This window comes from Rhinolophus ferrumequinum, chromosome 14, assembly GCF_004115265.2.
Source record: "Rhinolophus ferrumequinum isolate MPI-CBG mRhiFer1 chromosome 14, mRhiFer1_v1.p, whole genome shotgun sequence".
In the NCBI taxonomy this organism is placed as follows: Eukaryota; Metazoa; Chordata; class Mammalia; order Chiroptera; family Rhinolophidae; genus Rhinolophus; species Rhinolophus ferrumequinum.
In genome coordinates, this window is record NC_046297.1 from 66,034,992 (window position 1) to 66,107,080 (window position 72,089).

Here is a 72,089-nt window from a genome sequence, read left to right on the forward strand (position 1 = left end):
GTTGGAGCCAGGAGTGGTCTAAGAAAGTAGAATCTAAAATAGGGTTTGGGATCTGGGCCTTTATCAGCTGGCTGGCAATAAGGACCCAATCAGTGGTGGCAGATGGAGTATGGATAACCCCTAGCATGCTGTAGCAGTGCAAATTCAAAAACCTTTACAAATGTTGTCCTGGGATAGCATAGCAATTGGTAGGGATACATTGGCAAGTGCAGTATCTCAGGGATTTGAAAAGTTCTGTGACAGTAATACAACTTGAGTGGAAAGAGAAGTAGTCTAAAGTACATGTACACACACACACGTGGGCAGTGGTGAATTCCTTGGCTGGTCCGTCGAGTTTCTGCATGGAGAAACATCAAATGACCAGGGGTAGGGAGGCCTCAGGAAGTGCCATGTGGATGGATCTATGACAGTTGACACAAATTATAAAAAAGCTTTGTCTCACATGTTGAAGCACAGCGGAGAACATTCATCATGCAAGAAGCACTAAACAATCCAGTAGAGAGATAACTTAGCTGGTTGACATCAGTCGGCAGAATGGACACAGGGATGGAGGAAACATGGTAGCAGCAATGGAGGCCATGCCTCGACCCAACAGCATAGCTGCCCTTTATACGGCTCATTTAGCTACTACTCCTGTCTGATATGCAACCTGCCAGTATCAGATACCAATGCTGAGACACCATACAGCACCAACTCTCAAAGTGACCAATCCGCTACTTGGAGACAAGTTTATTACATTGGACCCCCTTTTCCATGGAAAGGGAAGTGAGTGATTCTGTAAATATTTCCATTGCTTTTCAAGTCTTTTGAATGCCTAACTTGTGTTTCTTCTTAATGAAAGCGGAAAGACCACATTCAGAAGCGTAAAGACCACAAAGTACCTCAGTTTTACTGGGGTCCTATTTTCATCAGATTCAGTTCAGATCAAGAAATACCATCAAGTGTCTTCCATGAGCAGGTCATAGTGCTAGGGGTTGTGTATATAGAGGTAAAGAATCTTGTCAGTTAGCTTGAGTCCTTTGAGGAAAATCAACAATAAACTGACAGTCTGGAGTACTACGTAATCCATGTAACAACAGAGGAAAACATGGGAGGGTGTGGGAGCAGAGCGGACATACAACTGAGACTGTGTGGAAGGGACGAGTGCAGCTATTGCTAGAGAAATGCCTACTATAGTGCATATTCAAAACATTCAACACATTTAAATTGCATTTAGGATATGGGAAGGGAGACATAATCAGAGAGGCGCTGGGGACGTTGGAGGGAGAGTTTGGGAGTTCACTTGCTATCAGACTGTATCCTCGGCACGAGGGAAGGTTTAGTTCGATATCTGCTTATTCCAGCTGAGGTGATTAGGGCGAGTCTCTCATCCAAAGTGGTTCCATAATCCAGCAACAGAGAGGAACCAGCTGGGCAAATTCATGAAGTTCTATGTCACGGCACATATTGAGAAGCCAGATTCTGTATCTTCCAAACTACTGTTTGATCTTAGGCCTGTTCCCTCGTCCCTTCTTCATGGTAAAATGGTGTGCATTGGGGAACAGACTGAATGATCTCCATGGTGCATTTCAGAGACGATATTATATTCTAAGTTTAGCTAGAGTTTGCTGAGAAAGAATCACGCTCTACAGCTTTGGATGGGAAAGAGCTTTATGACAGGAGATTTGAGGAAATTAAGAAATCAGCTGAGCATCACTGAGCGGGCCATGAATGGAAGAATACTGCAGATCCTCAGGGACACAGCAATTAAACCAGAAGCAGATGAAATTTCCTCTAAAAGAGATGTCAGCAAAAAGCAGTGGACACGCCTGCAGCCTCTAAGAGACCTGCTCAAAGGTTTATAGGTAAGGGAAACAGAGCCAGAGCTTTGGAAATTGAGAGCTGCTATCGGGCAATTGGAGTGAAAGAAAACCAGTGGATCAGAGCCAGCTCAATGCAATGAACCAATGATTAATTTATAGAAACTAGAAAAGGCAGAAAAACAAATCAAAATATTTAATGACATCAGGAGGAAATAATTAGATATATACAGATGTGGAATATTCTAAATTACCACTTACCTAGAGTCTTCCAGAAATCAATGTTAGTTGGGAAAAAAAGTTAAGTTTGGTAGGTTTCTTTTATTATTTATTTATTTATTTTAAGTGTGTTTTTCCAGGACCCATCAGCTCCAAGTCAAGTGGTTGTTTCAATCTAGTTGTGGAGGGAGCAGCCCACAGTGGCCCATGGGGGGATCGAACCAGCAACCCTGGTGTTACAAGCATCGCACTCTAACCAACTGTCCTGTTAGGTTTCTTTTAAATAAAAGAGATTAAAGAAACATAATTACCAAAGACAATGCATAAAATTTTGATAGGATATTGATTAAACTATATTTAAAAATCTATAGAAGGACAATTGAGGAACTATGAGTGGGGGCTGTCGACTAGATGAAATTATACAATAATACTTTATGTGCGTGGTAAAGGCATTGTGGCTTTCTACCGTGTTTCCCGAAAATAAGACCTAGCCAGACCATCAGCTCTAATGCATCTTGTGGAGCAAAAATTAATATAAGATTTGGTCTTATATAAAACCTGGTATTATATCATATTATATCAGAAACACAGCAGACTTACCCAGGTCTGCCTTTATTGATTTCCCAGTTAGTTACTACGTAAAACAGAAGGAAAGGCTTTGACTATATTAACCGACTGCAAGAGTTTATTTCCTTCCTAAAGCTCTTACCTCAATGTGCCCTCCTTTATCAAGACTTATCTACTCTGACAGGTGGGGACCCTGGGACTTCCTCCTGCCTGATAGGAGCCCCAGACAGATGTGCAGCTGTTAGGGAGTTCATTGGTTAAGTGCTCTGAAAGGTCTCAGGTAAATGGACAGGAAGTGCTAAAATGCCATCCCTTCAGGATTAATCAGTTCTCAGCCAGCATTTTACCCAAGTCAGCCTGCTAGAGAGAGCTTGGGGCTCTTTGTTCAGTCAAGCTGCTGTTTCCAAAGCTCTCCGTGCACCTCTGCTGCACAATGCCTGCATCTGTGCTTTCTCTGGAGCAGGGACAGTCTTCTCAGACAAATAGCCTGCTGGAGAGTCAGGTGGCCTCATCTGGCCATCAGGCTAAAGACAACCCATTCGTCTCTTTGGCTTTGCAGATAAAGTCATGCTTCTTTTCAAAGGGTTCAATCTTGGGATAGATGGCACTTCTGACAAAATGACTGATTGATGTTATTGGCACTAGGCGGGGAACAGAGAGACCAGCGTTCTCTTATGGCTGACTATCTTACCATTCATTGACGTTGGTAAGTCATTCCCCTTCCTGAGCTGAGAACAGTTTAACAAGGTCAGGCGGGTGATGAATTTCAGTTCACACCATCTATCAAATATAAGTCTATTGACATGTTTCTTTTGTTCGTTTGGGTGCTTTTGTTTTCTAGTCATGATGCCAATTTTGTGCATCTCAAATAAGAATCAAGTCCAGAGGAAGAATCTGTTAATTCAATTGTGTCGTTTAACACATGAGGAAAATGGTGACCAAAGTAAATACACACAGGGGGCGCGGCCAGATGGCTCAGCTGGTTAGAGCGCGAGACCTTAACAACAAGGTTGCCGGTTTAATTCCCACATGGGGTGGTGGGCTGCGCCCCCTGCAACTAAAGATTGAAAACGGCGACTGGACTTGGAGCTGAGCTGCGCCCTCCACAACTAGATTGAAGGACAACAGCTTGAAGCTGATGGGTCCTGGAAAAACACACTGTTCCCCAATATTCCCCAATAAAAAAAAAAAAAAAAAGTAAACACACACACACACACACACACACACACACACACCAGAAAACTTTGGTAATAATGCCTTCTGAGAATAAATATGTCGGAACTTGAGGATGAATTTTATTAAATTGCTACACCATTGCCATGGTCAAGAGAAAAAAGAAAGAAGGAAAAAGCAATGTGCTTTCTTATTTAATCTGTGGCCCATCTATTAAAATTCTTACCTTGCTGTATAATGCATGCATTTTACTGTGATTGATCCTTGTCTGATGCTTTTCTTACGCTTTTGTTTGCCTCTCCTGCTGAACTTTAAGCTGAACAAAGGTAGGGACTCTCTCAAACACCACTGCGTCTCTAGTGCCCTGCCAGTTTGCTGTGTATGTGCTACATAAACATCTGCTTAATCAAATGAAATTGAATTAAGTCACCTTCTTCAATGATTCTTGGAGTTTGCTATTTGCAAGCAAAGACAGTGAGAGTCAATGGAACCAGGTGTCTCACCTACAGCACAAACAAATGCAGTTAGGATTTGAAGCTAAAAGTGCCTGATTCTAGTCTACTTTCATTTCACTAAACCATTCTCTCTCGTAAGATTATTATTTAGCACAGCCAAGTTAGTGGACTTGGGGGGCTTTAGACTGCATACAGAAAACCCATGATTTACACCCCCCACAATCCCCGCCAAGTAGTCCATCCCAAATGCTGCTACGAACAATTCTATCACGGTGTCATAATTTCATTCTGTGAGTTTAAGGCTTTGATCACCTTCATGCTAAGAACCTTGGGGGAATCTCAACAGGAAATTATCGGACATTTATCCTTTTATTTAAATGAAACATCTTTTTCCCAGCAGCACACGTTTCTTTTCTTTTAAGAGTTTAAATACCAATCATTATGAAGAACCAGGTGGGGGAATGAAAATCAGGAACAAAGAGAACTTAAGAAATGCAAAACAATCTGACACAGTTCTCACAGTGACAGCACTTTCCTGTCCCCTCTCAGCACCCTCCTCCTGGAGTCGCTGGATTCCAAGGCCTTGGCTGGTAACACTTAGCACCTCACTGAGGGTGTGCATTATTTCACTCTTCAAGACAGAAAAGTTGTCAAGACCCAAAAGAAATAAACCTCTAATGGGAACAAGAATTGCTATTTTGGGATCTGGGGTTCTGCCAAGAAACGCCCAAGTCACCTTGTTTTTTTGTTTGCTTGTTTTGTTTGTTTGTTTGACCATGGATATGAGATCATTGGAAATACATACACAAATGCTTATGTGAAATTAAATTGTTTACAACAAAAGAAAATGTGTTTTTCAAAAGAAAACATTTACGTGAAGATAGGTGTCTCATTAGGCTCATGTGATTCCTTAAAATTGTTCCTTTTAAGTGAAGTAGAATGAAAAATCCCCTATAATTCTATAACCATAAAATCACCATGTGGGGTAGAGAGTTCAGCATCCCTAGAAGTGCTCAATCATAAACTAGATCATTATATGGCAAATCTACTATAGAGGTTAACCTTGCAAAACATGCAGTGGTTCTCAAAGCATGGTTCATGGTTCATGTATTTGAAAATCCCCTGAGGTGTTTGTTAAAAAAGAATCATTATAACCTGGTGGGAAAAAAACACAAAAAACAAAAACCTGGTGATTAAGTTTAGGACTGTATACTTTAAATAATTTAACAGAGAAATTCAGGTAGAATATAAAATCTGCCAACTCTTAGTGAGAAGAAATAGATAAGGTGATAATCAGGTCGCATTTTAGGCCACATTTTCCCTCTTGCTTTATGTTTTTCTTTAATAGAATTCTGTTTGTTTGAAAGAAGTAAGGATGGGGTATTACTTTCAACTAGGGTTTCTGAGTCATAAGCAATAAAAGCAAATTCTGTGAAAAATTATCACAGATTCAGAGAGAAAACAGAAAAAAACACAGCCTTTGAAAGCACGTGACCTGTTGTTCTCTTGTAAACCTGAGCAGCAGTACGAGCTGTCTCCTCAGAGCATTGCTTCTGGGATAACTCAGTTTTAGTTAATTTTAGATTCCCAGCTTAAGATTTAGAATTTTAAGAGAAAGTACTCCAAATTGTAGAGGGAAAGGTAAAACTATCTCTATTTACAGATGATGTGATGTGACAACATAAGTGTCCTTCAACTGATGATTGGATAAAGATGTGGTACATGTATACACGGGGACACTAGTCAGCCATAAAGGAGATGAAATACTGCCATTTGCAACAACAGGGATAGACCTTGAGAGTATCACACTAAGTAAAATAAGTCAGATGGAAAAGGACAAGAACCATATGGTTTCACTCATATGTGGGACACAAAACAAAACAGCAAACGAACAAATAATCACACTCATCAGCACAGAACAATACGGTGATTACCAGAGGGGCAGGGGAGTGAGGGGAGGATGAAGAGGGTAAAGGGGTCAAATAGATGGTGATTAGGGAGACTGGATTTTGGGTGATGAGCACACAGTGGAATATGCAGATGATGTATTATAGAATCGTACACCTGAAACTTATATAATGTTATTAATCAATGTTACCCCAATAAATTTAATTTTAAAGAAAAGAAAATCCCAAAGAATCCATAAGAAAGTTATTACAACTAACAAATAAATTTGGCAAAGTTGCAGGATACAAGATCAACACATAAAAATCAGCTGTTTCTACACACCACCAATGAACAACCCAAAAAGGAAATTAAGAAAGCAATTCTATGTACAACAGTATTTAAAAAAATTAAACATAAGGAATAAATACAACCAAAGAGATTAAACACTTATAAATGGAAAACTATAAGACATTGTTGAAAGAAATTAAAGAAGATAGGAAGATCTAAATAAATAGGAAAACACATTGTGTTCATAGAAAGGAAGACTTAACATGCAAACCATAGATTCAACATAATTCCTATCAAAATTTCAGCAGCACTTTTTTTTTTTTTTGCACATATGGACAAATTCATGTGGAATTGCAATGGGTTCTGGCTAGCCAAAACAATCTTGAAAAAGAAGAATAAAATTGGAGGACTCACACTTTCCATCTTTGAAACTTACTACAAAGCTACAGAAATTAAAATAGTATGGTACTGGCATAAAGACAGATCAATGGAATGGAAAAAAGAGCCCAGAAATAAACTTTCTCACATCTATGATCAAACGATTTTCAACAAGGGGGTCAAGACCACAATGTTGTTTGACCAACTGCATATCCACATGCAAAAGAATGAAGCTGGACCCTTACCTAACACCATATATAAAAATTAACTCCAAATGGATCAAAAACCTAAACCTGAGTTAAAACTATGAAACTCTTAGAAGAAAACACTGGAGAAAATCTTTATGACATTGGATTTGGAAATGATTTCATAGATATCATACCAAAAGCACAGGCAACAAAAGAAAAAAAAATAGACAAATTGAATGTCATCAAAGTTAAGAAACTTTATTCATCAAAGAACACTATCAAGATAGTAAAAAAACAATCTACAGAATGGGAGAAAATACGTGTGAATCATATACCTGATAAGAAATCAATATCTATTAGGTTGGTGCAAAAGCAATTTTGGTTTTTGCAATTATTTTTAACCTTTTAGACCGCAATTATTTTTGCACCAACCAAATAGGCTATTTAAAGAACTCCTACAACTCAACAACAAAACCCACAAACAATCTAATTCAAAAATGGGCAAAGGACTTAAGTAGCTATTGTTCCAGGGAAGATATATAAATGGCCGGTATGAGCATGAAAAGATACTTAATATCATTAGTCATTAGGGAACTAAAAATCAAAGAGAAGAGATATCACTTCATTGCATACTCATTAGGATGTCTAATATAAAAAACAAAAACAAAAACTAAACCAAACAAAAGCCCAGAAAGTAAGTGCTGGCAAGGATGTGAGAAATTAGACTCCTGGTGTGTTGCTGGCAGGAATGTAAAATGGTGCAGTCACTATGAAAAAGAGTTTGGTGGTCCCTTAAAAAGTTAAACAAAGGTCGATTAAATTTTCCTCTCTCACAACAGGATGCTGCGATATATACACACATATCCGAGAATAAAGAGCAGGGACTCAAATAGTTATCTGTACACCAATGTTCATAGCACCATTATCCACAGAAGCCAAAAAAGTGGAAAAGCCCAAGTGACCAGCAACGCATGCGTAGATAAACAAATTGTGGTATACACATACCACGGAACAGTATTCATCCAGAAAAAGGAATGAAATTTCGATATAGGCTACAACATGGATGAACCTTGAAAACATTACACTAAATGAAATAAGCGAGACACAAAAGGCCAGACACTATATGACTCCACTTGTATGAGGCCCCTAGAATGGGCAAATTCATAGAGACACAAAATAGAACAGAGGTTCCCAGGGGCTGGGAGAGAGAGGAACGGGGAGTTATTGTGTAAGGAGTACAGAGTTTCAGTGGGAGATGAGGAAAATTTGGGGCATAGGTAGTGATGGTTCCACAATATTGCGAATGTGCTTAACACCACTTACTTGTACATCCACAAATGGTTACAATGATACTATGTGACACATATTTTATCCACAATAAAATGGGGGAAACATGCCTTAGGAGAAAGAATGCTATTATTAGCCTAGTCTTGGATCCTATGCCCACTCCTTGGCTGGGGGCAGAGGTCACTGGGTGGCGGCGGTGAAGGTTAGTGGAGCAAAGCCCACGTTAATTGTGGCCTCCACCCAGACTGCCACAAGGAGGAAGGATTGGTTTCAGAAGAACACTCAGGTCAGAGTGGAAGAAGAGGAAGCAAATGATGCTCCCTGCAGAGGTATGTGATGGGAGATTAATCCTCTATAGTCACAAACTATTAATCTCTCAGATTCTCATCTGCATAACAAAAGAAAGATCGAGTTGGCTCTGGCAAATATAATTTGTATCTGCTGCTCTAAAGATTTCATTCATTCTTGGCAATTTAATGCACACCTCAGTTAAGTCAGTAGAGCCAAAAACTTCTTACGGAAGGGATCAAAAACTGCTGCTCCAAAAAGGAGTGATTTATGAATAATTATACTTTAGTTTATTTGAAACAGTTTATATCTGGTACACTTCAGGCCCCACAACACCCCTAATGTTTTATACTTCACCCAACTCACTCATCTGTGTTACCCACCTGGTCCATGCTGATATTTAAATGGAAACCCTGGGCTTATAGGGAGTTGGCAAGTGTGTGTGTTTCGAAAGACTGTGTTGGCTTAATCAACGTTGACTCCCAGAGAAGAGTGACATGACCACACTAGCTCCAGATACGTGATGAGGTTGAAGATTCCTGGAGGAAAACCTGCATCTCCAAAGCGTCAGAGGAAGGAGGGAGGCACAGGAAGGATGAGCCAGGGCCATGCAATGCAGTGCGGACAGGACCACCCTTTTCCAAATCTTCTCTTAGCTCTTTCCCTCACTCACTGTGCTTCAGAGCTCTTATTACTACTACCTGATGCACTGTCTATTCACTCGTTTGCTGTCTGTCTCCTCACCTAGGACGTGCCTCGAAGAAGGGAACGAGCTTGGTTTTGTTCACTGCTCTATTCAAAGCACCCAGTCCAGCATGGGCACGCTTTATTAGCACACAGTAGGCAGACTTTAATATTTAGTGAAAGAAGAAATGCAAATTCATATTCTTAAAGGTCTTAAACTTCCTCCAGCACTTCCCTCTCCCACAACGTCAAGACATCAAAAATATATCTGAGTCAGAGGGTTTCCCATAGCACTGTCTACTGGCTTCTACCACCGGAAATAAGCAGATACTGCAATAAACATATGTGTGTTCATTTGCTTGTCATCCCACTGGATTCTCAACTCATTCCAAAACAGGGACTGTGCAAACCATGCAGTGAACTGTTATGGAATGAATGCTTTTCATTTATGGAAAGCATGATTTGGGAAGTAAGCTTTTAACCAACAGTGAACACTAACAAGTATGTAGAATGGAATGCTTCTCTTCTCTTACTATCAGTCAAATTCAAGAAAGGACATTGGTTCTGATTTGTTGGCCTAGTTATTTAAGCTTCTTGCTCCTAGCAGAGAATATCTAGATTAAAAGATCAAGGTTGAGATAAAGATGGATTGTAGAATGCTAAAAATATCTGTTATTATATTTTGAGCAGTGCCAGTATAGTAGGATCTAAATTAATCCTGGATTATTAATATTTTATGATCATCGTATGAGAGATAAAACAAAGGCCATATTACAATTTTTGATCTTTATAAACTACCTCCCAAAGTTCAAGTAAGTTCAAGAATATATAGGAATTAAAAAAAATCCAAGCACATTTTAAAAAAATATAATTTGAGAAACTTAATTTTTCCTAATTGTCACAGGAATATGTGAATTAAGAATTTAGAAAATATGAATTTAGAAAATATAGAGAATAAATATATGTATTCACATATATACATATCACTATATACTTATGTGTGTATATATATCAATATCTTATATATTATTAATTTTATGTTATTTCCTTCCATTTCATTAACTATTTTTAAAAATTGCAATAGCTATTTATTATTTCAACATTTGATCAGTCATTTATTCAATCTCTTATTATGGGAGGGGGTTACATACTGACAGATTGCAAAACATGACCACAGATGTTCACCCTTCTCTGTATTCCTGCAATGCAGGTTTGAAACTCCTGTCAAAAGATGAAGTCTGTTTCATCATTGGTCTCTATGACTTGCTTTGACCAACAGAATGTGACAGTGTTGGCTCTGAGTCTACACACCCAGAGAACTTGCTAATTTCCATTTCCTTCCTTGAAACCTACACAGGTCTGGGCTAACCTTCTGGTGATGGCTACCCAGGAGTACATGAGAAACATGGGGACCTGGTTGCCCCAACTGAGAGCCTACTAACATCCAGAAGCTACTGCTGGTGAACCACAGATGAATGAGCAAGACCACCCGAGTGGAGAAGAAACAACAGCTGAACCGTGAAGAATGTTTCGTAGTCATTTTTTTATGACTTTCATTTCATTCTAATTTTTCTAATGGGTGTAGGACTATTTTTTCTTATTGTGAAAAATACATGTAATGTAAAACATTACCATTTTAATTGTAAAATTCAGTGGCATTAAGCATATTCACAATGGCATGCAGCACTCACAATTATCTCCAGATATTTTCATCATTTCAAACAGAAACTCTATACCCATTAAGCAGTGAGTCCCAATTCTCTCCAGCCCCAGCCATGGTAATCACTTTTCTATTTTCTGTTTCTATAAATTTGTCTATTCTGGTTATCGCATATCAGTGTAACCATACAATAATTCAACCTTTTGTGTCTGTCTTATTTCACTTAGCATAATGTTTTCAAAATTCATCCATGTATTGGAACTTCATAATTTTTTTTGGCTGAATGATACTTCATGGTATATATATATATATATATATATATACACACACACACACACACACACACACACACATTTTGTTTGTCCATTCATTTGTTGATGGACACACATGGGTTGTTTACACCTTTTGGCTATTGTGAATAATGCTGCTATGAACACTGGTATACAAATATCTGGTTGAGTGCTGGTGTTGAATTATTGGGGTATATACCAAAGTGGAATTTCTGAGTGAAATGGTAATTCTGTATTTAACATTTTGAAGAACTACCAAAATGTTTTCCACAGTGGCTATACCATTTGACATTCTCACCAGCTAATTCACAAAAATTTAAATTTCTCTCCACCCTTGCCAACATATATTTTCCTTCTTTCTTTATTGGTAATAGCCATCCTGTGACCGTGACATGGTATCTCATTGCAGTTTGATTTGCATTTTCCTGATGACTAATAATGTTGAACATCTTTTCATGTACTTATTAGTCATTTGTATATTTTCTTTGGAAAAATTTCAAGTCCTTTGCCCGGTTTTTAATTTGGTTGTTTATTGTTTTGCTATTGAGTTACACAAGTTCTTTATATATTCTGGATATTAATCTCATTAGATGTAAGGTTTATAAATATTTTCTCCCATTCTGTAGATTGTCTTTTCGCTAGCATGGTAGTGTCTCTTAATGCTCAAAAGTGTTTTTTGTTTTTCTTTTAATTTAATTTTGATGAAATTGTATTTATTTATTGCCTGTAGTTTTGGGTGTCATATTTAAGAAATCATTTGCTAAATCTAAGATCATGATGATCTATTTTTTTTCTGAGAGTATTACAGTTTTAGCTTTAAATTTAGATATATGACTTTTACAAACTACTTTGGTGAATTGTGTATTCCTCGTTGTGTGTGGTCACTGACATTTCTGTTCCATTATCTCTGTAATCAGCCAGTGGCCTGAAAAATATTTCCTTAAATGTCTGGTTCTAAAAAAGGAAATGAAATAAGAAGGTGTCCAGTCTCTTCAAACCTTCTGATAAGCAGCACCACTGGGAGGTACGGCTTCTGCTGCGAGAGCCAGAACCGAGGCTAGCCTCTGCGCAGGTCCCTTAGGGCGCTGCCAGACCAACCTAAACACACAACCTCAAGTTTTTAGAGGACAAGTTCCCACTGCCTGCCAATCCAAACTATGAGATGCTATCCCTGTAGCTGAGGAATGAGAGATGGCAATTGGTTCTAGCTTGCCATTCATTCAGAGAAGATCTGCAGCCTCTCCCTTCATTGAGCACTGTCCTGGTTGTGATAAGTGTCGAGTCAGGTTCCAGAGTTCCAACAGAGTTGATTCTAATCCCTCTTTTCAGCTCAAAGAGTTGATTTGGCGGGAGGACCAACTCCTCCATTATTTGGTAGACATTATTACTTTGCTATTATGTGATTCCCCTCTCATTTTTTAAATTAAACATTTATTTTGAGAAAATTGTTGATTCACAGTCAGTTGAAATAAATAGAGAAATCTCAGGCATCCTTAACCTCCTTTTCCTTTTTGAAAACCTTCCCTTTATGCCTACTTGTCATGCTAAGATTTTTTTTTTTCCATCAAGCTCATCTATTTCTGGGATGTTCACAAACTCATATCTACCTGTTGAAGTTCTGCCCTTGCATCAAATCCTAGCTCAAGATACAACTGTATTAAGATACTTTTCACCTTCGGTATCCATGGTTTTTTAAAACCTATCTACTGTCTGTCAGCTTTGCAAAAATAATCACAGTTATATGTAAACCTCTCCCACTAAGCCATGGACCCAGAGAGAGCCACCATTTACTACTAGTTCCAATGGAGAATTCTTCACAAAGCAGGACCTCAACATATATTGGTAATAGATTTAATTTATTAAATCATGATCACTGCACCTGAATACCAGATATGTTGACATCTCCTTTTAAACTGGAGTGCATTCATCTCCATGAAAGAGACAATGTGCTTCTAACATTTGTAAACACTGTGCATAGCACTGTGCCATGCAATAAACAATTATTAATCAACGTGGGTGTCTTAGAATATTCCATAATATAAATTAGTATTCTGCTCAAAAGAAAACAACTCAAAGATTGAGGGAAAAGAAGGAGAAGAAAGCAAGCCACAAAAAATGACACTCCTGCCTGTATCTAGCAAGCAAATATCTAGAATTTGCAGATATTTTTTGCAGCAAAGAAAGAGAATGCGATGGCATAGTTTTGAGAAAAGGCTAACAGCAACCACAAAAAGAAACGTAGGTATGCTGGGATTGCACATGAACAGAAAAATAATGGAGAGAAATCACTGAAGTAACCCACTGGTCCTCTTGTACTGCTCCTTATCTGATTAGCTGAGGTCAAGGGAACAAAGAGCAACAAAGGAAATTAGGTCTTCCAGAGTTCTCATTAAATGCTCCAGGAGTCTGACTACTGCTGAGCTGAGCACTTCAAGGGCTCTGGAAAAGGGAAGTGTGGTTACTTATTTCACCACCTCCATTGTGCTGGAGGAAATAAGAAATAGCTATGAGGCTAATAATAGAAGTGGCATCCAAAGCACTAGAGCCCAGTGGCACTTCCTAAAGGTGGTACTATAAATAATTAAGCATCTCTGCAAGCAAGCCAGTAGGGCTAAAGGAAAAAGAGCTGCCAAGGGCTGATGCCATTCCAACTCAGTTCTGCCCATATGGGAAAGGGAGCAGGGGTGCCAATTATAAAATTTTGGAGCTGGAAAGAACATGTGCTTGTTCATTGATTTATGCATTTATTCAAATGTTATTTGAGCACATGTCATCATAGACCAGTCCTTCTGCTCCTGGCGAGGAGCTTTAATATCATCTACTCCAACTTCTGCATTCTTTGGATGAAGACCCATCCACATTGTGAATCTAGAAATGCAGTGATTTGCACAAGATGATATGTGGCTTGTCCAAACCGATGCCACAACCTAGTTTCCTGACTCCCTAGTGAATATGCCTTTTAATTACACGTCACTTTAACTTTTAAAAAGTGTGGCTTGTAGATGACCTGATGAGTGATTTTATACGACTGACCTTATTAAACACTAAATAAATAGATAATTAAATATAGGAAAGGAACACATTTCAATATTAAAATTGTTAAAGAGGACTCTCCAAGATGCTCCTTCTGAGAAACCGTCCATAGCTCCACTGTCATCTGGAAACATTTACTTTCTTTGGCCCCTAAGTCCCACTGTCTTTGGACTCACCTCTTAAGCTGATGACTGGTCCTTCTTTGTTACCTTTGCTTTATCTTCTCCATCTCCTGACCTCTACACTTTGGATGCTGCAGGACTCAGCACTTTGACCTCTCTGCCCTTTTTCTACACACCTTAAATTAACCCATCCAATGCCACAGCTTTAAATCACATCAATATTTTCATGATTCCCAAATGTATATGCTAGATTAGTCTCCTTTATATATATAATATAAATTTGATTATTTTAATAGATGCTGAAAAAGCATTTGGGAAAATTAAACCGCAACTCCTAGTGAAACAAATAAGTATATAATTGTTTAAGAATAAAATAATATTTTCATACTTCGATTAAAAAAATCTTATTTTAATATTCTTATCAAAAATAAGAAAAAAAGCAAGGATAACTGACTTACCATTTTTGGTAAATATTTCCCTGGGAATTTTTGCCAAACACATGAAGTAGAGAACATGATATAAACTTATTATTTATAGGCAATGAGATGAGAAAACTCAAACGTCATCTGGAAATTATTAGAACCAAATTATTAGAACTATTAGAACCCAAAGTATTCTATGAAGTAGCTTTATAAAGAATAAATACCCAGTTTTCCTACACTACAGCTGTAACCAGATGGAAAATTTTATGAATAAAACCCCATTCTCTTAATATGAACATTGATTTAAGGAAATGCATAGTAATATAGTTAACAAAAATGTTCAGGACTTATGTGTAGAAATTTAAAAAAAAGAAATATAGCTTGAGTAAATGCGATAAAAAAACTATATTGTTGAAAAAAAAAGACAGAATATTGGTATAATATCTGCTTTTTCTAAGTTAATATATCCATTGATGCATTTTCCGTAATGAGTCTGTAATTTCTGTATAATAAACTTGTAAAGTTTTATAAACAGTAAAACATATTGAAATATTAGAATTTTTAAAGATACCTGAAAGGTTAGTCAATACTTAATCATATGTCCCATGACTTGATGGAATGGACAGCTGACAGCAATATGATACAGGAAAAAATTATGTTATAGAATTATCAGGGGTAAATAAGAGCTGAATTTTAATACCTGTACTTCAAATAACGAATCTTCCCTACATAACACATTTTGTTTTGGAAACAGATCATTTGTGACCACTGATGAATGAAAAGCTTTAAATTTCCTATGTGTATTAGTCATCTTTGCTACAGTAACAAACAGTCCATAACCTCAGTGGCTCATAACAAGGAGCCTCCATTTCTCACTCAGATTATACATCAGCAGCTACAGAGGGGCTGCTAATGTTCTCTTCTATTACCTTCTCATTTGGGAGCTAAGGCTGAACAAACAGTCCCTCTTTGGAGAATACCATTATCCCGGAGGAGGGAAACAGCAAGAGTCTAACGGGAAACTACACTACCTCTGATTGGACTGAACAAGGTTCCCTCCACTCATATTCATTGTTCAAAGCAGGTCACAACGTCAAGTCCAACATGAGGGGATCAGGGATAAATTCTACTTCCATGGTGAGGGCAGACACTGCAAGTCACAGAGCAATAAGAGCAGATGTGTAATCCTTCTCCAAGGGAATGGGGTGAGGTAGGATAATTGAGGCAATAATGGAACCTCAGTAAATACTTACTGTCTGGTGATAGAATTCCAAAGAGGTCAACTGCCAGACTGGTAAACAAGCTTCTCCCTTGCTTACTCCTCCTCCCTAACCCTGACACTCATATTTTGGGTCAAAGAATAATTCAAAGAAAATAGATCCTGAAAAGAGTCTATTTATTAAGCTATGTTTTTTTTTTTCTTTTTTAACAAACTGAATCCTACAGACATTTATTTATAAATCAATGACTTGTTAACTGAAAAATAGAACTACCATATAGCTCAGCAATTCTACTTCTAGGTATCTATCTGAAGAAAACAAAAACACTAATTCTAAAAGATATCTGCACCCTTATGTTCATTGCAGCATTATTTACAATAGCTAATATATGGAAACAACCTAAGTGTCCATTGGTAGATGACTGGATATATATATATATATATATATATATATATATATTCAAAATGGAATACTGTTCAGCCATAAAAAAGAATGAAATCTTGCTTTTTGCAACATGGATGGAACTAAAGGGTATTATGCTAAGTGAAATAAGTCAGACAGAGAAAGACAAATATTGTATGATTTTACTTATATGTGGAATCTACAGAAACAGAACAAATGAACAAACAATACAAAACAGAAACAGACTCATAGACATAGAGAACAAACTGATGATTGACAGAGGGGAAGGGGGTCAGGGGAAGAGTGAAAAAGGTATAGGGAAATACAAGGTCCAAATTTCCAGGTATAAAATAAGTAAGTCACGGGGATGTAATGTACTGCATAGATAATATAGTTGATAATATTGTAATAACTTTGTATGGCGTCAGATGGTTACTAGACTTGTGGTGATCACTTAGTTATATAAATGTTGAATAACTATTGTACACCTGAGACTAATATATCATATGTTAATTATATTTTAATTAAAAAAATTCAACATCTACGTATCAAGGGCAAAATATATCTTGTGCTTACATCAAATAATTTTTTTTCATCTTCTTATTTAAAGCCATTTAAAACTTGACTAGAATATAAAATCAGTCACACATACATATATCATTTCCTAAGTAATCATAGTAGATTCATTAGCGCCAGAGTAATGAATTTTTCTCCTGAAAACTAACTAACTAGAGGAAAAGCAGTGTAGACTAGAGAAAAGGAAAGGATGCAGCAATATTAAAAAAGAGGAACTTCCTAAGGTATTTTCCATGTAAACATACATCACTGGCCCTGATTTATTTTAAGTACCTGCAGTTAAAGGAAATTGAGATAAACATGGATGAAATGGTGAGCTATCCATCGAATCTTTAAGAAAATGGAATTGGCAAAGGTATGCAATACATCTTTAAAAGATGAATCTTGGATGACTTCAAGGTTCATGGCTTGGGTAACTGCCCAAGTAATTCTTCTAGAAACTGGTTATATGACCTTGGGTATATCTCTTTCCTTCTTTGAGTCTCAGTTTTTACATTTGTAAGATCAGAAAGCTGAATGATCAGTAAGGTCTCTTTCAACTCCCTTTTTCTTTACTTCTAAATCTGTTCCTTATATATTTTAAAAATTTCTTTCAGCCTCCAGTGGCTTCTGCCATTCAGCCTGGCTGTCTCGCTGGCACTGAGTCCAGACACCTACAGCACTGTGGTCAATGTGACATTGGTGTCGGCTGAGCGCTGACCCCTTCCAGCCTTGTTGGTGGCACTGTGACACATCATTCATCTTGGCCATGGGAAATAATCAGGCCCATTCGAAAGCAATTAAATCCAAGTGAAATGATAAGGCTTTGTATTACTTTTGTCAGGGTTGGGGGCAGTGGGTGGACAGATCATGTTCAGTTGCCACAAAGAATGAATAATTGGAAAGGAGATGTAACTGGTAATATGATATTGAGTCTACCACAGTTGAATAAAAGCGGCAGTGAATAAACATAATCACACTGGAGTGCAGCTGTCACAGGGGTCACTCAGTTACACCTTTGGGGGAAATCTCAGGCTGCAGGCAATGAAGGGACATCATAGCACCTGCTTTGAATCGCCTGGACGTGTGACTATCCATCATAGTAGGTGCCCAGCTCCCTGCTGGACAAGTGGCGGCCTTCTTTGCCTGCGTGATATGCCTCTTAATCCACAAAAGCAGACCCTGAAGATTTCCAGGTGGAGGTAAGTATGTCTTCAAGCTTCCCCCATGGCCTGCATCCCAGGCCTTTTCCTAATGTTCACGTAGCCCAAGGATTACCTGGAACATGGTGACTAAGACTAGAGCTGTGAGGTCAGACTGCCTGGCCTCCCAGTCTTCCCAACGACCTAACAGGTGTGTGAGTGTGACTGGACAGGTGACTTCACCACTCCCTGTCTCAGGTTCCTGAATCATAAAATGGGGACAATGATATAAGTTACTTATCTCTTATCTAATCATCATCAGGTCAGAAATGTTTCAGATTTCAAAACTTTTTTGGAAGTTTGAAAGCTAACATGATACATATGCAATAATTTGTGTAACGTAACAAGAAGGGAGACACAGCTGTAATAAAACACGCTGTAATCAAAAGCATTAATATTTCCACAGTAAAAACATATGACTATTCACAATAGGCAAGATAAGGCAAGATAAATGATAAATGGCTTCACATCACTTCAGGCCAAGTCTTTATGCCAAAAGGATTAGCAGCAGACTTATCCTTAAAAAAAGGAATTCTTTTTCTGAGCTTGTACAATGCTGGCATTTCAGAGAAAGCATCACAGACCTGCAATTTCTACTTCACAAAGGGATATAAAGTTTAAATGAGGTTAAATGTAAAGCTCTTAACACAAACTGGGTCTCACATTAGTGCTTTATTGAAATAGCTCTTATTACTGTTGCTGTTTTATTATTATTACAGCAGTGGAGCTTAGAGAACTTGATTAACCTGTTCCAGGTCGCAGAGCTGGTAGCTGGCCCACTAGAATTCACACCCTTTATCTCCTGGCCTCTACAGCTGAGCCCCTTCTCACTCTCCCTTTCCCTGAACCAATTGCCCACAAGTGTATGAAATTCAAATTAAAACCCATGTGGAGAGGATTTAGGTTTGCCTGTTTTGGAAAAGGGCAGAAGTCTGGGATCTGTGGCTTGAGAGAATACTTTTAAACCAGATATTTTTACTGAATAATTTCATTAAAAGCACTGACATGCACAAAATTCAATCACATTTCTAGGCACTAACACGAACATGTAGAAACTAAAATTACAAACACAATACCACATTTATGAGCACTCCAAAGAAAATAAAATACTTAGTATAAACATAACAAAACACGTACCGGGTCTACATGCTGAAAATTACAAAATGCCGATGAAAGAGATCAAAGAAGATTTAAATAAAGACATATTGTGTTCATGGATTGGGAAACTATACATAGTAAAGCTGTCAAGTCTCCCCAAATTTATCTGTAGCTTGAATGCAATTGTAGACAAAGACAGATACACTCTAAAAATTATGTGGAAAAGCACAGGACTTAGAACAGCTTAAAAATCTTGACAAAGAAGAACCAAGTGGGAAGAATCACTCTACCCAATATCAAGTCCTACTATACAGCGACAATAATGAAGACTGTAGTTTTGGCAGAGGGCTAGACACACAGTTCAATGAAGGAAACATAGACTTTTCAACAAAGAATACTAGAGCAACTGGGCACCCATAGACAAAAACAGAAAAAAAAAAATTAACCTAGACTTAAATCTCCCACCTTATATGAAAATGAACTCAAAATGTACCACAAAATTAAATGTAAAAAACGAAATTACAAAACTTTTAGAAAAAAGAAACATAAAAAGAAACTGGTATCCATGCCTAAGCAAAGAGCTTTCAGACTTGACATCAAAAGCATGACCCACAAAAATAAAGATGGACAAAATATTCTTCATCAAAATTAAAAAGTTTTGCTCAGCAAAAGCCCATATGATGATTAAGGACGCATAAGGTACAATCTGGGGAAAAAAATATTTGCAAATCACATAAACAACAAAGACTGGGGACTAGAGTATATAAAAAATTCTCACTCAATAATAAAGGAAAACATTCCAGTTAAAAAACAGGCAAATGATATTTAAGTGAAGAGGATGTGTAGATAGCAAATAAGCACATGAAAAGATATTCAACATCATTAGCCATTAAAAATGCAAATTAAAACATGAGATGTCATTACACACCTATTAGAATGCAAAAAATAAAAAATAGTGACAACAGCAAATGATGCTGAGGATATGGAGAAACTGGATCACTCCCACGTTGCTGGCGGGAATGTCCAAAGGCACACACAGTCACTCTGGAAAACATTTTTTCAGATTTTTTATAAAACTAAACATACAACTACCACATAACCCAACAGTTGAACTTATAGGCATTTATTCCAGAGAAACACAAACTTATGATCACATAAGAACTTGTACATAGATATTTGCAGAAGTTTTATTCTTAATAGCCCCAAATTGGAAACAACCCAGAGGTCCTTCGGTGGGTGAATGGTTACACGGAGGGCGGTACATCTGTATCATGGACCACTACTCAGCAATAAAAAAGAGTAGATGATGAATTTGACAACTTGGGAGAATTCCAGGGGATTGTATTGCATGAAAAAAAAAATCCCCAAAGGTCACAAACTATATGGTTCCATTTATAACACTTCAATGAAAAAAAAAAAAGAAAGAAAAAGAAATGGAGAGCAAATTGGTGTGTACCAGAGGTGAGGGGGAGGACGAGGCAGAGAGGGAGGTGACAGTGGCCATAAAAAGGCAGCACAAAGATCCCAGTGGTGATGGAGCTGTTCTCAATACTGACTGCCAAATAACAATACTCTGGTAGTGATGTTGTACTACAGTTTTGCAAGATATATTACTTCTTACAATTGCATGTAAATCTATACTAAGAATCTCAAAATGAAAAGTTTAATTTAAAAATACTGGCTACTGCATATGATATCTTCTCTTACATACTTGGCTTTAAAATCATACACTCTTTAAATGTTTTATCAATTTATCTTTCTTTTTTAATTGAACTTCTGTTATAGTTATAAATGCGAACAAGAAAATAGAGCAGAAGGTTTAAAACAAAGACTTTCAGCCTCATATTTCAGCAGTCGCCCCATTCACTTCTGTGTATTGTTCCGTAATAATACACGTTTATGTATGTCATATATATACACATAGAACCCTGTACAATAGTTCCCCCATTATCCATGGGGATAAATTCCAAGACCCTCAGTGTGCCTGAAACCACAGATAATACACCTTATATATATATTTTCCCCCATACATACCTATGATAAAGTTTAATTTATAAATTAAGCACAGTAAGAGATGAACAACAATAACATAATAAAATAGAACAATTATAACAATATACATTATATATCTAAAACTGTATGTACTCACCCTTCTTCTTCTTGTGATGTATTGGTGGCTGTCACCCACGCTTTCTGATTATGTTGCCAGAACATGGGCAGGTAATTTTTGAGAGCACGTGACTTCTTCGCTCTGCCCTCTAGTGCTGGCTTTATCATATGTCCTTCCGCATGGTCCCAGAGTACGAGAGTCCATCTGTCCTGCCATGTTTTATGCAAAAGTGCTTCCTTTGCATTTTTATGAATGTAGGTTGTATTGGGCCTCCTCTTCCAGAAGAGCCTGGTTTCACTGCAATTGAAGGCTTGCTTTGGATGGTATCCTTTCTCTTCAATCAACTTCTTGAACTCTGCCGGGAAAAACGTCCGCAGCTTCTTCATTGGCAGATGCAGACTCTCCAGGAAGTTTTATATCTTTCAGTCCAAACCTATGCCCGAGTCTGTAACCAGCCCTTACTTGCAGTCAATGGCCTGGCGTCACTCGTTTCCAGGGCTCCGTTGCTGACCTCTGTACAGGCTCACGCTTTCCGGCACAACACGTTGCCGCCAATGGAAACACATTTTCTGTTCCTGCCTTCCATTCAGGCCGTTCCCTCCTAACTAAGCACTTATCACAGCCTGTGGCTGTAACTTTTGCAGTTTGGGGTGTAACAGCAAAACGAGCACACATGCATTTTGCTTCGAGTTTCACACTAGAAGATTCGATCTTACCACAGATGTTAGCCACCTCATATGATTTTTCCTTTCCTAAGTCGAGAACTTTCACCTTTTCACTTACAAGAAGCACTTGACGACTTCTCTGTGGCACATCTGAATTGCCACCACCACTATCTTGTATTTTGGGGCCATTATTAAGTACAATAAGGGTAACTTAAACACCAGCACTGTGATACCAAGAAAGCCTATCAACCTGCGAGCCAAGATGGCTGACAGCGTCTACAGCATTTGGATACGTCAATCAAAGGGGTGATCACGTCTGAGCCTCGCGAGATTTCACCACGAGACTCCGAACTGTGTGACATTTAAAACTGATAAATTGTTTGTTTCTGGGATTTTCCACTTAATATTTTCAGACGGAGGTGGGCCCTCCGGTAACTGAAACCGCAGAAAGTGAAACCTCGGCTGGGAGGAGACCACTGTATATGTGCATCTCATGTTTTCATAGCTGCCTGGTCTTAAGGGCCACGTGTATATATGTCACAAAATCAGAGACTGCAAAGCTGAGGTTGGAACTTCTGTTGTTAAAAGTGGGGTTCGTGAACCAGCGATGTCAGCATCACCTGGGAGCTTCTTAGAAACACAAACTCTCAAGCCCCATCCCAGACCTATTACCCAGGAGCCTTCGTTTTAACGAGGGCACATTACTTTTTGGGAAACACTTCTACAAATCATGATCCCTGTTGTATCTTTGTTTCTTACCGCGTAAAGGAAAGGGCACTTGGCTTTCTCTACAGTCATTGTCTACTTAAAAAAACCATGATTCTATGATGGGGCCCAGCTGTGTCCAGTGTCCACCGCCTTCCTCCATTCGTGCTCCTGGACAGGCCTTTCCATTGTGCACCCCCCACGACACCCCCAGTTTCTGGGTGAAAATAAAACATGATATCTAAGAGGCATCTTTATGTACATTGGAGTGACAGGCATTTTTGATAACATATGCAATCACTGTACCTCATTTCCACTTAAGTGACTTCCTATAAAGTCACCGATTGACTCTTGAGACACTGATAAAAGAAAACACAAATGTCTAAAACATGTACTGTTCTCTATGGGAGCTTAATCCATGGGACAGGAAGGACTTTACTAATGTATACATTGAGGTCTCCTGTAGCATGAATTGTCTCCCTGCAACCTTCCAACAATTGCCCAAGGAGGCTTTGTTTGACAGGATCAGAGAAGTTAAGGAACTTACAGTCACACAGGAAGTATTGAAAATGGAATTCGAGCCCAAAGACTTTAATCGCTGAGGATTTTACCCCTGCCCTGCCTCTTACTAATTGTGGAAAGTCAGTAGTTACACCTCTGTTTTATTATCCATGGGATGGAAATAAAAATCCCTATCTCTTAAGGCCTTTGTGAGTTTTCAATGAGACAATGTAGCTAAAGGGACTGCATTTTAATATCATCTGTAAATGTTAAGAAGTGAGCCTATTTCATCTAGAACCAAAAGAATGAGAGCAGTGTCTAATCAGATCTTCAATAGACTGAAACCAAGCTAACCAATTTCCTTAATTAGCAGGATAGTGTGCTTCTAATTTGCAGAGAATGAGGAAAATCACAAGAAAATGAGCTGACATCTAGCACTTAAAAAAAAAAAAGCTAAGAAAAATACCCTGGGGCAATATTAATTCAATTGCATCCAACACATCTTTTTTTTTCTTCCTGACTTCGATAATGAGAATTATCATTCAAAATCCACACATCAAAATGGTAATAAAATAATGAGTGTGTTGGTATGGGGGGTTCCAGGGCTAGGACTTGAACTGAGGCAGCCTGGCTCCAAGGGCCATGATCCACCTATTTTGCATTCATCACAGTTTTATTGAATATAGACTTTGGCCTGGTGATAAACTTTGGGTGAGAACAAACATTGACCTGTCATCTACTCTTCCAGGCACTTTCCCTACTTCGTAATATTCCCATATTTCCTAATCTTTCTCCCAATTGACTGTTAATTTAGAACCATAGACAAAGATAAGTGTTTTACTCCCATCCCCATTTGGGGAATTATTTTGATGTTCAGAGAGTTGTTATGTTTTCCAAGCTCACACAACTTATAAGGGACAAAGACAGAATTTGACCTCAGGTCTTTATGACTTTAATCCATTCCCTTAGAACATGAAACCAAATATTCCAGTTGCATAAGAAACAGAAAGAACATATTTACCCCAACTCTAATGTACTAATTGTGACTTTTGAATGATACACTTTGTACCAGTTTCAGGTCTCTGAGAAATACACACCAAAATGGAATTAAGATATACAAGAGATGTATTAAGGGAAACGGCTGTGAAAGAAACAGGGGGAAGGGAACAGGAATAGGCAGGGGTACCCTTCAGAATACGATGTAGGTGTGACACCGATGAAAGGAGAGGGGGAAGTCAAAATGACTGGGTGCAAGCAGCCTCACACTGCAGGGCAGTTCTGAGCGTCTGGGACAAACCAATGGAAAGATCTCTAGTAAAGACTGACCATTAGTGGAGTCCTGTGGTGAATAGAAATAGCACAGCTCTAGTGACCCCATCATGCTGTCATCGCCTAGGAACAACCCACACACCTCATGGCCTTGGTGTGCTGACTACAGCAAGTTCAAAAGTGCCACATCAGAAGGCTGTCCACCAATTACGTTTGTCACCATAGGTTCTCTTGAAGGGAGATCTGAGTGGCCGTATAGACATGTTTTGCACAGGTGCACACAGAAGATGGTGCTTGGGGATGGGTTATTCATGGCCGCATTTGCCAATGGACTGTGGATGTGAGTTTCCTTCATATTAGATTCCAGGGTTGAGCCAGGTAAGAGGACACAGACGTGAAAGAGGGAGTCAAGGGAGAGTTGCAGCCTGATTTCTGTGGACTTGGCCTTCACGGAGACCAAGGTACGTGAAAACATATCATGGAGAGGGAGGGTAGGAAAAGACACAAAGCCATGTACACTGTTTACACCAAAGCAGATTGAGTTTTAGGAAAGGTGGCAGCTGGGCCAGTGGCTGAGCCACTGTTCTAATACATAGAGCTGAAGTGCAAAGTGGGAGCTTCCAAACCATAACCCCAGAACTCTGTCATCTTTGCATGAATCTGTGACCTGTTGAGCTCAGTGAGGTTCTCTTAGTGGATGCTGGCTTCCAGGCTGCACGAAAGAGAAACAGGGAAGGCAGTTTGGTCACGTAGCACCCTTCTGGAGCCTGCAAGAAGACCCAGAGAAGAAAGGGAGAGAGAGAAACCCAGGAACGTGTAGCTACTTATATAACTCTTCCTTTTAACTCATTCATTTAGAAAAAATATATATATTTTTTGACTCACTTTATGTTCTCATTAGTATATGAAGCTCTGGAGATATAAGAAATAAATACCGCCTCTTCTCCAGGAGCACACAATATAGTCTAGGAGAGAACTGGGTCTTGTAAAACCGTGGTGGGTTTCATGACTTCTTTTAGTGAAGGAGTCTGTGTTCTCGGGGAGTTCTTTGAGGAAAGGCTGGGTGGTGGAGAAGGGGAAGCAGCAAGTGTGTCAGGCTTACCTTTATTTTCCTGCATTGTGTGTGAAAAGAGACAGAGAATCTATCTCCAAACATCTCAATACAGAATATATCCTTCTGCTCTCAGAAAGGAAGAAATGATTATCAGAAACACCCACACAAGGAAAATTTAATTCTAGGATCCCTGACAGAATTTCAAAATTCTCATTTTCTCTCTGCGTCTGTCTCTATCTTTCTCTCATCATTTTCTCTCTCAAGTTTTCATTTGTTCACTTGGTGTTTTTTTTCTGACTAACTGTAAAATTAGTATTGTATCTGAAAACAGAAGACATAGAATTAGGTCCCAGATCCTGGCCTCCAATCAAGTTGTTTTACTGTTAAGAGTCAGACACCTTGTAAACAGCTTCAACTATATTAGGAGATATTTTTGAATGATTAGGTTTGGCAAAGTCCTGTGGCCCCAGACCCAGTAAAACCCTCGCTCCCATCACACCCCTTCCCAGTGTCCTGGATAATGAGGACTAGACTCAATAAGGATGGTGAGTGACAGCATTTCAACAGAGGGAGAATTATAGAACAGAATCAAAAAGGTAAAGAACATAGCATATTCGAGAAAGTGTAAGGTGAGAGTCAGGGGAGTGAGAAATAAGCTTTCAGAGATAGGGAGAATGATGAAAAGGAGCCAGATCATTCCACAAACTGCCAAAGTTTGTCTCTGTCCCATAACCTGTGGAAGCCACGGAAGGCCTCTTCTAACCCTGGAGTGAATGATCAGATCTTGCTTGGAAAACATCACTCTGGTGGTAAGGAGGAAAGATTTGTAAGAGACAAGTTTGGAGGTGAGAAAATGAGTTAGGAAGTTACTGCAGACAATGGAAGCCTGAAGTGGACCACTGGTAATGAGAATGGAAAGTGAATGGAAAGGAAGGTAGTGGGGCTGGGGGAGGAGGGGTTTGAAATTAAAGGGTTTTTTTGTTGGATACAATTTGAGGAGTTAAGGTGATTATTTGAGGACAAAGCCCACATTTCTTCAAGTCTCTGAGAAAGCGTCTTATACGAAGACAAAATTTAGACTTCTATGTCTTAAACTGCTAGGACAAATTACAGTAACAGTTATCTGACACTTTCTATGGCTCCAATACTATGTTCACATGTGCTACCTGTATTCATGTGTTCCTATAAGAAACTGCAACTGTGATAACACATTAAAAAAGGCAGAAAGTAGAACGAACATTTGTAACAAAGACATTTAATATAATTTCAGAAATCTTCGATGCCATATTTAGTTAACCATCACTTACTGCGCTCCCATTACTGGTGGAATCTCCTGGAAACAAGGAGACTCCCAAGAATTAAGCAATACACCCTTCCATTTACCAAGCCCCATTCTGAGCTGAGCTGTTAAGCCATACTAAGAGGATTCTTAACATTTTATGCTTGTGCCAAATGACTAATGGTATTTTCATGTAGTGAAGATAGTAAAACGGTAGGGGTCAGTAAGGGTCCAGAATCAGCAGACACTCAGAGGAGCTTGGTGGAAGGCTGGTGAGGACAATGGATTGATTCAGGGGGTCTGGTTTCCGAGCCTACCACGGTGTACATTTCTGGAGCATATGCTACATGCCTGAAACAATGCTGAGAGCTTTACAATGATCTCACTGGTGGAGTTCAGGGCAGACTGTTCCAAAATATGCTAAAGTGGGATATTAACTATTTTGAATTAAAGTTACTTGAGCAACTGGTGCAAAAAGGGCACCCTGACCCTTGTTCTCTTGAAAGCAGGCAATGAATCTCCTACGTGAGAGGTACCTTCCCTGCGCCAGGACAGAAAGAGATATCCTTATCGCCAGAGAATGAAAATTCGGGGCCGAAAAGGGCTGTGTAAATAAAACTCTGCCTAGATTAAATTTAAATCTTTTCTCCTGTTAATCTGTCTCTTTCCATTTGTATTAGACCAGCCATAAGAACTCAGGAGATGTAGGGGGAGAATTTCCCCTTCGCCTATATCACAATAAATTTTTAAGGTAAAGAATCAATGTTCCTTCCGTCTTTTGCAGCTAAAGAAACTAAGGCTAAGAGATTCAGTGACTTTCCCGATGCCACTCTGGGAGACCCCAGAGGTCAGAGCTCATTTCTATGCCTGCACCCAACCTCTATGCACATTCCAATGTTTCATATTGGCTTTATCCATAGTTCAATATAGAATCAATTTAGTAAATATTGATTGAGCATTCTCAATGTGTCAGGTACTATGTAAGTTTCTGGGACTGTATAGATAAGGAACGCTTGCTCCTGCCTTTGAGGAGTGCAGAGGATAGAAAAAGCAATAGACACAAACGGAATTTCACTACAAAGAAGTCAGTAACATGATGAGAAGGGTACTTGGGAAATGTGAACTTAAGCTGCTGTTCCAGAATGATTTCCTGGAGAATATGATGCCCTCCTTAGCTGACTCTGGGATCAGTGAGATTTGGGGAGAAAAGGAGGTGGGTGGGGCAGGAAGTGAGTGGCAAGGAGATGAGATGAAACTTGACAAAGAGCCTAAGGCAAGGTCATGGAGAAGCCATGTGCCTGTTTAAGGTGATAGGGATTCTGGAATATTTTGTAAACTTGGGCTTGTCCAATGGGCAGGCAGCCCTTGATGAGTTGTGCAGTGGTCCACAGAAAACCACTGTGGCATAAAAGTTATTTTGAGCACAAGGCATTTGAGTTCCCGACAAGGGTATCAGCCCCAAAAGCGGATTCTCCCCAAAGACCTCAGTTGTCATAAATCCTCTCCCCCAGAGCAACCAGGAAGATTGACCCTTATCACTGGAAATGAGAAGTCTCCACAACCAAACTTAGGTAGTTGTCACAAAGCTATCTCTCATCCAATCTCCTGAGGGCCATTTTATTTTTCCAAAAAGTCATTTGCTTTCCTTGTTGTACCCTTTCTCCTCCTCCCCTACTTTTATTAAGAAGTCATTTGTTTTCCTGTAAGGGTCCTTCTCTGGCATCCCTTCCCCTATTTAGATATTACATAAACCCCAATTTCTAACAGCTCCTCTGAGTCACATTTTTCTGTGAACTCCTATGTGTATGTGATGAAATCTTTCTCTTGTAATTCAGTCTTTTGTCAGTTTAAATTGCTGCTGTCCCCAAACTGAAACTAAGAGGGTAAAGGAAAAGTTTACCCTCCCTGACTGTCAAGCCAGATTTTCAGGCAAGAGAGATCACTCTGGTTGCATTTGGAATAATAGCTTTAAGGAATTTAAGGAGAGAGCGGAGTGCAAGTGATGAGAACAGTGGTAGGAAAACTGGCTAACACTCTGACAGAGAGCATTTACCTCCTTCCTGCATATACTTACTCTCTTTTGGATAAGCCTACCCCCTTTTCATTCTAAAGAACTGTTAGGTAGAAGTTAGAAAATGTGAGAGAAGGAGGAGGGATGGAAGGGGATCCACAGTGCCTATAGGAAAAGCTCATAATTAGTTTTGATTAACTGCCTCCAGCCATGTATCTGTTTTTACAACAGCAGATGACAAAAGGTGGTCTGGAGCAAGATAAGGATCTGAGTCAACAGGCCTCCACCCATCTTAGAAAGTCACGCCTTCCTGTAGAAGATCACGCACAACTTTCCCAGCCAAATCAATATGTAACTCCCTCATCCCACCTAGCAAACTATAAGTCCTCTCTCTCTCTCTCTCTCTCTCTCTCTCTCCCCCCCCCCACCCGCAACCCCTCGGCTAGGCCCATTCTCTTCCCTGAGAACATATCACTATTAAACCCTGCTTGCATACTAATCAGCTTGCTGACCTTTGATTCTTCACTGCTTGGCAAGAAGAACTCAGACACCTGTAACAGGACCACCTAACCTCCCACTCCCAGGCCTGTGGTTCAGCTGGAGTTGATTTCACCTCTTGCTTTCATGGTGGGCATGTGACTCCCGTCTGGCCAATCAGAACATTACACCCTCTTGACCACAGTAAGTTTCAGGGATGGGTACAGGATCCATTCAAAGTTCATGAGATGCAAGAAAACTTCCACCAAGTCTGCTGAGCGTGGTGGGTGCTTTTTCTGTTGGGCTTGAATCTAGGAGGATATAAGCCTGGTGTATTAGGCAGACTTCTTGTCACCATGTGGAGTCTGAAAACAAGGGCGACACATGAGAGCAGAGCCAAGAGAGGTAGGTGCTAACGTTCAGTGCCTGGATCAAGTCATGCCTGAGAACTATTCAGGACATTTATTCAGCTAATACATTTCACATTTTGCTTCAGCTCACGTTGAAGCTGGAATTTCTGCCATTTGGAAAAAAGAAAAAAACAAGAAAAAATATTCACAACTACAGAAACCATTTGCAATATTCTAGGCTAGAAAAAAAAGTCAGGTTTTGAACTGGACAATACTTGACCATGTCACTTCTCCCTATGCCTTAATTTCCCTATCTGTAAAATGGATCTGAGCCCATCACTTTCCAGGTGTCTCCCTGTGTGCAGTGCTGAGTTTAACGTTGATGAATTTTTTGTAGGCACATAGACTGAGAATGCCTCCTCACCACCCAGTTGCACACTTCCCCACAGCTTCCTTGTTTCATCCTTGAGCAGAGAACTTTAAATTCAGCCGCGATCCAGGAGAGATTCATAGATAAAAGGAAAATGGCTCCCCAATTATCCTCTTTTCTGCAGAAGTTCATGAGAACCCTGAGTTGGCTGGCTATACATCCTCTTCCCTTCACAGTAAGGAAGATTGTTCCATAAAAAATTCATTAGTGCTTTGGGTCTCAAGTGCTCAGTTCTCCTGCCTCAAAGGGTTCATAACTTTCGCTGAAAAGACAGTGAATTTAATCTGCACAGAGCATGCATCTGAAGACTCAATCTTGCCAAGACCGGAGGTAAGATTATGCATTCGTTTCTTTGTGAAATTCTGCGTAGCATTACCTGTCTCTTCCCTTTGTTTGCAGCAATAAGAACATGAAAAGGTTATTAACAGATGGTGCAAAATGTGGATTCATTTGAATTATATGGCAACATCCGCAGAGTGGAATTTAAAGTCTTGTGTTTATGTCTTCATGCACGGCAATAATTTGGTGGGTTATAGCCCTGGTGCATTTGGAAACAAGGAAAAATTCTCTCCTTTAAGAAACCGTCTTCGTGATGGAAACCCTCCTTATATTTGCTTAATGAAGTCATGCCTCATATTTTTCAGATAACATATTCCATTTGATTCAATTTCTCAAGCATTATTGAGCTCTGTGTTAGATGTTGGGAATCTAAGCATTAAAAAAGATGTGATTCCTGTCCTCATGAACCTCAAAACTTAATAGCGGAGAGAGGCAAGTATACACAGATTGAGAGTCCAGCATAACAAGGCCAATGAAATGGCCCTGAGAAAAGGTGCAGGGGTTGCACAGAAGAAGGAATGGTGAGCAGGAGGAACAGGAAGGAGCGATATCGGGGATGGATTATGAAAAAGGAGGTGGAGCAAGTGAATATAGCAAGGCTGTTATTGTTCTCCAGGGAGAGAGAACAGCATGTGCAAAGACACAGAGGCATTACCTACACAGGTGGTTTGCTGATGATCCCTTGCTCACTATGGCTCCTGCAGCCAAAGTGTTGCAAGAGGGGCCATGATGGGAGAGGATGCACGAAGACTCAAGGTGGGGAGGAAGAGAAATGGGAGGGGACCCTGATGCAACAGTGCAGATAAGGATTGGAACTGCAGCAGTTGTGGTGGGGAGAGAAACTAGGGGAACTGGGGACATTTTAGCAAGTGGGACAGGAAGGACAGGTGACTAATCAATCTGTGGTGAGTGGACTCAAGAATGCCTGTAGGTCAGTCTTCAGGACTGAATGTTTCCTTGCACATTCACACATGCACCTGCCTTTTTTTAAGCAGACCTTTTCATCAGCTTTTGGCTCCGCAGGAAACAGCACAGTTTGTTTCCCTGCAGAAACTGAGTTTTCTAATCATACTAAGTATAGGTGAGATTTTCATCTCTATCTGCCTGACCCCTGTATCTGTATCTCATTTTATTTGGAAGTTGGGTGAGAAAGAAGTATTATTCCTAAGCCCCTTCAAACACCAAAACTTGAGTTCAATTTTCCTTTTTTACCCACACTGGGCTTTCTTCTCATTAAGTTATTGGAAGAATGAATACGTTATTTAAGTGAAAGAAAGAGCTCTTCAGTGCTGCTGTGTTTCATCCTTTGCCTCAAGCTCCCTGGGACCCACACACCCATTTCTAGGGCCGTTCCTTCTTCAGGGCACTGAGTTGGCAGAAACGATAACTTCATATAATGCCCCTGAGCTTGTAAACCCTACTTTGTAAGGAGCCACTTGGATGCCGTTTTCTATCCCTCAGCCAACCATATCATAGATGTCTATTCTGAAGGGTTCGAATGGGCCTTTTCTTAATTTTACACAATGAATAAGCTTTGGCCTTGTAGATGGTCTCACAGTAAAAAATTCCAAATTATTCCATTATTGTCTAAAAGAGTTAAAGGTACTCTCCAACTGGTTAAAATGACTTCCTGGGTTTTCTAAGAATAGCTAGTTAATTATGTCTTGAAACTGATGATCTCTACTAAGCTTAATGATCACTCAATACTTAAAATAACTAAAAAAAGAAAAAAAAAAAAAAAAAAACACTTCCCAATGATGCCAAGTTAATGCATCTCTAAACTATTCTGGCAAATGACCCACAGATCCCTGCCAACAGAATTCTATTGATTTAAACTTCTTTTGCTGTTTCTTACTTCACGTACTTCAGCCATAAAATCCAGAAGTTATATTACTACAAGGTTGATTTTTATCCAGTGCCCAAGAAAGGAGAATTAAGTGAATATTTATGGAGTTTCTAATATGCACCTTATTCTTCATTTCAGACACATTACCTCATCCAATTCCCTCACATTTCTTTTAAGGCGAGGAAACCAAGGCTCTGAGAGGTTAGGTTAGGTGAGCTGCCTAAGTTGCATAAAGTAGCCAAAAAGTTAAAAAGTTGAAACCAGGACTTCAAACCCATGTTCCTTCCAAGTAATAAAATACCAACCCCAATGAATTTTTTCCAGTTTAAAATGTGAAATGGACAATTAAGCAATGAGTTTGAATTCCCATGATGTCTCCGCTGTTACCTTTGTGCTTTCTGAAATTAAATGTGAATGAATTTACTAATACACAGCTTTTTACAGAAGAAATCTACGTACTGAAGAAATGTAAAGAGTCAAATCACATTCAGTTATAAGTATGGGTTTAAAAAAAAATCCATTCCATAATTAAGAAATGGCATCTTTTTAGACAATTTAGGAAAAATACTTCTTTTGTAGGCAAAAACAGAAATAATGCTCTTATTTTAATAAATCAGTTTATGGAGCTTAAACTATACCAGAGAAACATGCACAATATTTTATGTTCTTTTCAGGGAAAGAGAATTTAGTCATTGTATTTAGGCCAATAATGATTATGACAATCTGTAGCACTGTTCTATTTCAATAATAATTATGGTTCCCTTAAACATATATGCTGTTCTTCACTGGACAAAGTGCTTTCATGAATGTAATTCTATTTGATTTATTTGATCCTCACAATAGTCCTAGCAGGAATTAACATCCCAATTTCAGCAGCAGCGAAATTGAGGCTCCTAGAGGTCAAATGCCATGTATTTGGGCCACACAGCAGGTCAGTGGTGATTCTGGGGTGGTCGCCAGGCTTTGACTCCTGGGCTCTCCCCACTGTCACATCCTACTTCCAAAAAATTTGCTCTCCAACTTTTTGGATTCCTTAAAGAGCATTTGAACTCTGTTAGATTATTTTAGTGTCCTAGAATGCTTGGTAAATAGCATCCCTATTCCCTACCCGAGCTCTAGACAAATTGAAGGGAAAAAAATAATACCTTGGCTGATAAAGCACCCACGTCTCTTCTTCATGACTATAAAGGCAGAGCTGGAGTATGTGGCTTGGAGTGAGAGACTAACGGGCCTGCTGCCTAAACTCTTGTATTAAGCTAATTTACCCATGGGGTTACAGGCGTGCTCTGCTGATCTTTTTTTTTTTTTTTTTTTTTTTTTAAGGATTCTGTGATCACCTTTCTCAACCTGTTCAACCCTATTCCTGGACCTTCTCAATTATATATCTGTTCGAAGGTGACCCCATAATTTATCACCCAAACCTGTTACATATTTAAGAATAAAATGGAGACTCATTGCAGGTATTAAGTATAAAGTATACGTATTGCTGAGACAATAGATATAAATAGGGACTGTGCGGAAAAGAGGACATATGTCTCCCGTATTTATTTGCTGCAGTCTGAATGATTTGCTCAGTGAGCTATACAAGCATCATACCTCAGTGCCCCCTTAGGCTATGCTTCCTCCTTTCCTCTCTAGAGGTCAATTTTTCACTCCATATTTTTGGATATTCAAACTATGACCATTTGACCCCAAAGTAGCAGTTTCCCTGATCACTCTTTCTCAAGGCGATTCTTCCATGCAGCATTACCCAGTCCAGGACAGGTCAGTCACCTCAGCCCTCAGTTTTGTTATCATTTTCTTAGATGCTCTCTAAGCTCCTGGGTACAGTATGATGTTGGAGAAACAATGAAAATCATTTTGGGTGAGAAACCTGGAGTCTTTTATTCTTTGTAAAACAATGAGCTGAATATGGTCTCTGTTATCATCAGAATACGTGATTAGCTAGGGCCCTTTCTTTTTCCTCCACTTAACTGCTGACATGCTGGATGTCATAGAATCTCCAATTCCACAGTATCTCCTTGAATGGATAATATTTCCAGGCTTGTCCCATACTCTCAAGCTGTGGCACACCATGCGATGAAACTGTTGAAAACCAATCAGAAGAGAAAACCTAAAGCAGCTAGAGAGGAGATATGTTATGCCCAGGAGAATAATATTAAGAAATTCACTGACTCATCAGAAATGACACAAGCCAGAAAATGATGCAAGTGACTGATATTTTTAAAGTGTTAAAATAAAATTAAAGTTAGAATCCTAGAATTCTATATTCTGATAAAGCACCCTTGAAAACTAAAGGCTAAATTAAGATATTTATAGACAAAGGCTTAAAAAATATTTCAACAACAGACTTTCACTGCAAGCAATATTAAAGGACATTCTTCAAGAAAAATGAAATTGGAGGTAAAATCAAATCTACCAACGGAATTAAGAGATTGGAGGCAGTAAATATGTGGGTAAAAATAAATGGAGAGGGGACGGGTTGTTATTTGTCTGGCAAAAATATTTATATTCTACATTCATTTTTAATGATGATAACATCAGATTTGGTTATCTTTCAGTGAAGAAGTTGTGTCTGAATTTCAAAACCAACTGCTTGTCATCTATGTTCTCTGCTAATTCATTCTTTAATAATTAGATCTTTTGAATATATTTTGCTGAGTACGGAGCAGAAGACGACGAGAGACCTGAAGGTATATTCAATTATTGAATAATGAGCCCTTTGCTGTTAATAAATTTATATTAATAATAAATTAGTAGCAATTAATATTAATAATTTCCCCTGAAATTTGGATTGGTAAGCATCATAACCCCATGATAGATATAAGAAACGAGGCTCAGAGAGGTTCAGCAATGTGTCTGAGGGATATAGTTACTTTGCTTCTCATTTAGTTCTTGGATTTCAGATCCATATATCCCTAAAACTCATGATTGATTTATATTGAGACATTGCATTTTAAGATCTTCTCAAAGTTCATGCCAGAAAGGGCACTCAAAGAGCAAATAGCATCCCCTAAATGAGTGAGTGATTACACTCCTCTGGTTCTCAGTTTTTCCATCTGTAGTGTGGGGAGAAGAGGGCTGAGATCAAATGGAACCTATATTTCCCTCCCATCTATAATCTTTCATATAAGCCCAGAGGACTTCCCAGTGCTACCAGCATTCACTCAGTTGTCTGTAACTTGGACATTATCCTGGGCTTCTGTTGAAGCATCTACTCACAATCAATCAATCAATCAATCACTAAGCCCCATTGATTCTATTCTTCACCCATTTCTCAGATTCACCCATTGCTTTCTATTGCCACTGCTATTTTCGTAGTTCAGGGCACCGGCATCTCTTATCTGGGCCACTGCACTAGCTTTCTAACTAGTCCTCCTATATTCAATCCACGCAGCACATATGTTGAATTATTATTTTTTTTGTCTTTTTAAAAAAAATGTGAAATATTTCAAACATGTAGAAAACTCAGAAAATCATAGGAAACTATATGTAACTATATTCTACATTCGGAATTAACAAATGTGAATTTTGCCATTTGCCGCAGATAGCTTTTCAAAAAATAAAACAGAATTTTTATTGAAATCTTGATCTGCATATCTCACAGTTCTGATTTCTTCTCCCATCACAGAGGCACACACTACTCTAAACATGGTGTGCATCCCTCTGAGCTATTATTTCCAAATTGGAACCATGAAGAGGAGATGCACATATTTTGTGTCCTAAAGCTTGTGCAATATGGTGGGGGTGGCTACATAAAGAAAAAAATTACAAAATTATGAATTCAAAATTAGGCACCAACATTTATATTTATTTAGACTTTGAAAAACAATTGAAAAAATTAAACTGACAGATGTTAAATAAGTGACAAAATCCAGAAAACTAACATAATCTTTTTTTTTCCAAGGAAACATTACTTTCTCTATTTTTATTTGAAGAATATAGTATTTTAGTCAGTAATAAAGGTTAACTTGGCATTCTGGTTCAGGTTAGGAATTTTAACTATTCATTCTGTGTCTCTATCGGGTAATATGTCCTGATTTTTTCACCTTCCCCGGGGAAATCTCTAGGCTATCAAGGGAGAAGGATTTAACATAATATCTTATTAATGAAAGGCTCAGCTCACCTCTATCTTTTCCCTACAGTTTTGGTGACATATTCTTTGATTGACACTTCAAATTGGAATGCTTTTGTAAATACCATTGTTCTATAGAGAGTACAGAAAGGTAATTCAATTTTTTCCTTCATCATAGTCAACTAGAACTTGTTTTTTTTATTATTGATAGTTTAGAATATGAGGTATAACAATTAAGTTCGCGAACTTGTTGCAACGATGTGGCTAACCTCTTTTTGATATCAGAGGGATTATTCATGATGAATTTGTACCGTCTGGACAAACAGTTCACCAAGTTTACTGTTTGGAAGTGCTGAAAAGGCTGTGTGAAAAAGTTAGGCGATCTGAACTTTTTGCCAACAATTCATGGCTGTTGCATCACGACAATGCACCAGCTCACAAAGCACTGTCTGTGAGGGAGTTTTTAGCCAGGAAACAACTGTATTGGAACACCCTCCCTACTCACCTGATCTGGCCCCCAATGATGTCTTTCTTTACCCGAAGGTAAAGGAAATATTAAAAGGAAGACATTTTGATGACATTCAGGACATCAAGGGTAATTTGATGATAGCTCTGACGGCCATTCTAGAAAAAGAGTTACAGAATTGCTTTAAGGGTGGACTAGGCACTGGCATTGGTGCATAGCTTCCCAAGGGGAGTCCTTCTAAGGTGACCATAGTGATATTCAGCAATGAGGTACGTAACACTTTGTCTAGGATGAGTTCGCAAACGTAGTCCTCCGTTTGCGAACCTCCTAACTTATTTAAGCTTTACTTCAGTATAGTAATGTCTTGTAAACTTGGGGGATTATTGTCCAGTTTGGGGAAAACTTGATTAAGTTTCCTTCATATATGAGCTGTAATATTTCAGGGTGAATTAAGTTTTCTTGCACAGTGACTAATATTAATCACCCTTTGAGTTCAGGATACTGACAAATCACTATCATTGCTTTCTGGTGCCAGGTGATTTAGGAGACATTCATATGCACATATGACCTCTGGGCTTCAATGTATTTGAAAATATTTATGTTTCCTCCAGTGGCATATGAGTTCCTAATTATGTATATTAAAAAAAATGTTTTCTTCTAGATATAAATTTTTGCCAAATTGAAGAGTAAAATTGCATCTAATTTTATTACAAATTATGTTTTCTGTGAATCCAAGAAAGGCTGAGAACATTTAAAAATATTTATCACTTTTCAAGTTTCCTCTACGGTAAACTGAACTTTACATGTTTTGTCTATATTTCTATTGTTATAATTAACAATATTGTTATAACTAACAATTTTTTATTGTTTCTAACAATTAAAAAAACTACTTGGAGGGAGGGTATTTTTCAAAATATTCTATGAACTCTACTACTTTTAGTGTATGTGGATTGTAAATGAAATTTTCCACTCTATTGATTGCCTTTCAAATTTGCTGAAAGTGAATTTTTGACAGAGAACATTTTAATTTTACTGTGGTTATATATATTAGTCTTTTTATTTCTGGTTTTCACTTTTAACATTTTACTTAAGTTTTCATTTTTTTATCCTAAATTAGTAAAGGTTGTTCTATTTTATTTTAACTAACTAAAATAGATCATTCTAATTTAATCTAAATGTTTAAACATTTTAATGGCAACCTTTATCTAATTTTTTTTTTCTGTTTGGTATGAGATAGGAATCTATTGATATTTGTTTTTACATAAAAGTACTCAGTTTCCCCACAATGTTATTTATTGCATTGCTCATCTTTAATCTCTGAGCAGAAATGCCAACTCTGCCACATGCCAAGTTTCCTTGTGTGAATGGGTTGTTTCTGGGTTCTTTATTCTGCTCTGTGTATCAATTTGCTTATTCCTATAACATATTGAGAACTTTTCATTTCCACTTTTTAAAAATGCATTGATATCTGATTAAATAGTTCTCTACCTTCTCCTTCTTTTTCTCCTTCTTCATCTACAAAATTGCTTGGCTATTCTTGGCTTTTCATGTTTCTATATACATTTTAGAATCAGCTACTTAAGTCATACACACACACACTCACACACATCCATCTACTGTGATTTTTTGAAATTTCATTATGTTTATTGATTACCTTGGGATAAAATGACATCTTTATGGTAGTTTATTCTTCCTATCTATAAACACAGTATATATTCCTATTAATATAAGTCCTTGGACCCATGTAGCATCAGAAGCATTTAGAGATAGTTGAATTAAATTAGTCTAGGAGGGGAGTCATTAGTCTATAAATGGAAACACTCTGGAGGCAGAATGACTTTTTAAGTGCTGTCTGGGCACCGACTCAGTTTGCTTTGCCTTGGTATTAGAATGTGGCTTCGAGAGAGTTCAATGTTTGTAAACAATGAACACAAGTGCAGAGATTGTTAGTGTAGGTTATAATTCTGACACTCATTTATGATGTAAGACTGAGTGTAAAAGTGAAAAGGAGTACCTACTTTCCCTTCTTTCTTAGGTCTAACAGGACTTTCTCCAGATGGAGAGAGCCCTTGTACTGTGGGTCCTGTATATAACCAAGAGCCAAGAGGAAAGAAAGGTGAATTTATATAAATCCATGAAGCCACCTCAATTCCACTAAGTTCTAAATCCCAGATAAATAGAACTAGAACTTATATCAGGAACAATGTCATCCACTTCTACCATTGCAGCGACGGTCTAAGTTTCACTGAAGTAAGTCTTTTTTTCTTAATCTTCCTCAGGACTTGGTGATTTCACCTCACTGCATCTCGAGACTCCCGTGTGTGTGTGTGTGTGTGTGTGTGTGTGTGTGTGTGTGTGTGTGAAGTTCTAAAGCATCATGCCTTGAAATGCCTTTGAATATCATTGCTTTCCCATTCTTTAATTTATTTATCCTGGAACACATTTTAGATGTATTTGGATCTTCTTAATTTGTTCTTCATAACGTCTGTTTGTATTTTTTTACAGTTTCGCTTTCCTCACGTCTCTGACCTATGTTGTACATGATGCCCTGAGGTTGCTACTTGATGAACTGTAAAGAGTCTGAGATTTACACTACTTACGATCAAGGTCTCCTGTCAGTTTTATGTACACACTGGCAGGAAAACAGAAGACCTCTGGATCAGAGACAAACAGAGTTTGTTACTCACAGCAAAAGCAACTGCCAGAGTTACATTGTAGTTTTGGATCGACGTGTCCCCACTCCCAAAGGGTGACATGGTGAGGGCCAGGTAATACAGCAGCGATGGGTTATAGGAGAAAAAACTTGAGTTGAAGAGACTGATCTTATATAGAAGCTTCTGACAAATCTGCCTATTCTCTCTTCCAAAGAGAGACATGATTTCTATTACCCTTGCAGGAAAGCGAATCTCTCTGAGGAAAGAAAGGAATATCTCTAGGTTTATTACCCCGGAATATCTCCAGGGAAAGACATCTCATAATCTCTCCAGAAGGAGTCCCTATTTTGATCTTTACCTTTAGTTACCCAAATGTAAATAAATGTTCTCTGGAGGGAGTTTCTGTCTCTATCGCTCCAGGGCTGCTGGCTTATATAAGCATTCCTGAAAAGATAGTCTTGGAATACCTGGATGTGGAGAAATGTGATAAAAACACAGATAATTATCTCCTAATACACATTATCTTTACTACATTTATTCTCTCTGGAGATGTTCTTCTCTATTGTTAAACTCATGTACTAAATATTTAATTTGTCTATGTAATTCTTATTTTAAAATTTCATGCGTTTCTTTTCAAATCTGTTTTATATCTTCTGTCTTTGAATAGAAATTATTTTTTAAGACCCTCTTTAAATATTATAATTTTTAAAATCTCTTTCAAATTGTTCCTGCTTTGCTAATTTTCCTTTTGGTTGGGTTGAGTTTCCTTATTCTTACGCTTAGTGTTTTTATTTCCTCTTGCGTGTTTTTCTGTTTTTGTTTGTTTTAGTGAGAGAATCAGATGCTCTGCATTATAAAGGTACCTCAATGATCTCATGTTTGCAACTGACAGATGTCTACCTTTCTCCAGCTCTAGATCAGTTGTTTCACCAAATGTTTCATCTTTGGATTCGTACACTAAAAGAGTGAAGGAAATTTGTACCACCCATTTGTAGCAATGGTTCCAGCTAAATAGTCTACTTTTTACTAATTTTTTTAGTGTCCAGCATATAGCAACTAAAATGTATTGGGCATTTATTATGTGCCAGGTATTATGCTAAGCACTTTACAGATGTTATCTTCTTTTGTCCTTGCTATAACCTGGAGATATATATAATTCTTCATCCCATTTTATGGATGGCAGAGTGAGGCTTGCAAAGATTAAATTAATTTCCCATAATCACAAAGCTCTTAGGTGGCAGAACTAAGATTCAAACCCAAGCAGTGTGGCCTCAGAGCTGCTACTCTTAACCTTTATACTAAGTGTCCCTTGATGAGAACAAAACGAATATGTGCTAAGTGAATGAATGAACTATTTAGTAAAAATTCATAAATATAAGGTGGCAGTATCCTTTTTCCCCACAACCTCCCACATCCTTCTCCCGAGGTCAGTGTCAGGATGTCCACAATCCCATCAACTCAGTCATAACAATGTGATGATAGAAAACCTGAAGAACGGTCAGCATTAACTGCTGTCCTCCCCACAAAGCACGAAGGCGTTTTACAGTCCTCCCCCCGGCATGTAAAACGCTGTTACAACATTGTGCTGAGAAGTTGTGCAGAGGCCAGCACGCTCACAGTCCTAACGACTGCCATCCCATGGACCTCTGCAGCCTTTATTTGTCTGGGTGATGTGTGGCACGTTGGAAGAGATCTGGGCTTTCAAACAATGACAGGCCATGAGCGAGGATAAACATGAAATAGATCCTAGTTTGAGAGCCATTATGGAGTTGGTTTAAGATGTGATAGAATGACTATCCATAAAAGGCAGCCAAGTGTCCCGGCTCTGCAAATGCTACGCAGAAGCATCCTGCCTGTGAAATTAAATTCAGTCCTTTGTGGATTTATGGTGACTGGCTTATAAATGAGGAATCAGTCAAGCTGTAGGATTCTAATTCTCCCATTTACAGTGCAGGAGGTAGGAGTGGGTGATAAGGGATTGGTCCTTCCCCCAAGTCACAGGGGAGCAGATAAATGAGCATGCTCGCCCTAGACATTGCCAGGGTAGATAATAGCATTTCTGATAGTCTATTTATACCTAGGAATAAATAACCCTCTTTATATGCATTTTACTAGATTTTTCTTTTAATTACAAAAGTAATACATGCTTGCGGTAACATATCAACTCATTCAGACCTATTTACCTGAGATAATGATGTTAATCATTTTTATTTGTGTCCTTGGGATTCTGTTTCTTTCATTTCTGTTTTTCAGACCCTATAAAACATGAGTGGTTGGAGGGTAGGCCAATATCTTATTTATCTTGGTATTCCCATCTAGTATAAAACTCGGCTGTAATAGGGACTAGTGCACATTTACTGGATAAATGAATTCAGAATCTGAATACAAGCGGATTCTACAACATGTGAGTATATTCCTACTTTTGGAAGGATTAAATGATATATAAATTCTGTAAGACAAGGCCTATGTCATAATTATTTACTAAGATATGCTTCTTTCAGCCTCTTTCTGTCCCTTCCTCCTCTTTCATTCTTTGTCTCCCTCCAAACACATTTCAATATGGAATTAACAGATTAGATATTTATAGATGATGCAAACTATGTTTTCTCAGAAAATAGTGATTGGTGTGGGAAACCACATTAGCCTTTTGCCAGAGTCCTTTCTGCCCTTGTACATGATGGCCTCCTGACTTTACACTCTGAATGATCCAAACAGAAGCGCCAGGTGAGAAAGAAGGACATTCCTCTGAGATGTGCAGTTATCTGATGAAAGGCAGATAACAAAGAAACACTCCTGCAGACACAGGCTGCATGGCCCTAAGGGGAACAGCTGTTTTTACAGATATAAGCAGGTTGAACTGTGGCACACACGATAACGCTTTTTAACAATGTCTGCAAGCTAGGGGGAGAAGTCCTTTGTAGGGAAGCCCACCAGAATGAATTAAATAGGGGGAAAATGTCAGGATGAAGCCTTGGGGAGGCGTATGAGACAAGAAATTTACAACGTATGCCTAATGTTTCATGCTTTTATGTACAGCTGACATTTGTTCGACCCTTCAAAGCTATATAGAACACATTCGCACATCATTCATTTATTTATTTACTCAACACATTTTATCTAATAGCTACTGGGTTTCGGGAAGAAGAAAAAAAGAAGATGGACCCCAAGGGTCCTGACGTTTAAAGAGTAGTAACCCACCCTTGTAATACAACCCCCGAGAAGAGTCCTGCCTTTGATGAGCAACTCTACCTGTCTGGAAAAAGGGTAAGTAAAGAGAATGCGCTCAGGTCATCAGCAGAAATGTTTCTTCCCCAACGAGCTAGAAGAATGGAATCTCTGCTTCTTACTGTCTCTAAGGAACTGATGGGAAAGCCGAACAAAAAAAGAGATCATTTCAAAACTGCATGACGAATACCACCAAACGGAGGCAAAGGGATGCTACGAGAGCCCAGAGGAGACAAATCCAGCCTGGAGTGAAGACCAGCGTGGTCCAGGCCGCCAGCTGTGCGGTAAACAAGATTCATCACCAAGTCCCTTGGGCAAGATGACGGGAACTCAGGACCCAAAGAGCCAAGTGTCCTGCCAAGGATCAGGACTCAAACACACTCTTTTGATTTGAAATCCTGGTCTCTTTACCTTAAAATAATCAACAGAAATTATTTACTCTTTATTGAATAATCATTCGGCCTAAATCCTTTAAAAATAACAATGGGCGTTCGATTCATAACAAACTGTTCCAAGCACTTTACACACGTAACATATTTAATTCTCGACAATACTATAGGAGGCAGATACCGTTAATGTCCTCATTCTACAAATGAGGAAACCGAAGTACAGGGCAGTTCATTGCAGATTTAGGAATGGCAAAGCTGGGATTTAAAGCCAGTTTTCCTCCAGCATCTGGAGTCTTCATTAGTATATTTATCCCCAGCAGAACCTCACTGAATGAACTTATTCTAAAAGATAAATTTCGAATAGAAGGAAATTAAATCCATAGGGAAGGACTATGGTTCAACAAGAATGATATAGAAAGAAATGGGCAGAAGGGGTCAGCTGAAAGAAACAACTTCTGTATAAAACAATAACAAAAATATTGAGGATTAATGTTGTGGCAGAAAATGGGGAGAAATTAAAATATAGGCAGTAATAACATAGGAGAGGAGGGAAATGCTAAGAGTTTAAGTGTTGCAGGTCCTTATAATTTTCAAGAGACAGATAGAAAAATTTATTTATATTAGAATCTCTTTAGTATGAATGTTAATATTTTAAGTATAACCTAAGAGAAAAGATAAAGTCTATAACTTTCAACAAATAGAAGAAAAATAATTTTTTTTCAAAGATTATTGGGATGAAGGAAAATAAATTTTAAAAGAAACTTGGTCACTTAAAAGAAGGCAGGAAGGGGAAAGAAACTTAGAAAAAGCAGGATATATAGAAAGCACAAAAGAAGATGGTAAAATAAATAAAAATATAACTGCAATTACCAATATAGATTGTAAGAATGAAAGAGACTTTCCAGTAAAAGGAAAATAAAAGGATTACTTAACTGCATACTATCTATAAGAATACAAGTGTTCAGAAATGTTGAAACTTAAAAGTAGAGAAATATATATTAGGCAAACCCTAAGCAATAAAAACAATTGATGGAGCAATATTAAAATCAAGCAAATAAATTTTAAGAATATAACATTTCTTAAAATCAATGGAATTCAAAGTTGAAAAATTGACAAATCCACTGATACTGAGAGTTTGAAAAAACATATTTCTCTCAGTAATTGATAGAGGAGCAAATCCAAAAGTAATAAGCACCTAAATGATACGAACAATGCATCAATAAGCTCAAACTAATGGACAAATATAGAACTCTATGCCCCATAATTAGAGAACATACATTCCTCTGAAGCACGGATGAAATGTTCATAATGGTGGGCCAGATATCAGGCCACAAAACAAGTGGCAACAAATTGGTATCATAAAAAAGGAGTCCTTTGACTTGCTGTAAGCTACAAGAGGCAGCATTAGGGTGGAAAGTAATTTTTCACAGCCATTAACTCTTCCAAAGGGCAATAACATCCACTCTGGAAGGAATTTTAATACTGTGAGCCCTGGAGTGAATCCAGGTTGAGAACTGGAATGGATACATCAAGAATAAAAGATATCACTTATATGTGCAGTAAAAACAAAATAAATAAATAAATAAAGGGGGAAAAATGCATAATTCAGAGAAACAGAGAGTGGAGTGATGGTTGCCAGGGGTTGGAGGTGGGGGAAATGGGGAGATATTGGTCAAAGGGTACAAACTGCTAGCTATAGTATTAACAAGTTCTGCGGATCTAGTGTACAGCATGGTGATTATAGCAATCTGAAATGTTCTCACCACAAAGAAAGAAATGGGACTTACGGAATGGAAGGTAGGTGTTAACGAATGCTATTGCGGTAATCATCATTTTACAATGCAGAAACATATCAAACGAACATGCAGTACACCTTACCCTTACACACTGCTATATATCAATTATATCTCAATAAAGTGGAGGGGGAAAAAGACAAGGGCATGATCTCAGTCCTCTAGCTGCTCAGATTCAGTTAGCAGAAGGCGTACTTGGCTCTTCCCCAGAAGGCATCACAAAGCAGCTGTTGGTATGGGGCTTTGGAGACAGATTCGTCAAGGTAAAATAAGGAGTCAAAGGCTGAGTTCTGTTCCCCACCGACACCATGGTGTAGAACTGGGACGTCCCAGTCTTGCCTCAAGATCTGAGCCACTCTCACCAATCCAATGAAAGTGGGACACTCGCTGCTCTGTTCCTCAGCTCTGCGAAAAGGAAGCACTTTATTTGTAAGAGTATTGGTAGAGAATTCCTTGCCCTTGGCTGGTTTCAAAACAAACTGAAATATTTCAGTCTCTATTTGAATTGAGATGGTTATTACCTTCCTTTCTAAGCCACACGTTTTAAAAGAAAAATCAGTATAGATGGATTTGGGGCTAGTAAACATCTACTCCTACAGTAATTTCATGTATATTGCTTTTTATTCATTCAATGTTTTTCCAACCTATGGAGCATTGTTCTATCATCATCAAATCACCATAAAACATCAGAAGAATCGTTCGGTAGTAAACACAGTAGCCTGTAGAATAGTCCATCCTAAGAAATTTCCACTATTTGAATCACATCACTAAGTAGATTTTCATGACTCTCACAGTCTATGAAACCATACCCAAATTTCATAATATGGCTTCTAAAAGATAAAGTTGGTGGGTTTTAAGTAAACTGGAGAAAGGTTAGGTGAATCACATCACAAAATGGAAGAGGCAGCCAAAGTGAAAGAGAAAGCACATTTTAGGGATGACCCAGAATTGCGCAAAGACCCAGGTTTTATAAATCTATGACCCCTTTAAAATAAATTCTTCATTTCAAAGAGCTCTAATTTTAGCCCTCAAATCTCATGATCACTGTAGTATAATTACAAACCTTCAAAGGAGACTAGTTTATCCACCTCACCCTCCGCGAGTGCCGAGGCCAAACAATCAAATTTTCTTATTATCTCTTTTATCTGGGTGTTTATTTTTCAGCTCTTTTCTGAAGGTGTCATATTTGGGGGGTTCTGGTTTTATGTCAAGGAGAGGGGATCCAATCTATGTCTTCCATTGAATGGGTCTAAGTGTTATCTCCTGTCCCCTGTGCATTTTTTTTTAAAACCAAAGCTTTGGGCCACAGTCAGCAGGTGGCCCAGGGTAGCACCTGACCTAGCTGCTTACTCACCTCTCTGAATACACGAATGTGCTTTCTCCATGTTTTGGCCTATGACTCTTTTCCTTACTCTTTGTCGTGTCACATGTCCATGGTAAAGGATTCCAACACATTGTTTTACATGTTGTCTTAGCTTGGATTCTCATAAAAAATAGAGCTGGAGACAGGGCTTGGGTGTTAGGTCATTTGCTTTAGGTAGTGACAACAGAGGGACTAGAAAGAGTACAAACAAAGGCAAAAAAGCCAGTTCCACCCACTGTGCGCTAATGGAAGCTGGTTACTGCTCTGGGCGCCTGGGGATCGTGTGTTCTTTGGGCTGTATCTCAAAACTCTTAATTTCTATTAAATATCAAATAAACATCTAGTAAGTCAAATGAGGGCTATGACTATCATATTAATTATACACTGAATATATGAAAAATGTCATGTGTTGACTCGAGTAATGTAGTGGAAAAGGTACAGAGTACATGTAGGGTGACAGGCCTGATTTGTCCTTCATTTTCTCCTTCCTTTTCCTCCGTGTCACGCTGGACAACTCAAGTAAGCCTTCCTTAGCTCCTTATAGATTCTGCATTGGTAAAATGGCTATGGGGAGGAACCATATGTCTACAAGGAAATGTGCATGTCAATCCAGCGTGCTTGCTCCTTGCTCTCTGAACAAACTCTTCGTTCTGTGAACAAACCAATGATAGCCACATACAGAGAGAACTGAAAGGTACAGAGATTCTCAGTATGCACTTGTGGAACTAAGCTTTGAGGGCAGGAGCAGTCATCTTACTACTTGCAGCCCCTAGAGTAGAAACACCGAAAGGGCAGATGCCTTATCTGTTTCAGTCATCCTATGCCCTGCCCAATGCCTAGTACCTGTACAAAAGAAGCTCACAGACTGTTTGAATGAAGGTAAAGAATGAATGAATAGATGTGGGTTGGTTTGTTGAATGGATAATTGAATGATGACTGAATGTGTAAAATGTGCTTCTTCCCAACAGAAAGAGAAAATGCCTCTATACGAAAGAGAAAATGTTCACTAAACCCAATTATTTTTCTTAGTGGCAATTCCATAGCATGTATGAGCCCCACATTACACTTGAAATGTGCATTTTATATCCTTTGCTTCGTGCCACAGATAATGGCCTCACCAATTCAGAAGCACTCGAAAAGGAAACAATTGGGCTTTAGCAATTTAGTTCCCAAATAGTGGCTTGGAATGGAAATGAAACAAGACTGGAGGGCCTCTTCACATGAGAACAGGCACCAGTTGTTTATGGGAGTATCTTCTGGTACAGTTTTCCCCATTCATTCCACTTGAATAAGGTCAGGAGCTTTTTAAAGATGTTGTCAAAATGTAATTCCTCTCAAATACTCCCCTTCGGCTTCTCTAGAATAGTAACTTTCCTACTCATGATACGTGACTTAATATTCTCCAGTTGTCTCAGTATGAATTTTTAAAAGTGTGTGTATGGCAGATGGAGCCATGTTTACAGAGTGCAGGGGGACAATCAGTGGTTCATGAGTTATGTAACCAGGGTTTAACCCTTGGATCTGCCCCTAACTCACCGGATGACATGGACCGGTAGTGGGGTTCAGTCCCACAGGTGTTTAGCGAGCAGTGAGGAAGGGCGAGGCTTTGGGAATACAGAGACAAAGTGGATCTGAGTCCCACCCTCCAAGTGCTGTTAGACCAATGGGGAAATAGATTCGCAAACAGCACACTTTCTGAAAGACTTGTTAAGTGCTAGGGAATAAAAGTGAAGCATTTGAAGGAAATCATTCCATTTTGACGAAATGATAAAACACATCTTAGTAAAGTGTAATAATGACTGTGACCTAGGAAACTAAGGTGGTCCTGAATGAGAGAATGTTCAGAGACTCTCACAAGGTTTCATTGGAGCAAAAAGAGAAGAGAAGCATTTCTATCAACCTGAGGATTTTCTGGAAATTCCACTTGAGCTGAGAGTTGAGACCTGCGTGGAGTTTGGATAGGTAGGGGGGACGGTAAAGGAAAGAGGGCTGAGTTTGTGTCTGGAGGGTTTTGTGTTGCAGTGTCACGGCAGCCTATACAATAGGAACATGCATTTATCTTCATCATGTAACTCTTAGGGGTGTGGATTCGACTCCGATCATGCAGATTTAACCTTGACTTTCCACTTATGAGATGTGGAACTTTGGGCAGGTTGGTTAATAATGACAACTAGTGATAATATCTAGCTCAGTGTCTTTGTCAAGAGTGAACAAAGTCACACAGTAAAATACCTAAAACTATGCTTTATGCATTTAGGTGCTTAATAAATGATTGCTCTCGTCATTATCCTTATCAACTCGATGGAAGTCTTCTCGGTGTGAGATCAAGGAAGAGTCTGAAATGCAGCTGGGGGAGCATAAGGAAGACTTAGATAGATCTAAATATTTTTCTTGCTGTTAAGGAATCATAACACCCCTTGTTAGTTAGGAAACTGTCCCTTGCTAATGAGGAGACATACGTCTCCCCAAAAATGATCAAATCAATGACTGAAGACAACTACCATGACACTGCAACACGAACAACCCTGGTGTTTATTGTGTCATGACACTTGTTAGGGTGATAGAAAGATGACTAAACTGGAAAAACATTGAGAAAGATCTTGCAATGAGGACCTAGTCTTAAGTCAACTTTTGCCCATCTTTGCTTCTTTGATATGGGGTTGAATCACACATAGCATAGCATATGTCCATGGTGCTGGTGGACATCCTTCAGATAACTATATCCCATGGGTCTATGTGGGAGATGGTGTCTGCATTACCTCTGCCCTTGAACCGGAAGGGGCAGCCCATGGACCAGCAGCACCAGCACGACATGGACCTTGTTAGAAATGCAGAGCCTCAGAAACCATCTCCAACAGTCTAAATAAGACCCTGAAGTTCTACGAGCACACTGGGTGATTGGCTTACACAACAGGTTAAAAAGCATTGCTCTACGTCAGGTTTGGGTTCCAGATTTGGCCAGCGAATGAGGAAATAACCCACACTTTACCAGGTAACAAATTACGGTTTTGGTGAAGCAGTTTTAGGTCACATGCGCAAAAAAGGCACTGGAATGCTCATCCAACACTTTTTAAATGATAAGGCTTGCAAGGAACCTGGAAAGAACAACCTTTGACTGAGATCATACTCTTAAGTGTAGCAAAGTCTGGACTCAGATCAAGGTCTTTTGAATTTAGGTTCATTATTCTTTTTGATGTGACATTTGAGAAACATAAGTTCTGGGCCTGGTTTCACTTCTTATAAGTTGGGTGACCTAAAGCAATGTTGTTGCTTCATGTCTGATTTTCCATTTCTCTATCTGCACAACGACTTCGCCTGGGTGGCCTCTGATGACCTCCCAAAGCTGTAGACTTTCTCTGTATTTGGTCACACTTTGATCTTCCCACATGTGAGAACGTGGCCATGGCGTACTCACAAGTGAAGTTTTCCCCCATACCAGCACGAACAACATATCTGCTTAATTATTTCAGTCATTGTTTTTCCATCCATGAGGAAATATTTCATTTTAGAGAATGACTTCCCATTAATTCATGGCTTTGCTTGGCTGTCAAATTAATTGCAGCTATTTTCATTGCTGATCAGAAGGGCACACATGCTTTGGATACAGTCTGATGCTGATAAAAGTTATTATCTGTTTGGAAATCTGCCTGCCTTTCCCATGCCACCTGCTGTTGAATTACAATAGCATTGAATCAGACCCCTAATAAGAATTGCAATGACAACCTACATTTTAGAGTGCTTTATACTTTCCAAAGCACTTTCAGGGGAATTATATGCCTGCATGCTCTCATTGATCCTCCAATGCAGGTAAGGAGAGGGGAAACACGGTGGATGGTTTTGCATGAAAGTCCAATTAGCTTCTCTGATTGAACAACTGATGTCCATTTTCACCCCGCAGAGAACAAAGGCTTAGAAGCAAACATGGCTGTGATGTACTGTAGGTCTTTGATACTTTTGTCCAGACATTATCTCATTTCCTCCTCACCACTGTGCTTGGAGGTGCTTACCTTGTTCCCTGTTTTCCAGGGGAAGAAAACAAAAGCACACGTAGGTGAGATAACTTAATGCAAGGTCACCTGCTGGAAACAAGAGGATTCAGGTTGGGGACTACAGACTCCCAGCCAGTGTCCTTCCTCATTTCTCTAGAAATGCAAAGACAGAGTGTCATTACCTGACCAATGAGGCAAAGGAGTGCTGTTAAAGACCAGTGCCTCACAGCCCTTCTGGGACCTGGCTGGTGGAAGTACAGGCATTTTGGGAGAAATGCTCTCAGGAGCACTTTTATTGCCATGACTTGTTTGTCAAAATGACATTGTCTGCATGACATCATTCAGCCCATTTTAAAGAATGGGACGTAGGAGAATACTGATTTCACCTTGGTCTGCTTTGCTGTTAAATGGAAGAACCAGAAATCTAACCCGAAAGTCTCTGCTTTAAGCAAGCCACTACTCTCCTCTCCCTGAGTCTTGTTGACTCTTAACAAAGATGTATGTTACTCAAAAAACAACTTAAATAAAAATATATATATGCTGTGAATCTTGAACACTAAGATAGACTTACTTTGTTTCAGTTTTTCTGAGAAGGAAAAAAAACACTAGTAGAAAAGATTGAAGCCAACTTCCCTGTTTTCATCCCAACTTTCACAAGATTAATAATAATGATCATAGTAATAATAATTAATAATAATTAATTCTATACTGTAACTACTCTTATTATACAAATAATGAAAGGTGAGTTTTGGGCCCTTAGGGTCACACAAATGGTAAATGGTAGAGTTGGGATCTGAGCTGGGGTCCCCCCAAACTCATGCTAAGACACGCTTTCTTGCCTTGAAAAGGGAAGGTAGTTGTGGGAAACACCTTTGCAAACTCTATGATATGCAAACTCTACATGTCATCTTGTGTTGTACAACACTTCTGAAGATTGCATTTTAATTGATGATGGAATTGGATATTCACCATATCTTCCTCGGTGATACATTGTGGTTATGAGGCGGAATTGTAACTCCCAGAACAATGTCATAGCACAGCCTGTTGCAGGGGAGAGCAATTCGTACACAAAATTAGGATCTCACTAACTGGTTTCCAGGGCTCTTTCTGACTTTCGTAACCTTTGATTTTCTGACCAAGATGCAATTGTGAATTCTTACTCCTGAAAAAGTCCGCAGACGTCATCTCAGTTACACCTCTTACTGGGTATCTCAGTGGGTATCCTCCAGGTGAGCAAAGACTGAGGGGTCCAGGTTCCTTCCTTCATGTAACTCGGGCCACTTGGCATCCTTTACTGACAGATGCAATGAATGAGCAAAGGGAGAACAAGATTTTTGTCTCTAACCATAATTTAGCCCCAAATCCCAGCAGTATTGTGATGGAGATAGAAAATGCAGTCTTCCTCTGATGTTTATGCCAAGAAGAAACAGGACTGGTGCATTCAGCTGCTACCAGTTTAACATATAACTTAAATTTTGAGCTGTGCAAAGGCTTACTCCACAATATGGACTAAAGGGCCTTACTGTCATTTACTCGGTTATCATTATGTGGTGACTATATACTGGATACATAGAAGGGTGCAGTGAGATATCATGGGCAGAGCATATTAAACACACACACAAACACACACACACACCCCTAATGAATCAAGGGAAAAGTAATGGATTTCAAGGAGGAAAGTGAACTAAGAGGAGGCAGAGCTGTGTTTGGCCTTAATGGATGGATAAGACGGTAAAATGGGCTAACCATGCCAAGCTTATGGACCACTGCAAGACAGGGGCCAAGGCTAAGACTAGAAATCGCAGACAAGAAGGTTTACGTGGGGAGCACAGGGGCTTTGGAGTAGAGAGGTGGTCACATGCTGGGTTGTGGAGACCCTTGAAAGCAGGTTTAGCAGTTCAGACTTATTCCCAAAGATAATTAGGCCATTATGCTTGCTTTATTTATGGGACAAGTCTCAAAGTTTTATTCCTTTATACTCAAAATAAAACTATACAGTTTTCGTTACTTGGTTCCAAATATTGCCACTTATTTATATTTGTTATTTATCATAGAGACATTTAAAATGGAGGAGAACACGTAAAATACTTCATCTATCTGACATGGTGAAGAAATGACGTTCCACATAAAGTAGCATTAGAAGAAACAGAAGTTTACCATTTTTTATTTTCACAAAATTCCTTCTAATACTATCTAAACTATACCTACCTAAGATTAATGTTGAAATATATATTTTCTGCTCTCTCAAAACCAAGAGTATTTTTCTCTGTTCAACCTGATGTAGCTTCTATATGAATTTCTCTCAAGGGATGTTTATGGAAACTCTACCATGCAGAAGGAACTGTCCCTACCTTCAGGGGTTGCTTTTGGAAATCATCTAGAAGAAGAGAGAGGCACGCATTCAAACAAATGTTCTCTTTGAAGCCTCCTCATCATAATTTTTGGGATGGTATATTATTGTCAATCTTCCCTCCACATATTGTTAGTTCTATGAGGGCCAGCACCGTGTCTGTTTCAATTATTGATTTTCACCATGTTCCCAGAACTTAGCAGAGCACCAGGCACACAGCTGGTTCTCAGTGACTATTCCGATGAATAAATTAATTAGGTAATACTGTTTTAATCCTTCACCTGATGCATGACGCAAATGATCTGTGTTCTAGGACTCACATTCCTGCCTAGTGTAGTCCGGTAGTTAGAACACAGAGTTGGAGTTACAATGCCTAGGATGGATTGAATCCTGCCTTTTTCTGTTCTTAGCTCTTGGGGAAGTTATTTATCTTTGTATACCTGTTTCCTTACCTGTGAAGTAATAACAGTACTTGCTTCATACCTTTGTTGTGTGTATTACATGAATTACTGTTTGTAAAGTGTTTACGACATAGGAAGTACCATATAAAAATTAAAATATTTGCCAAGGAATATCTGATTGGATTAAGTAATCAGTCTTGTCCATTTGGGGCCAGCCAGTTGATGGAGTTACTTTTCCTCCCTGGTTTAAACATCTGTGGGTCTAAAGGGGAGGGACACATGATCCTGAACATTGTAACTCATGTAAAAAGACTTCTGGAAAAATGGTTTTTAAAGAGGAACCACGCAACGGAGCTGTAAATGGCACAATGACTCTACGTAGCAAGGTGTTATCCTAAGAAAACTGAAACTAAGAGAAGCTAAATCTCTCTCTCTCTCTCTCTCTCTCTCTCTCTCTCTCTCTCTCTCTCTCTCTCTCACACACACACACACACACACACACACACACACGCGCATGCCTGTACATCCATGTACATTTGCACACATCCGTGTCAATGGCAGGATTTGAACTCAGTTCTCCTGTCTCCATAAATTATGCTCTTTGCAGAGCACCCAGCCTAACACATTTACCAAACTGTTATGTTCATTATTAATGCAATGCACAGGTTATAGATAATTAAACAGAGCATTTGCACAGGTTAAACAACAGGAGATTTGTGAAGGTGAGGACTCTTCTATCATACCTTTTGTTCTTTATTTTCAGGAAGAATATGGCCACCACAAACAACCTTGTTTCTTCTGTCCCCCAAAGTTTTATGGCCCCAAATTGCCCAGACTCCATCAAGGCCATAACTGTATTTCACCGCTAAGTGGCTCTTCCTCTCAAAATTTATTGTAGTTTACGGCAAGAGTTTGTAAGTGATAAAAGTCTATCGATAAAACACCCCAGAACTTGCAGCTTGAGCGAAAATGGCTGAAATTAACATTGTTGCGGCTATAATTCATCACGCAGATTTTCCCTATTTTTTTATGGCCACCACATAGAGTTATTACGGTGTCGTTGTTGTTATACTGAGGGGTAATGATGGATGCGTCTTGGTAATGAGTTCTGGGTTCGTCTGGCATTGAACCTGATGAGAGATAATGTGGAAGCATCATATTCTCCACTGAGGTGACATTCAAATTCTTATTATAGATCACTGTTTCCATTTATCTAATGGTCATGTTTGAACTAATTCATTCATTAATTCGACAAACTTTTGTTGGACATAAAATATATGCGAGATATTGTGTTAGGCATTAGGAACATAAACGTAAATAAGAAACATTCCCTTCATTAAGAGTACAAGAGTCTAGGGCAAGAAACACTGGTGTCAAAGTTTTATGCATTTAAAAAAAATTGACTCCTTTGTGCCAAACACTACATTCTCTACTGTGCAGCATTTATGCTGAACATATAAACTTTAATTCCACTGACAGTTTATGTGTTACACTTAAAAAGTTTGCGATTTTATTTTTTTCCCCACAGGTAGGAAGAGAGATTCGTCACGAAGAAACTGAAACATTTTGAATTTATACAGATAGGAATCTGATTCTAACCCTGAGTCTGCTAAAATGTAAACTCTATAAGTATAGACATTTGGGGGTCTATTTGTTCACAGTTGCTTGAAATACATTGCCTGAGTCGAAATAGACGTGCAGGAAGTATTTGTTAAATGAAGGAACTCGCTGTGGATATTGGTGTAGTTGTTTAACCTTCCTCAGGAGAGAAAGAGTCTGTAGTCTTGCTGTCTCCACCTGCTGGGCTATTGGATGAAGCCAGAGAAAATGAGAGACAGCCTCTCAGGCTGGTGCCTCTAGATATTCGCCTGTGCCATCAGCGTTATCCCTCAGCGTGTGCTTCTCTGGTTCAGTTGTCTCATCTGTTGTCTATGACACCACACCTTCTGCACTCCTGTGGTTGCACACTCTTTCCTCATGTCTCATCGGTACATGGTGGAAAGCCAGTCGTTCCCCCATCTAAGGATGAGCAGTCCACCTGTATGCCCATAGCCTCCGACTCCATTTTCCAGGGATGCACTGTAATATCCCCCGTTCCCTTTATAAACTGGCTCCTTCCAATAACATGTAAACATCGTAAAGTCCTCTCCCTTTGTTAAACAAACAAGAAGAAAAGGAGGGGAGTGGGAATACAACTTCCAGCAACTTTATTCCTTTAGCCAGTTCTTTACCTGTCCCCTTCCCTGTACGATCAAACTTGAATCTTGACCTCATTCTTCTGAACCCACTCCGATCTGGTCTCCCCCTTCATTCTCCCCTAAAATGCCTTTAGCTGGGTTACCCCGGTCTCTGATGGTTAGAGATTATAAACGCATGTCAGTCCTCAGTTTGCCTGACTTCTCTGCAGGTTGGCGTCTCTCTTCTGACTTGGAAATTTTCGCTCCTTAGTTCTAACTTTGTCCCTTCGTTCTACGTCACCAGTCGGTTCTGTACAGTGGGTTTTGCTGGTTATGACTCCAGGGTCTGTCCTAATACAGAGAGTGTCCTTGGGCTCGTGTTCCAGGCCCTCGCATTTTCTCATGCTACCTGCTTCCTATGCAATCTCATCCACATGCACGGCTTTAGTTTATCACTTATTTCTCTATCCCAAAACTCTCTTGTGAGTTTCAGTCTATCTAGCAAACATTCCAGAGGCTGCCTCTACCTGAAAGATCCTCAGTCCCCTAAAATAAACACATGAAGTTTGTTACTGTTACTATGACCTAGTCCCCCAGGGATTCCTTTGGTGTTCAGATTATTTTAGAATAATTTGGAGACTGGCCAGCCACATCCTAAGAGACATTTCTTGACACATGGCATCCAGCTTGTAAAGAGAGTTAAACAATATTCTGGCCCAAGCACAGTTTAGAAAAAGGTGCTTACAGCCCAGATTTTCATAATCTCCACTTAATTTCATTTCTCTCCCCAAACAACTCAATAGCCCTGTGGAGGAGCCAAGTCAATAAATAGTGACCTAAAATTTCATTTCTGGCTACATAGCATACCCCCGTGAACACTAAATTTAGCTAATATCCATTTATAAAATGGATATAATTTCCAGTAGCTCAAATTAAAAAATATATTACAGCATAACATCCATGCTGCACTTGGACAACTCTTCCCTTGGAGTACATTTCTAGGAGTGTGAGATGTGTCACAGGGCATACACACGTCTCAAAGCCTTTGGGGGTGATGCCAGGTGTCCTGAAACAAGGCAGTAGTTCACGTTCATTTCAACAGTGCACGAGAGGGCCCATTCCCCCACAGGCATGCTAGCACTGGATATGATCATTTTATCTATTGAAACAGTGCCTAGCCTGCCACCTCCTTGTTCTGGGGACCCGCTGCCAGTGCTCCTCACACTGTCAGATCTTATTAAGTCATCATTGAATGGTTAAGTGTACTATTGCAAAGTACAGCAGAATTATACTCAGCTTATTCTAAATCCAATTTCCCTTTAAAAAAAAAAACCCAGATTATTACAAAGGTGGGTTTTGGAAGCACTGTAAAACTGCTTTCGCATGCAAGAACTGAGCTCTCTACAACTATTCATGTCATCCCTTTCTTCTATGCTTTCCGATGTTGACTTTTTCAACCCAAAGCTCTGCATTCAGGTGAAACTGATCAACTCCAAAAGCCAGAATTAGAGAAATCTTACTTCCTAAGTAGTTAAAACGAGTATGTGCAGTGCAATTCAAATAACTTGAAAAATTAGCTGGATTGAAACACCCAAAAGGGAGTTTCAGATGGAAAACAATTAGCTTTGCTCCTCCAGCAGGCAAGAGAATATTGTGGCTTCAATTTTTCTTTTGATTCTATTTAATTCCCTTTCATGGGCAATTATCCTATTAAACTGGCTCTTTTGTTTTGGCATAAGTAATTAAACTCGCAAAGCTCAAGATTGCCTCCTTCAATAGCAACATTTAGCCCTGTACGTTTTTTCCTAGGATTTTGCCGGCTGCACAGCTCTTGTAAAAGTGCCTGTGCTCCAGGCTTTTCCCCCAAGACCAGGCTCCCAGAGACCCTGGGAAGCAGACTCTGAAGCTTTATGCTAGGACAGCAGGGAACTGCATACATACCACTATTGCCAAGTGTGGGTTTTTGCCAGCAGCCCCGATAAGAAACTGATGTCCTCATTCTTCAATTCAAATTCAGTGCCACCAACGTTTCTTGAGCACTTAGCATACAGCCAGGACTGAGGACTCAGAGAATCATTTCTTATCCTCAGAACAAAACAAAACAAACAAACAAACAAACCCACACAGATGGGGAAACACACATGATAGTGTGAAGAGAAAAGCTCAGTGGTCTGTGCAGTCAGACGGATGTGGGTTCAAATCACTGATCTGGTACTGCCTGACTGTGTGGCCTTGGAAAAGCCACTTGACCTTCAGAGTCTCAGCTTCTTGATTTAAATTCTAGGTCAAGAAATGAGGATCACAAAGCCTGAACTAAATGGAAGAACTAGTTAAGGATTCGATACCTACCACGTGGTTATAATGGTCAATGAGGTACCAGTCGCAGTAACAAAGAAACACCCCATCATAATGCGAAAGATGGGCTTCAACATTTAAATCTGGTGCATGGTTATAGTACGAGGAGGTTAAAGAAAAGAGCAAGACGAGCCCAAGCAATTAGCTGAGTCAGGAGTTCTGCGTGGCCTTCCGTGCTCCCCAGATTCTTTCTTAGTTTTCACTGTAGTTTGGAGCCACCAAGATGGCATTGTCTACATCAGCGTGACTATTGGTGGGGATGACTGTACTTATGTGACCAGCTGGGGCTTGTAGGATAGTCACAGCTATCCCAGGAGTCTCCTGGCAGCCTGGTATCATTTCATGGATGCAATCCAAAGAGACATGAACCAAGGGGCTTTTGGGGGATATGAAGATCTTCCTGGTCTTTTCCTGCTTTTCTTTGCCTGCTTTACCTCTCACTTTCATTCCTCCCTTCCTTGAGGAAAGTGAGAATTTATCTCACTCCCGTTTAATGGGAGCTGGACCAAGACAGTATCCACTCCCATTATAACCGAATAATTTGTGCTATTGTGAAGAACAGTTACTAAGGGGTTGGGAGCTGATGTCACTGTATTTGTGGTAGAGAAATCATTCTGGGAGGTCTGACGCAGAAGATTGATCTATGTATCTATCACACACACACACACACACACATCTATCTAGAAGATTGATCTATCTATCTATCTATCTATCTATCTATCTATCTATCTATCTATCTATCTATCTATCTATCTATCTCACACACACACACACACACACATACACACACAAGATATTCATTCAGATAAAGTAGACGGGAGGGCTTCAGGAATCAGGGCCCTGGGAGCAAGACCTCAGGGAGCAGCTGGATGATGTCCTTGGATAAGGCACCTAGCCAGAGCTAGCAGGCAGGCCTCAGCCCATTTTGTGGCACCAGGTGTCAGTGAAAAGATCTTTCCCAGTTTGGAGTTGGATGGCTGATATAAAGATTACAGGTTACTTAATCTGATCACAGGCGCTAAGAATTTCATAGTCGGGCCCCAGAGATCTATAAATCCATAGAGAGAAACACAGAACGCAGTTTGTCTGGAGAAAGACTTTGCTACGTGTATGATATTCTCAAAGGAGGTCATTGCCCCCAATGAGTAAAATCAAATCCTTGAACTAGAGGATATTCTTCATGCATTAAACTAGATACTAACTGGCACAGAGTCAGATGCAATGGATATTTTGAAATTTCACACCGCACATAGTGAGGTTTAAGACAGCAGCAGGCTGCAAACAAACAGAGGGAATTTGAAGAACTGCTAAAAGACACTCAGAATCCTTTAAGAGGGACAATTACTTGACCTATAATTACTAGAACAGGGCCTCTCTGACACTCAAAGCATTTGCAACTGCCTATCTCATTGGCTTCATCCCCTTAAATGCTCAGGACATAATTGCTATTAAATGAATGAAAGCCCATGTGAATGATGACAGAGCATAATTAAGAGGATGTCACAATGGAAAATCAGCTTTTACAAGTGAAAACATGCAGCCTGTCGCCAGCTGCCTCTCCGTTTCCACCGACTAGCAACCCTCAAAGCCTATGGACTCTTATTTTGTTCATGCTGCTTACTTTGCAAATAGGTCGCCACAGATTAAAGACAGGGAAACAATGTTATGTGGCCTCAGAGAAGCATGCTGAAATAGGGACACACAGAAATCCCACAGAAGGCAAGAAACAGACGTACGGATTCAAACACAAGCCTGGCGTACTGCCTCCATCACACTATTACTGCCACGGGTGAAATCTCTTCTGGACTATAGGCTCTCGCAGTCACTTTCCTGGCTGATGTGGTAACTTCTCCCTCTGCCTTGTAATTATAGGTTAATCAGCGTTCTCATCCGTTCACTAGAAGCTTCAAGAAAGCAGGGCCTGATTGATTCATCCGTGTATCTACAGGGCCTGCAATAATGCCCGCCACATAGTAATTGCCAAGTCAATAACGTCAACCAAACAAGAGGGGCCAAGAGAGAAGTGTCGTTCTCCAAGGCACATGGCACGTTTTCCTCTTGACTCCCACTGTGCTTCCCTACCTGGGCAGATGTCATCCTTGGAGACCGGAGAGACAGAGAAAGCCTTTCCCTTACTGGTTCGTACCAGGCATCAGAAGCGTGAACTTTCACCTTTTCCTTCAGGCAATGATGCTACCTGATGGGCAGGAGAAATGAGTCGATGAGCTTTTACAAGCACAAGATTTGTGAACTTCATTAATCTTTGCTGGAATTAGTGTGGAAAGCCACAGCTGGGAATTTCCTCTAGAAATTCTCAAACACATTTGAATTTATACATCTTCACAAAAACAAACAAAAATTTATCTCCCTTCCATTCTTACCTATTTTCACTCCTCGTAGGTTCCTGCCCAAATAAATTAGATGTGTGCAGGCACCTCCTTATATGACCAGATCACCCTGGAGGAATGGGGATGGCATATCCTAGACTAGCTGTTTCATTTTTTTGCACCTGCAAAGTCTTGCCTGTCTACTTGAATTTTTCCAAAATTTTTGAAAACTATGATTTTTCTGTAATTAAAATTCTACAGCTATCTAGACATCACTTCGTGTTCTATCATATAAACACTGATTGACATTAAACAGATTCATCTAATTTATTCCTTCCCATGTATTTAGGGTTCTTTCCTTTTTGTGCATGCAAGACAGATTGGTTGTCAACATTTTTCTAAAATATGATTAGAATTTGATTATTCTAATATATTTGACAATTTTACTTCTACTCATTTTATTCCCCAAAGGAACACAATAAAATTCTCACCAGACCATGTGAAATGAGAAGAATATGGACAATTTTGTGTGTGTGTGTGCGCGTGTGTGTGTGTCCTACAGTTGCCATTAATTTGTCAGTGGTCTTTTCTGTATTAGAGATTATCTTTCCTGCTTTTTGAATTTTTCTTTCTTTCATGTAATGCACCATATTTCCCCGAAAATAAGACCTAGCCAGACAATCAGCTCTAATGCATCTTTTGGAGCAAAAATTAATGTAAAACCCAGTATTATACTATGTTATGTTATGTTATGTTATGTTATGTTATGTTATGTTATGTTATGTTATATTATATAAGACCCGGTCTTATATTACAGTAAAATAAGACTACTGGAACTTATATTAATTTTTGCTCCAAAAGATGCATTAGAGCTGATTGTCTGGCTAGGTCTTATTTTCGGGGAAACACGGTAAGTATGTTTTTGTTTTTGTTTTTTTTGCTGGGTGTATAATTATTTGTTTTAGGCTTTTTAAAAATTAGTTTCAGGTACAAAACAACATAATGACTAGACATTCACACCCTTCACAAAGTGATAACCCCTCTCCTAGTCTGCTACCTCTCTGACATCGTATACAGCTGTTACCATACCATTGACTCTATTCCCTATGCTGTACTTTACAGCCCATGAATATATATATATATATATATATATATATATATATATATATATATATATAATAGTTGAAATTCAATGTGATTCTACATCAGCTTCAGGTGTACAGTGTAGTAGTCAGGCATCTACACAGTCTATGAAGTGACGTCCCTGGTAAATCCAGCACCCATATGGCACTCGACATAATCTATACAACATTGTTGATTATATTCCCCATACTATATTTCACGTTCCCGTGATTATTCTGTGACTACCAATTTGTACATTCTAATCCCTTCACCTTTTCCCCCATTCCCCAACACCCGTCCCATCTTTTAATTATGGTTCTTGAAGAAGGGAGTATTTAAAAAAAAAAAAAAATTCCTATATTTGGAAAAAAGCAAACTCTGGCTATGGAAGAGCAACTTTTTTGTTCCTTAGTTTGTTTGTTTGAATTGTGCTGATTTCAAAATCCCAAATTGCAAAGCCCTGGCTAATAATATTACTATTTCATTCCAAGAACGATAGAGCCGTATTGCTGAGGAAATGCCGTTACTCATCTAATAATGCAATCATATCACGCTATTAACAGAGAGGGAACTGAGGCCCAGAGCGGGGGAGCTCCACGCTCAGAGTTAGATGATAAAAAGAAAGAGGCAGAGCGAGGACTCAAACCCGCGTCTCCTGGGTCAGTCCCTCCTCCCCACTGCTGCACACCACCTCCTCATACTTCTAAAATGACAACAAGGTTACTGTGGCAGAGAACCCATAGTGCAGTCATTCCATTTTGTTTATTCATGTTTACAAACTGCATTTTGCAGCAATCTCAGAGGGTTCACATTCAATATTTCTCGGGAGAGAAAAATCACAAATATTTGGCAAAGAGGCACCTCTTTCCTTGGAACTGAATGCTTAATTGAAAATGTCATGCTTCAGCATTAGTAAACCTTAATCTTCAGTGAATTTAGGAAAACATTGTTTTGATCAGGACAGGTTCACGCATTGTTATATGACTTCCCAACTGTAATTGGATTCCTTGGGCACCACAGGAGTTCCAACTGCAAACGCAGAACAATTTCCCACTCAGCCAGTCGTGTTGTCCATGTTGAAAACCTTAAAGAAAAAAAAACACACAAAAAAACAAAACCCATTTCATTTCTGGGTGAATTTCAAAAGCTAACATAATGTCAGCACATTTTCCTCCCATAATTTCCAGAAGGCCTGAGCAACCGTGTAATTTTCAATCATTCCCCTTCGAAAGGCTTCAGGAATAACATATTATAGACAAATTTAATACAACTGCCACAGAGCCTAAAAAGGCAGACGGTGTTTCTGAAGAAAAGATAAGGTGGTACTCGTCTATAAATCGTGATAATGTCATGGTATGTTCTTGGATCACAGTTGGGCTGGGGGAATTTTTCAGATTGCTCCATCCTGTCTCCTACTGGCCATCTTTCAACCTAGAGGAGCTGATGCCTTTGCACTTCTAGATTATCACTTGGCCCCTTCCGCAACTGCTGGGCAAGTCACCATCTGGGTGTGGCTTATTTGGGTCCTGCCCTGGACCCAGAAACCACAAGTTGAAGTTGCAGGTGGTGAGCCAGGTCAACCCCAGGAGATGAGGCTGACGCAGTGCTGGTTGCTTGGAAACCAGGAACTTGGGATCTGGAGGCACATTGCCCACAGAGGTGCATGACATAGAAAAAGGGTCAAGAGCCCTGGACACAGGTGAGGCCAGAGGACCTGTGTCAGCATTTAAATAAGAGCTGTGTGATACACCTGCTTTTATACTGTGGGTCCCCATGGCAGGGAGCCGTAATCTAACTTTGGACTTCAAGGAAAACTTCCCTGAGGAAGTGATATTTAAGGATGAAGAGGTGCTGGTTAGGTGGAGAAGGAAGTAGAATCCTTCAGAGGGAAAATTTGTGCCAAAGTCCTGACGCTAGACAAGGTCTGGCTCAAGCAAGAAATGGAAGTGAATTTCATCAGGTTGGAGTGAAGAAAAGTGTGGGGAAAACGGGGTAAGGTAAGTGGAGAGGAAGGCCAGAGTTAGATCTACAGACCCTTGTAAAAATGTTAGATTTAAGACTTTAGCTCCAGGCCACGGGGTTGATTAAATACTATATATTTTAAAATCTTGACTTCTGGATTTCCTGGTTGTCAAGCAAGAAAAGTGTCCTTGGAATGTCTGAGGCCCAATGGGTGCTGGCGAGGAGCCGCTTTTTCTGGCAATCCATCTCTCATGTTCCAGATACTGTCAACCCAACTAAACCTCTAAGAGATGATGATTGACCTTTTAAAATTCTTTCCTCAAAGCTTTTCCCATTCCTTTGCAAACTGTGATCCACTCTCCATTACCCCCTCTAATGAAGTATTGCAAAGGTAGCTAACCTTCATTTTCTCTATTTTGATTTCTAGTATTATTTGTTACTTCTCCTTTCTTTCTGCTTGTCCAATCTTGTCACAATATCTATTTCAATAGTCTTTTGAAAAATTTAGCTTTTTTTGGTTTAGTTGATCACCTCTTACGTCTGTTTTTTTCATAATTAGTTTCTGTTCACTGCTTTAGTTTTTCCTTTCTGGTAATTTCCTTGCCCTTATTTTGGTGCTATTGTTGGTTTTCAGTTTATCTTCTTTGTTCAATGCTTACTAATATACAATCTTTTTTATTTTCAGATATAATGCCTTTATACTACACTTTTTCCCTATGCTTTAGCTAATCCCATAAGTTTTGATATTTAATTCTTTCATTTGGTTTATTTCTAATTACTTGTCAATATTTGTATTTTCTAGTAATTTTTTTGTTCCAAGAAATTATTTTCAACTGTGTTTTCTGTTTGTTTTTTTTGTCTGTTTACAAATTTAGCTTTCTATTGTCTTCTGGGGACATATTTTATTATTTCGTTATGGTTAGAGAACGTTGCCCAAAAGATATTATTTCCTTGATATTTGTGAGGCTTTGTAGCCAATTTCTTTTTCTTTTTTCCTCATGGGAAAACACCAGCTGCTGATTCAAAATCATGCAGTTGATTTTGTCTGCATTATGCCTTTTTCACTTTTCTAGACTACAAAGAAGTATTTTCATCTTGAGCAGGAAAGTTGGATATGGCCCCACCCAATTTGCCTATTTCTTCTTCACTTCACCTGAAGACTACAGGTTGACAAGTTTCAAAACCTGCTAATTGGTTTATTATGAGCACCAGCCTTTGGGTATCTCATTTGCATGTTTCTGTGTATTTTTGCTAGTGTTCAGGTCTTCCTTTGCAAATCAAATGTAATCTTGACCATAGGTTTTATTCCCTCTTGTCCCTCACATGCTTCATTGGATCAGATTGCAAAAGGAAAAAATAAAAATATAAAATAGTTCTTGAAAAATAAATTGCAGGAAAGCATCACTTGGCTACGTTGTGGAGGCTTTTAATTAAAGTATTCGTCATGTAGATAATGCCAAAAGTTCCAGGTGGGATCTGAGCTTGCCTCTGAGAATGGCCTGTTGCATTCCTGCTGTCTAACTGGGGAGTGGAGAAGACTAGTCAGTTTGCAGAAGAGATGTTATCTTAGAGACTTTCAGAAAATAGCCCAACCTTTGATAAAGATAATAGTGATCTGAATGAATCAGAGGCACGACTTTAAGAAAATTTAGGTATGGTGACAAAAAAAAGTAGACATTTTAGTCCACTTTTAGGCACTAAAAGTATCTCGGTAGTGCCTTCCTAGATATTAGATATGTACCCCTATGTTCATTGCAGCGTTATTCAGAGTGGCCAAGACATGGAAACAACTGAAGTGTCCTTTGATAGAAGATTGGATAAAGAAGATGTGGTACATATATACAATGGAATACTATTTACTATTCAGCCATAAGAAAAGATGAAATACTGCCATTTGTGACAACATGGATGGATCCTGAGAGTATCGTGCTAAGATCCCAGACAGAAAAAGTCAAGAACCATACAACTTCACTCATAGGTGGGATATAAAATGGAAAACAACAAATGAACAAACAAGGTAAACAAAGAAACTCATAGACACAGACAACAGTATGGCGGTTACCAGAGGGAAAGGTGGGTTGGGGGAGGTAGAAGAGGGTAAAGGGGATCAAATATATGATGATAGAAGAACTGACTCCAGGCGGTGAACACACAACGTAATATACAGAAGATGTACACTTGAAGCCTACATGATTTTATTAACCAGTATCACCCTAATAAATTTAACTTTTTTAAAAAAGAAATGGTGCAGTGAACCAAAGCAAATAGACAAATTGGTCAGGTGAGAATAAGTGCTAAGGTGAAAAATAAAGATGAAAGGACAAAGGTTGATCGTTGAGTGTTATTTTAAGTAGGTTAGTCTAAGTCTTACCTATAGTCTTACTATAAAGATGGCATTTATATTTAGAGCAGAGGTCTGAATACAATGAAAACTCCTGACATTCTGAGAGATTCCAGAAAGTTAAACGTAAACACTTGAAAACTCTCTGCATTGGTTGTGGTTTTCTGCATCTCTCTTGCCAGCTTATGGGGCAAGCGCATATCCATGCCAGACAGGCCCAGGTCAGAGAAGCAGAAATCTGGCAACAAATGGCCAACCTGCCTTTGCTTCCTGTGCACATGCTGCTGGCACCTTCCCTGCACCACTTTCTCAGTATTAGCACTGAGGTAGGCTCATTTGTACAGATTACTTCTGCAATATTTTAAAATACTCCTGCAAGCGCAACCGTCAGTCTGCTTCTCATTACTTCTTCCTAGATCACTTCTTACTTGCTTATGCTAAGACTACAATGACCTTTCATCCTTATCTTAGTCTATTCAGGCTGCAATAACAAAATACCATAGCCTGGGTGGTTCGTACACAACAGAATTTATTTCTCACTGTTCGGGAGGCGGGAAGTCCAAGATCAAGGTGCCAACAGACTCAATGTCTGGTGAGGGCCCACTTCCTGTTTGACTATCTTGTCTTCTCACTGTGTCCTCACATGGTGGAAAGGGTGAGGAAGCTCTATGGGGTCTTTTTTAGAAGGGCACCGATCCCATTCAAGAGGGCTCCACCCTCATGCTTTAATCACCACCCCAGGATCCCACTTCATTGGGGATTAGGTTTCAATATGTGAATTCATTACAAATTTAGGTTTAATTTTATCAAATGCTTTTTTTTTACATCTTTTGAAATGATCATATATTATTGATTAAAGAATAAGATATTTAGAATATAAACAACTAATAAGGAATATGAATCTATTAGATATCAAGAATCTCTAGAAATCAAGAAGAAAGAGACCAAAAAAAAAAAAAAAGCAGCATAAAATACACAAAAGCTTTCATGGTAGGCACTGCTGATTGCATAATCAGTAGCCTTTCAGCCCTCCTCTCGTAGTGAAAGTACTTTTGATTTTGTACTTGGGGCCAGTTTTCTCTGCTCACTGTCAGTTCCCTTGTCTCATTTGAAATTGGTGGCAAAGGGCATAGTTTTGGCCATTAAGATATAAGCCAAGATATCCTGAGGGTTTCTGAGAAAGTTTTGTTTTTCTGAAACAAGAGCTTCTCTGCCTGAAACTATGATGCTATGCCAGAGACGCTGCAGTCTTCTCGTGACCAGGACAGGAGGAGACTAGCTTGCTAAGGCTGGAAGAATTCACAGTGGAAGCTTCGTGAAGCATCCATAGCCTCATAGGTCTGGGCCATCAGTGACCTGTCCTCCTCTGTATTCTCCTTAGATATAAGAAACAGGAAACAAAACACCAAAAAAACCTGATTTTGTGTTTCGTTATTTTTACAGCATTCCTGACGGATGAAAGTAAAATTATAATACATAGGAAAGAAATCACAAATGTAAATACATGTGAAAAGAAAGCTTTACGTCACAATTTTACTGGTAACCAGGAAATACAAATTAAGAGACCATTCCATGCCCAATAGATTTGTCAAAGAGTACCTATATAACCATACCAACCGTCTTTCCCTGAAAATAAGACCTAGCCAGACACTGAGTTCTAATGTGTCTTTTGGTGCAAAAATTAATTTAAGACCCGGTCTTATTTTACTATAATATAACCGGGTCTTATATAATGCAATATAAGACCCGGTCTTATATTAATTTTTGCACCAAAAAACACATTAGAGCTCATTGTCCAGCTAGGTCTTATTTTCGGGGAAACACGGAAGATTTAGCAAAGATGTGCAGCAAAAGGAACGCTTATCCACAGCTTGGCTTGTGGGTATATAAATTGCTATATCTCTCTTAACAAACACTTTAGCAAAATCTAGTAAATTTATATATGTATCCAAAAGAAAAAACAAAAAACTAGAAATATTCTAAATGTCCACCAGTAGAAAACTGTATATAAATTGTTATGTATTCACTTAAACGACCATGAAGTAGGAGTGAAAGTGAGTGAGCCAAGTTTTATATATCCATACGGAAGAACCTCACTTAGAATCAGCAGCAAGAAAAGTAAATTACAGAATACATTCAGTATGCTACAATTTATATAGTTTAAGAGGAGGCAAAGCAGTAGTAAATTACGAAGAAATCCAAGAGAGACCAACAGTAAATTCAAGCTAGTTATTACCTCTGTGGAGGGAAAGCAAAGGATACAACTGGCGTGATAAATCTGGAAGGCTGATCTGTAATGAAAAGATTCTACTCCTTAAAGCGGATGGTAGAGCCGTGAATGTTGACTTTATTATGCTTTAGACCGCCTTGTATATCTTCTTAAATCATTTTATATCTTTTTGTATGCCTTAAATTATTTTTAATATTCTAACTACAAACAAAAGTATACTTATTCTAAAAAATAAGTAGACATAAGCTGTGTCTGTGCACATGCACTTCCTTGTATGTGCGCACACATATATTACTAATACCAGTAGTTGGCGTGCGTCTCCATTTTATTTTATCCTTCACAGATTGTTGGAAAATTATCTGCACCATTGGAAGGCTGAACAAACTGAGGCTCAAGGGAGATAAATGACCTTCCAAGGTCAGAGGGTGGTAACTTGATTTTCTTTCTCCGGCCAAGGACCTTCCTGTGGCCCATGGTCACTGCCCACACAACACCACAATTCCCAAATCAACCTGGTGCACACATAGATACCCGAGAGTCTAGAATCCAGTTATTAACGTCTCCTTCAGCATTTGTAGGACATCAATGATTGGTTCAGTCTAAATAATGGGCAGTTTGTGGTAAGACTGGTGCAAAATACTTCTGGGCTTTGAACGACTGACCACCTGTACTGGCCTTGTACTGACTGAGAAAGCTGACTGCTGGGCATTCATCGTGCCCAGGCAGTGCTGTCATTAGAGGGACTGTAGCCATTCATTACATGAGCTCAGAAGTCACTCCCTGGGAACAAGAGTGAATTAGTCACAGCTAGTGATGGTGGACAAATGCATACTGATCAGAAAAGTCTTCTCGACACATCTCATAGACCCCTATGAACAGCCTTTGAAAATAACCTCTCCCCTCCAAATAGAGCTTTCCCTGAGTTTTTAAAGAGATAGCTATTTATTCATCTGCTCACTTTTAACTCGTATCCTTATATCCATTTTCTCAGTAAATATTTATGGAGTATCTCTCCGTGCTGGGAACTCTGTGGAGTACAGAGTACACCTTGTGAATAAAAAGAAATAGTCCCTGCTCTCATAGAGTATACCGGGCATAAATATCCATCCTCATATTAATACAAATGGTGGGAAAGAAGGTAGAAGGAGACTCACGAGGAGAATGTACTTTGATACAGGTTTTTAGGAAGTCACTCTTTAAAGCAGAGCCATGCAAATCAAGCCTGAGAGAAGAATTTGAGATCCCCTGAGATACTTGCGATTTCTTGGGGACAGGCTCTGTTTCCAGTTCATGCTTATCTCCCTAGCAACTGCCACTTACTGTGAGACAGCTGAGGTCAATTGTAGAACACGCTGGTCATGGCAGCACCCAGTGTAAGCTTTAACAGACCTGAAAATCCAACTCCATTGTTGCCTCACGAGACCCCAGGCTCGGGCCTGGCACTCGACCCACTCCCCTCTAATTCAGAGCAGCACTTCTCTATCTATATTATGTGACCACACATGTAACAGAAGGCAGGCTCCAGTGCAACACGCTTTGGGGGATGTGTAGATTTGAAGTATGCATCCACACGAACCCCAGCTTTTCCTGACCCACTCACAAAAATATTATCAGGAGGCCCATGAGTGAGAGCAGCTTTATGACTGAATTACTCTTGAATCCACTTGACTTTAAAACATCCAAATTGCATCCTTCATATAGTCTGTGTTATCAGCAATGACAAACTACTAATGGCACGCAGGACAACTGGCTGTGGCACAGAGCTCTGTTGATATGACAGTTAAGATCACTGCTCTGTAGAGCTCCGGGTCTTACCCCACCAACATGAACGGGCTCAGGCTCGATCCCTTCGTGCCTTATTTTCCTAAACCCAGGACCTCATTGAAGCATTACTCAAGGTCTCCAGTTCCACAAGTCTGTGCTCATCCCATCCACACATGGCTGGTTGATTCCTTCAGCAAACCTTCTCCAATGTACTCTTTATTTAAAATCAATGTTCTTACACCATCTTGCTTACCTTCTATCCACCAATTATGGATTCGTGGTGCTGAAGTTTATAAAAGGACCTCCACTACAACCCCACTCCAAGACTTAGGGTCATCATGAGTAGTTTCTTCATACATCACTTATTCAACAAATAAGCATTTAGCATATATTATCATCATCATCTTCGCCACCATCATCATCACCATGGGTAAGCCTCCTGGGGGAGGGGCGGAGAGGGGCACAAGAGCTTCAGCAGTGAACGTGATAGATAGAGCCCTTACCACCGTGTAGCTCACAATTTAGAGGAGATTTTTTTTAAAATGGATACAATTTCAAAAGATAGGTTTAGAGGATATGTTTTGATGAGCGAATAGATGCTTGAGCAAAGCGCTAAAGGTGAAAAATAGCAAGCTAAGCCATGAATAAAAAAGGAACTCATCATTTGGCAATCATCTAATAGGAAACTCTCATAGTTTTCAGCTGTTCCGCTGGTTAGAGCTTTGTCCTCTGATACTTCAAACCTGTGAAGCTTCAGGCATCTGAGCTGTTCAGAGTTGGGGAATGCACTCAATTAAAACAAAACCCAGCAAACGCATAGGTTCGGCCCCATAAAGGCTTATCTTTCTAGATTAGATTTCTCCTTTTTGTCTGCATTTTACATCAGTCCCCTGAGGGCTGCTTCATACAACATAATTTAACTGATATCAGGGATTTAGCCTGACGTTCATTTGTCAGGTTTGGGTTCTTATTCTTTCTGTTCTCTCTTAGCAAGGAACCCCCCCTTTAAATTACAGCTGCTTTTTATAGCCCTACAATTTTATCTCTGCCACATTTAGCCAATAAGCTACATTTCTGAAGCTGTAATCACAGTGGTTGGACAGTTCTCTCATGCCAGACAGCCACAAGCTCACAATATTATACCCCTTCCATTTGCATTCTTCCAAAATTAAACTCTCCCGAGACTTCTGGATGTTTTGTATTCTTTCTGGTGTTATTAACTATTCCTTTTTTAATTTATATAGTTTTTATAAATGTTATCCGTGGCAAGTTTCATGCCACCCCTTCACTTCTCTGCCATTAATTTAAAAGGTTTTTCTTTTATTGATCACTTTAAAAACTAATGCATTAATTTCGCATTTTTCCCCCTCTAAGCAATGCAAGACATGTATACAGTATTGAGATAGCAGTGAGGAAAACAGACATGATTTCTGACACTGTAGTGGAGAAGACAGAGTATAAATAGGCAAACCAACATGGGACAAAGTATAAAGTAATTATAAGTGCTGTGAACAAAGATAAAGGGACGGAGTGGTGAGAATATTATTTTAGATATGACATTAAGGGAAGGCTCTATGGAGGTGACATTTCAGCAGAGATGCTAAATATTATAGCACATGTATTTTTAAATCTGTGTTCACTTCCTCTGGGAATGGTAACTATAAATGAACTGCACTTACCACTCTGAAGGATGGTTTTGCTAAAGACATCCATTGATTTATACGTGAATAAATATGACCGAGCACCTGCTATTGGACAGGCAGTTCTGAGGGATAAAAGTAGACAAATTCCTTGCTCTCATGGGACTTAACCTTCTAGTAGGAAGAAACAAAAGTAGACGTCGATAAGCAAATTATCCAGAATGTTCTATCATTATAAGCACTAAAGAGAAGAGTAAAGTAGCAATGATGTGTGGCGTGCCAGGAGATAGAAGAATCCACTTTAAATAAGGAATCAGGAAAGACCTCACTGAGAACAAACACCTGAGGTGGGTATATTTCGGAAGCTCATTCTGTGCCAAAGGAATAGAAACGGCCAAGTTCCTGAGATGGAAATGCCCCTAGTGTCAGAAGAATAGCGGAGTCCAGTGTGTCTGGTCAGAGTGAGTAAAAGGCAGAGGACAAAAGGAGAGAATGGAGAAATACGCAGAGGCCACATCAGCAAAATCTCATAGACCACGGTAAGAATGTTTACTTTGACATTAATTGAAATGGGAAACCATTGGAAGGTTTTGAGCAAAGGAGTGACATATGAAAACAATTATTTCCTATATTTTATCCCACAAGAGGCCTTGATCTGTATCAGGTCCTCCAGCGTAGCTAGATATGAAATGCCTACCTTATGTTTTAACAGGGCTCCTTTGTTTTTAACAGGGCTGCTGGGTAGGAAACAGATCATTTGGGCCACACTTTGGGAATTAGCAACCTACTTCAATTACCCAGGAGATGTTATTGTGGGGTCTTTGACCAGAGTGGAAACAATGTTGACCACGAAAAGAGCTGAATTCTGGAAATTCAGAATGCCCATAGTGTTTTGAAGGTAGAGTGAGCGGTATTTTGTGTTGTGCTTTTTTTTACTGAGATGTGCACCGGAACTGGACATAACATTGTAGTATTGTGATCATATTATTTTCGTTGTCTTTGTTTACATGTTCATTTCTCCTACTCTATTCTCGAGTTCCTTGAGAACAGAGAAAACGAAGTTTTGTCGTTATGGCCCCAGTCTGTGTAGCCCACACTACTCCAGTATTGATCAGAACTCATCTCACTAAACTTTTACCCGTTGATTCTTTCCCAGCCCTTGAGGGCGGCACAGAACAAGCCTGACTTCTCTTGCACATACGAGTCCTTCACA